This window comes from Rutidosis leptorrhynchoides, chromosome 1 (genome assembly GCF_046630445.1).
Source record: "Rutidosis leptorrhynchoides isolate AG116_Rl617_1_P2 chromosome 1, CSIRO_AGI_Rlap_v1, whole genome shotgun sequence".
In the NCBI taxonomy this organism is placed as follows: Eukaryota; Viridiplantae; Streptophyta; class Magnoliopsida; order Asterales; family Asteraceae; genus Rutidosis; species Rutidosis leptorrhynchoides.
Window position 1 is genome coordinate 95,363,508 of NC_092333.1, and position 72,089 is coordinate 95,435,596.

The 72,089-nt window shown below is 32.6% G+C and overlaps 5 protein-coding genes across 5 annotated transcripts; 4 read left to right on the top strand and 1 right to left on the bottom strand.

Moving 5' to 3' along the window:
* The first annotated feature begins 20,251 nt into the window (after positions 1–20,251).
* Positions 20,252–23,118, top strand: LOC139863147 (DEAD-box ATP-dependent RNA helicase 47, mitochondrial). Its single transcript, XM_071851797.1, has 2 exons — positions 20,252–20,377; positions 21,199–23,118. Exon 2 carries the CDS (start codon positions 21,259–21,261, stop codon positions 22,927–22,929), a length of 1,671 nt encoding a protein of 556 aa, XP_071707898.1. The 5' UTR covers positions 20,252–20,377; positions 21,199–21,258; the 3' UTR covers positions 22,930–23,118.
* A 1,460-nt stretch (positions 23,119–24,578) lies between these two features.
* Positions 24,579–28,410, top strand: LOC139863153 (stress-response A/B barrel domain-containing protein UP3). The gene is made up of 11 exons (XM_071851803.1): positions 24,579–24,763; positions 24,852–24,917; positions 25,760–25,817; positions 25,926–26,053; positions 26,140–26,279; positions 26,417–26,485; positions 26,696–26,834; positions 27,162–27,224; positions 27,312–27,355; positions 27,521–27,626; positions 28,239–28,410. Exons 1-10 carry the CDS (start codon positions 24,664–24,666, stop codon positions 27,605–27,607), a joined length of 894 nt encoding a protein of 297 aa, XP_071707904.1. The 5' UTR covers positions 24,579–24,663; the 3' UTR covers positions 27,608–27,626; positions 28,239–28,410.
* Positions 28,411–31,582: 3,172 nt separating this feature from the next.
* On the top strand, positions 31,583–33,052 carry LOC139863162 ((+)-neomenthol dehydrogenase-like). Its single transcript, XM_071851811.1, has 3 exons — positions 31,583–32,233; positions 32,343–32,591; positions 32,674–33,052. Exons 1-3 carry the CDS (start codon positions 32,078–32,080, stop codon positions 33,049–33,051), a joined length of 783 nt encoding a protein of 260 aa, XP_071707912.1. The 5' UTR covers positions 31,583–32,077; the 3' UTR covers position 33,052.
* Positions 33,053–33,471: 419 nt separating this feature from the next.
* On the top strand, positions 33,472–36,887 carry LOC139887304 ((+)-neomenthol dehydrogenase-like). The gene is made up of 5 exons (XM_071870644.1): positions 33,472–33,721; positions 34,857–35,104; positions 35,485–35,538; positions 35,623–35,805; positions 36,510–36,887. The coding sequence occupies exons 1-5, from the start codon at positions 33,472–33,474 to the stop codon at positions 36,885–36,887; spliced, it is 1,113 nt and encodes a 370-aa protein (XP_071726745.1).
* Positions 36,888–36,932: 45 nt separating this feature from the next.
* LOC139863168 (probable LRR receptor-like serine/threonine-protein kinase At1g63430) lies at positions 36,933–40,694 on the bottom strand. Its single transcript, XM_071851818.1, has 12 exons — positions 40,603–40,694; positions 40,344–40,459; positions 40,105–40,237; positions 39,883–39,954; positions 39,653–39,796; positions 39,327–39,563; positions 38,875–38,939; positions 38,309–38,769; positions 38,094–38,226; positions 37,815–37,972; positions 37,497–37,712; positions 36,933–37,382 (listed from the first exon to the last, which is right to left on the bottom strand). Exons 2-12 carry the CDS (start codon positions 40,432–40,434, stop codon positions 37,137–37,139), a joined length of 1,956 nt encoding a protein of 651 aa, XP_071707919.1. The 5' UTR covers positions 40,435–40,459; positions 40,603–40,694; the 3' UTR covers positions 36,933–37,136.
* Between the last annotated feature and the right edge of the window lie 31,395 nt (positions 40,695–72,089).

Consider the following 72,089-nt stretch of genomic DNA (forward strand, 5'->3'; position numbering starts at 1 on the left):
GTGGGTCTCGAATACAAATATGGTAAAACAAATCTTGTTCATTTACTTTTTCTTTGTTCTTACCCCTTTGTGTAATCGAATTAGCTAAAAACTTATGTATCACTCTTAATTCGGCTCTATCTATATCCAAATAAGAGTAATTTCCCCCTTTGAAACGGTGATGGCTTGTCATTTGACTCCACACACCGTGTGTATCAAAATTCTCATCTATCTTTCTACCGTTTAGTATCAATCCTCTACAATCGGCAGACGCTAATTCCTCAGGCGTATATATACGTAAAGCCTGAGCCATGTCCAGTAAAGACATGTGGCGCATCGAACCGCCTAACAAAAATCTAATAAAAGAACGATCGGTTAAACTAGCTACTCGATCATTCAACTCTATACTACATAACAACTCTTCACACCATACTTTATATACAGGTCTGCGTATGGTGAATAAACATATCCAGTCATTAAAAGAAGAATTACCATACCTCTGTACCAGTAATTCCCTAATTGGCCCGGCCAATTCTACAGCTTCCAAGGGTCCCCATTCTATGACCCTCGGTACCTCAACAACCTTGGAATGAAGAGTATGCAAACCCCGTTGATATTTTGGATAATCTATCCAAAGTCTGTCAAATCTCAGGTTCGGGTGCAACTCTTCCAAATGCATATCGGAAAAGGTCATGACTGGATGAGGTACATCCTGCTTGTAGTAGTTATCCACCTCCTGTTGTTCCAAATTCTCAGCAGGAGCATTGCGAGCTTGGGATGAAGATTCACCCCTTTCATTCTGCAAAACACATCAAACACAATTTTTGTGCATCCAAATATGCATTAGTGTCAGCAAAATCATCAATCAAAATAATTATAATGACATTATCAATTTATATCAAACTTAAGCTCATTTTCACATTTTTATCAAATCTACACTTTTTCAAATAAGCATATACGAAAATGTTCGCCAAGTTCATAAACATTCAACTCAAATAACATGTCAAAATAATCATTACTAGCAATTAAACAAGTCTCAAATGGCATTATCTTTCAAAAATCAAGTTCATGAATTTTAGACTTGAAAAAGTCCACTTTAATTCTCAAAATCATGTTTAGGCTCAAAGTTTGGATCATTTAACTACCTAGACATGTTATACTACTTAATTTAGCAACAATTCATGACAAAAATCGGCCATAACCTGTTTATATCAAAAAGCCCCAAATTGCTCAAGAACACAAACCCTAGATTATTCAAAATTTGAAGTTTAAGGCTTCTAATCATGTTAAACAGCATCAATCTAGGTTATACAAGCATAATACATAAACAATTTAAGCTTAATTACACTAAAAAGCATCAAAATCAAATTGGGGAAAAAATAGCTCAAGAACACCAAATTTCGGATTAAATGGTGTTTAGGTGTAGAAATTTACCTTTTTCTTGAGTAATTCTTAGATATCATCCTTCTCAACATGATTTTAGCAAAAAATTTGGTGATTAACGGTTAAAAATTGGGATTTTTGGGGTGTTTTTGGGTGTATTTTCGTGGGTTTTCGCAGCAGAATTCGGGTTGTTTTTGTGTGTGGGAGTATACTGATCGTTCAGCTATTTTTATTTTTTTTCTGGGTTTTGATCCCTCCGCGAGTCGCGGAGGTTTGCACTGCAAACTCCGCGAGTCGCGGAGTTTACCCTTTTTTTTTTTTTTTTTTATAATTTTTAACTTATAAAACAATTAAGAAATTAATTTTAAAATTTTGTTTCCCTTGTTATTTAGGACGAGGTCGTTTCGGATCGATGTCCTAGTCCGTCCCTCGACAAAATTTTTAAAATTTGTCTTTTTGTAGCGATTGTTTTAAAAGCTAAGATTTTTGGGTTTTTTCAATGTTTTTGGCATACTTTAAATCAATAAGATTAAAAATAATGATAATAAAAGTTCTCGTCCCTTCCTCGGGTAAAGCAATTTCGGTTCAAAGACCTAGTCTTCAACTTACGACGAATTTTAAAAATCATATTTTTAACTTAATGAGATAAAGTAAATTTTTGTTTTTAAATTCACACAACTTAAATATAAAATTCAAAATTAATATTAAAAATTCAAAATTCACACCAAACTTAAAATTTGAAATGCATAAAATTAAAATTTCATATTTTAAAAATTAAAAATTCACACCAAACTTAATTTAAAAATTCATAAATTCATACCAAACTTATATTAATTTTTCAAATATTTACAATTTTAAATATATTGTTTTTACAAAATTTACAATATTAATTTAAGATTTAAATATTAAGATTAAAAACATGGTAAAAATAAATTTAAAAATCTTTTTGTCTTTTTATCCCACTTTAATCAATCAAATATTATCAAAAATATGCGCCCCTCTTTTCGGTAAAGTAATTTCGGTTCCAAGACCTAATTTAACTCATGACGAATTTTTGAAATATTTTGGGTTGATTGTTTAAAGATATTTATACCTTATAATAAACGTTAAATTTCGCAGTGATGTAATAAATTTTTGAATGATATCAATAATTTCGGTCGCCAAACCTAATTTTATTCAATACCAATTTAATACTTTTTAGCGAACAAATTAGCGTTTATTATCAAAAGGTTAAAAATAAAAATAAAAATAAAAACTGTACAGACATACCTGTGAAATAGATTTCTTAGTTATATGATCTATTATATTCATAAGATAGTCGGTTTAATTGGTTTTCCATGGCTGCATAGGCGTAACCTCGAGCATTCATTGTCTTTTCTTCTAAACATATGAACGGTCCGTCTCTGCATAAAGTAACAAATTCGGTATTTGAATAGGTTTGATTATTTGAACATTTACCTCCATGTGACCATTTTCCGCATTTGTGACATCGTTCTAGGTGTCGTGCTCTTCTTTTCGCTGCGGATTTTGATTTTCCTTTACCAAATTGTAACTTATTATCTTCGCATCTGGATCCTTTTCTAACTCCGTCCATTCTTTCTCTGATTACTGATACTATTTCACTCGGGAGTATGTCATTATTACGTTTAGTGATCAAAGCGTGTAGCATTAGACCATGGTTTAGTTCACAGGCAGTCTTCATTTCGTAAAAACCTAAAAAAAATAAAAATTCAGAATGGGGGGAGAAGACTAGTTCTTTAGGGTCTGCTAGGGAAAGACCATACGTGTTCCATTTTCGAGAACTACACGAAAACAGACAATCTAACTTTAATAGAAATACATATTATCCTTTAAAGACTTGATTCTCCCCACACTTAGTTAGCTGTGGTATCGAAATTGTGATTAACTTCGTTGTCGACTTCCATCGGACCATGTATGTAATGTTTAACTCTGTGACCATTAACTTTAAATTCAATCCCATTTGAATTTATCAATTCTATCGTTCCGTATGGGAAAACTCTTTTGACTATGAATGGTCCAGACCATCTTGATTTCAATTTTCCAGGAAATAGCTTGAATCGTGAATTGAAAAGAAGAACTCTGTCTCCTTCTTTAAATTCTTTTGAACTTCTGATTCTTTTATCATGCCATTTCTTCGTTCTTTCTTTATAGATTAACGAATTTTCGTATGCTTCATGTCTTAATTCTTCTAATTCGTTTAGTTGACTTAATCGTAGACGTCCGGCTTCATGTAAATCAAGATTACATGTTTTCAAAGCCCAAAATGCTTTGTGTTCAATTTCTACTGGAAGATGACATGCTTTTCCATAAACAAGTCTAAAAGGTGTGTTTCCAATTGGAGTTTTGTAGGCTGTTCTAAAAGCCCAGAGTGCATCCTCCAATTTAATGGACCATTCCTTCGGATTTGATCCTACGGTTTTCTCTAGAATACGTTTTAAAGCTCGGTTTGTATTTTCAACTTGTCCACTTGTTTGTGGATGATATGCGGTGGAGATTTTATGAGTTACTCCATATCTTTTAAGAACTTTCTCAAGTTGATTATTACAAAAATGAGTACCCCGATCACTTATTAAAGCTTTCGGTGTTCCAAACCTTGCAAAAAGACGTTTTAAAAAGTTGACTACAACTCGTGCATCGTTAGTTGGGAGAGCTTGTGCTTCCGCCCATTTAGATACATAATCAATGGCTACGAGTATATATAGATTATTATGAGATTTTGGAAATGGACCCATAAAGTCAATACCCCAAATGTCAAATACTTCACATACTTGGATGACATTTTGTGGCATTTCATCGCGTTGACTTATTTTTCCGGCCCTTTGACATGCATCACAGGATTTGCAAAGAAGGTGTGCGTCTTTGTAAATTGTAGGCCAATAGAATCCAGCTTCATAAACTTTTCTTGCTGTTAGTTGAGGCCCATAATGCCCTCCTGTTGGTCCTGTGTGACAATGGTTTAATATTTGATTGGCTTCATCTCCAAATACACATCGGCGTATTATTCCATCGGGACAACTTTTAAACAAATGTGGATCTTCCCAGAAATAGTGTTTTATATCACTGAAGAATTTCTTTCGTCTTTGGTACGATAATCCTTTTTCAAGGAATCCACTAACTAAGTAGTTTGCATAGTCTGCAAACCATGGGATTTCTTTATAATCTATCTTCAATAGATATTCATCAGGAAAGTTGTCTTGTATGGCCGATTCATTTAGAACTTCTAACTCAGGATTTTCAAGACGAGAAAGATGATCAGCGGCGAGATTTTCTGCTCCTCTTTTATCTCGGATTTCAATATCAAACTCTTGTAAGAGTAAGATCCAACGGATTAATCTTGGTTTAGCATCTTGTTTTGAAAATAGGTATCTAAGAGCAGAATGGTCGGTATAGACCACCGTTTTTGCTAGAACGAGATATGATCGAAATTTGTCAAAAGTAAAGATAATAGCAAGGAGTTCTTTTTCAGTAGTTGTATAGTTCGTTTGTGCTCCTTGTAATGTCTTACTAGCATAATATATAGGTTGAAATCGTTTTTCAATCCTTTGTCCTAAAACGGCTCCCATTGCAAAATCACTTGCATCGCACATTAGTTCAAATGGTAGATTCCAATTTGGTGTTATCATGATCGGTGCATTAGTGAGTTTCTCTTTAAGAATATTAAAAGATTTGATACACTCATCTGAAAAGATGAATGGCGCATCCTTTTCTAGGAGTTTATTCATAGGAGTGGCAATTTTAGAAAAATCTTTTATGAAACGTCGGTAAAAACCGGCATGCCCTAGAAAACTCCTAACTCCTCTAACATTGGTGGGATGTGGAAGTTTAGCAATTACATCTACTTTAGCTCTATCCACTTCAATTCCTTCTTTTGAAATTTTATGTCCAAGAACGATGCCTTCTTTAACCATGAAATGGCATTTCTCCCAATTAAGTACTAGATTTGATTTTTCGCATCTAATTAGCATTCGTTCCAGATTAACTAGACATGATTTAAATGTATCACCGAAGACTGAAAAGTCATCCATGAATACTTCCATGCATTCTTCTATCATGTCATGAAAAATCGCCATCATACACCTTTGAAAGGTTGCAGGGGCGTTACAAAGTCCAAATGGCATGCGTTTGTAAGCAAAAGTACCATAAGGGCACGTGAATGTGGTTTTCTCTTGATCTTCGGGTGCTATTGGAATTTGAAAATATCCGGAAAATCCATCTAGAAAACAATAGTAACTATTTCCGGCTAATCTTTCCAACATTTGATCTATGAAAGGTAAGGGAAAGTGATCTTTTCTGGTGGCGTCATTTAATTTTCTATAATCAATACATACACGCCATCCTGTTACAGTCCTAGTAGGAATAAGCTCATTTTTCTCATTTGTAATGACAGTCATGCCACCCTTCTTAGGCACGCATTGAACTGGGCTTACCCATGGACTATCAGAGATTGGATAAATTAAACCTGCATCTAACAGTTTAATAATCTCTTTCTTAACTACATCTTGCATATTAGGATTTAGTCTTCGTTGGCGTTGCACATACGTTTTATGACCTTCTTCCATAAGGATTTTATGTGTGCAATACGAAGGACTTATTCCTTTAATATCATGAATCTTCCATGCAATGGCTGGTTTATGAGCTTTCAACACAGAAATGAGTTGTGATTTCTCATTTTCAGTAAGAGAAGATGATATTATTACAGGTAATTCAGATTCACCATGTAAATAAGCGTATTCCAAATGGTTTGGAAGTGGCTTTAACTCTAATTTCGGAGGTTCTTCTATCGATGATTTATATCGATATCTGTCTTCTTCTTTTAGCATTTGAATTTCTTCTGTTGTTGGTTCATATCCATTAGCTATAAGTGTAGCTAACATTTCAGCTTCATCAATTGGTTCATTACCTTCTCCTAAAGAACATTCTCCTGTTCCTTGTAATTCTGGAAATTCTTCTAATAATTCTGCATGTGCATCTATAGTTTGAATATAATAACATGTATCATCTGCAGATTGTGGTTGTTGCATGGCTCTATCAACTGAAAAGGTAACACTCTCATCCTCTATACTTAGGGTCAGTTTCTTACCGAACACGTCTATCATTGCTTTAGCCGTGTTTAAGAATGGTCTTCCTAATATGAGAGGAACTTGAGAATCTTCTTCCATGTCCAAAACAACAAAATCTACTGGAAATACTAAAGTACCAACTTTAACTAGCATGTTCTCCATTATCCCTCTAGGATATTTTATTGATCTATCGGCTAGTTGTATGCTTATTCTGGTTGGTTTTAATTCTCCGAGGTCTAGTTTAGCGTATAGTGAATACGGCATTAGATTTATACTAGCACCTAAGTCTGCCAATGCTTCTATTGAACTAAGACTACCCAGAAAACATGGAATTGTGAAACTTCCTGGATCAGATAGTTTTTCTGGTATCTTATTCAACAGCACTGCTGAACAATTAGCATTCATAGTAACAGCCGAGAGTTCTTCCATTTTCTTTCTATTCGTGATTAGATCTTTCAAGAATTTAGCATATCTTGGCATTCCTGAAATCACATCAATGAAAGGAAGATTTACATTTATCTGTTTAAACATATCCAGGAATTTGGATTGCTCGGCTTCAAGTTTTTCTTTCTTCATTTTACTCGGATAAGGAAGTGGTGGTTGGTATGGTTTAACATAAGGTTTATCCTTAACTGTGTTATTTTCATTAACCTTTTCAACTACCGGTTCTTTTTCCTTATCTTGATCAGGTTGTGGTTTTTGTGGAGTAGGAATAGTTTCATCAGAAGTTACAGTTATTTCAGGTGATTTAAGTGTTGTACCACTTCTTGTGGTAATAGCTTTAGCTGTTTCATTCCGGGGGTTAGCATTTGTATCACTAGGTAGACTTCCCGGTTTTCTTTCACCTATTAACCTTGCTAGGTTACTCACTTCTTGTTCCAGATTTTGAATAGAAGCTTGTTGATTTCTAAATGCTTGAGCATTTTGTTCATTGGTTTGTTTTTGAGATGTGAAAAACTGCGTTTGAGTTTCAACTAGCTTCGTCATCATATCTTCTAAATTCGGCTTTTTATCATCGGTTTGTTGTGGTGGTTTGTTTTGAAAATTCGGTCTTTGCTGATTGTAAGTATTATTGGATACTTGTTGATTGCTAGGACCTTGTTGGTTGTTGTATGGAATATTTCGGTTATAATTCTGGTTTTGATTGTAAATCGGTCTTGGCGGTTGATAATTATTCTGATAATTATTTCCAGGCCTTTGGTTTATGTATGAAATATTCTCTCTTTGTTCCATTGTTAATTCAATACTGAGACAATCTTTTGTCAAATGTGGTCCTCCACACTGCTCACAACTAATTCGTATTGAGTGAATATCTTTAGTCATCTTTTCCATTCGTCTTTCCACAGCATCTATCTTTGCGGAAATGGAATCTAAGTCATGACTAGAATCAGCTCTAGCTGCTTTAGATGATCTAATGATGTCTTTTTCTTGGTGCCACTCATGTGAGTGGGAAGCAGTGTTATCAATAATTTTGTAAGCATCAGTTTCGGTTTTCTTCATAATAGAACCACCAGCTGCTATATCTATGTCTTTTCTTGTAGTGATGTCGCATCCTTGGTAGAATATTTGTACTATTTGACAGGTGTCTAAACCATGTTGCGGACATCCTCTTAACAACTTTCCATATCTTGTCCACGCCTCATATAGAGTTTCATTTGGTTTCTGTGTGAACGTAACAATTTCTGCTTGAAGTCTTACGGCTTTAGATGCAGGAAAGAATTGTTTAAGAAATTTGTCAATTAAAACGTCCCATGTATCGATCGCCCCTTCAGGTAACGATTCCAACCAATCTTTGGCTTCTCCCTTTAAAGTCCAGGGAAATAACATGAGATATATCTGTTCATCCTCCACTTCTCGGATTTTAAATAGTGTGCAGATCCTATTAAAGGTACGTAGATGTTCATTTGGATCTTCCTTCGGCGCACCACTAAATTGGCATTGATTAGTCACCATGTGTAGAATTTGTCCTTTGATTTCATAATCTGGCGCATTAATGTCTGGATGAGTAATTGCGTGACCTTGGCCAGTGCGTTTAGCTCTCATTCGGTCTTCCATACTTAAAGGTTCCAGATTCTCCATAATTGAATTTGTTGAATCGGTATCAATAGATGATTCTGATTTAATAGTTCGTTCCTCAACAATCTCTGTTTGAATGATTGGTGGTTCCGGAGGAAAGTTTAGTGGTTCAGGATCTATGAACCGTTCCTGAATATTTTCTGGATTCTCAATTGTGAGGTTGGGTTCAAAAAATGGATTATCGGTAATTTGAACTGAAGTACTTGGTCGACTGGATGACGATTCTAAAGAAAAATCAACGGCGGTTATATTTGTTAAACGATGTCTTGATCGAGTTACAGGTGGTGAACGTACAAAAGGTGATGAACGTCTTGCTCGGTGCATTCACAGAATATCCTATTAGTTTTAAAAAGGAAAGAAAAATTATAATAAGTTATCCAATCAATAGACTTTTCTGATTTTGCCCACGTTTCGAATAGCCAAAAGATGCAGCAGAGGGGCAGGATTCGTTTGGTCTCAATATAATTGAGGACTGTTTGGCTCCAATAACCCGGTCCACGTACAAATCCAACTATTACTACGAACCAGAAAATTTTGATGTCTATTAATTTAACCACTTAAAATAAATTTTTCGTAATTTTTAGAAATTTAGATAAGAAGTAGAATAAAATTCTAAGTCCTAAAACTAGAATAGCGAGAAATAAGAGAGAAAAAGAGTTTGTCGATAAAAGTTGAAAAAGAAAAAATGGTTGAAAAATAAAAGACGACGGAAAAATAAAAGAAACTTATAAAAACTTAAAAATACTTAACTAATTTAACCTTATTACTATAACTAACTTAAAATTATAATCGCAAATTGAAATTACTAATTGGAATGATAATTGATACATAGTAAAAGTCGTCTAAAAATATTAAAGCTTACAGGAAAAACTAAATTCCAAATGGAAATAACTTAAAAAGAAACTAAAACTTAAAAAGGCGTCGCAAAATTCTAAAGCACCTAAATCTTAGTCTAAAGAAAAAGCACTTAAGGAATTCTACGGCAAAGCCTAAAAATCTAGGAGTAAAAATAACTATAGAAAAAACTAAGTTTAAAATTAAATATGAGCTAAAAATACAAAAGTTACGCTACAACGATTAAAAAGGGACAAAATATAAAAATATACAAAAAGTTGTAAAAAGTACAATTTTTATAAAAATATTATTTTTATATTATTTATTTTATAAAACTATTAATTTTACAATTTAATAAAACTAATTTAACTAAAATATATAAATAAAAAGTAAAAGTAAAATTAAAACTAATAATAATAATAATAATAATTAGGTTTTAATAATAATAATAATTAAAAATACCCGTAATCAATGCTTGATTAGGGTTTTTGTCCGTATGTCAGAAGGTCTCCGCGAGTCGCGGAAAATAAAGAAGAAATCCCCGCGAGTCGCGGGGTTCAGAATTTGAGCTGACAGATTTATCTTTTTACGCGTTTTTCTTTTTTTTTTTTTTTTTATTTTCTGTTTTCTGTTTTTTTTAAATAAATAAAAGATTTTAAAAAAAAACTTATATTTTTATAAACTAAAATAGAAATAAAGAAACTTATAAAACTTAAATATTTAACAAAATCTTAAAAATACTAATATTTTTGTTTTTTCTTTTTATATTTTTGAATATTTAAAACGTATTTTTACAAAAACGACTTTTAATAAAAGTAACTAAAAATCTTTTTTTTTTTTTTATATATTAGCGTTGCGCTTCCGGTTTTTAAGATAAATCCCCGGCAGCGGCGCCAAAAATACTTGGCGTCGAACGAGGTGTATATAAAATAGTTTATATTTTACTAGGAAATACTATTAAATACGATACAATTTTACACAAGATATTTATTTATTTATAGAATGGATATACTTAAACCTTGCTACAACACTTATAGGCAGTGTACCTAATCGTACAGTAGTGTAGTTTTTAGTAAGTCCGGTTCGTTCCACAGGGAAATCTTTAAACAAAGCTCAACGCTATATTAGTTTACTTTTATAAAAATACAAATATATATATAAGTGATATTATTATTATAAAGGGGGGTTTTTACCGTTTAATGACCGGTTTGTCGATTTTAAAACTTTAGTCGCAGTTAAAACCTAATGTAAAATATAAAATAAATACAAGACTTTAAATTAAAGCGTAAAGTAAATAACGATAATGAAATTGCGAATAATAAAAATGCGATAAAATTAAATTGCGATAATTAAAAGTACGATAATTAAAAGTGCGATTAAATAAAATAACAATAAATAAAAGTGCGATAATTAGAAGTGCAATTAAATATAAAATAAAGGAAATTAAATATGAAATAAAAGAATTATGCTTATTTAAACTTCCGTAATCATGATGTTTGACGTGTTGATTTTAGTTTTATGCCCATGGGTTAATTGTTCTTTGTCCTGGATTATTTAATATGTCCGTCTGGTTTTTGTCCATAACAGTCCATCAGTCATAAATATAAATTGCAAGTGTCCTTGTCAAATTATTATTATACCCGAAGTTAAATATTCCAACTAATTGGGGATTCGAATTGTAACAAGGTTTTAAGACTTTGTTTAATGAATACACCAGGTTATCGACTGCGTGTAAACCAAGGTTTTACTACTTTGTTAACAATTACACCAATTACCCTTGAATGTAATTTCACCCCTGTTTTAATTATTCTAGTGGCTATTAATCCATTCCCGTGTCCGGTTAAATGAACGATTATTCGTACATATAAATACCCCGCCCATCGTGTCCGATCGAGTGTATATGGTAATTTATAGGGACGCCCAATTGTAAATCTTTATATTAACATTAACAAACTTTCATTTAGTTAAACAAATATAAAGCCCATTAATAGCCCATAGTCTAGTTTCCACAAGTGTCGTTCTTTTGTCCAAACCCCAATTATGGTACAAAGCCCAATTACCCAATTTTAGTAATTAGCCCAACATCATGATTACTTCGTTTTAAATAAGCATAATAATAACTTAGCTACGAGACATTAATATAAAAAGGTTGAACATAACTTACAATGATTAAAAATAGCGTAGCGTTACACGGACAGAATTTCGACTTACACCCTTACAACATTCGCTAACATACCCTTATTATTAAAATTAAAATATAAATTATAAATATAAATATATTTACGTATGAAGAGGAAGAGAAAAAAGATGTGTTTTTTTGATCAGAATTCGGTTGGCTTTATAGCCAGACTTGATTTTTGGGGCTCCGCGACTCGCGGCAAAATGCCCTTAAAACTCCGCGAGTCGCGGAGAGGTATTTACAGCTCACACCCTTGGAGTTTCTTGCTGCCGACGGTTTTTAATATATATATATATAATATATATATAATTAATATAATTAATTATATATTATATTATATTTATATACATAGTTAACTTGTAATTTTTAGTCCGTTGCGTCGAGCGTTAAGAGTTGACTCTGGTCCCGGTTCCGGATTTTCGAACGTCCTCGCGTACAATTTAATATCTTGTACTTTGCGTTTTGAATCTTGTACTCTTGTGATTTCGAGACGTTTCTTATCAATAATTGGAACCTTTTTGATTGTCTTTTATTCTTTTGAGCTTTTTGGTCGTTTGCGTCTTCAATTCGTCGAATCTGTCTTTTGTCTTCACCTTTTATTATTTAAACGAATATCTCTTGTAAATAGAACAATTGCAACTAAAAGCTTGTCTTTCTTGAGGAATAATGCTATGAAATATATGTTCGTTTTTAGCATTATCAAAGAGCTCGTGTGAAAGGTTTTCATCCTTGAGAGCCTCATCTTGGGCTACCCGAATTTGGCTATTAAGGTTGGTGTGAATGGTGATGTTTAAAGCTCGGACACGAAGAGGCACCGTTCTTTCTTTTCGACTTAAGGCATCGGCTACTACGTTTGCCTTCCCGGGATGGTAACGAAGCTCGCAATTATAATCGTTCAAGGTCTCAATCCACCTTCGTTGTCTCATGTTTAGTTGCTTTTGATCGAAGATATGTTGGAGACTTTTGTGATCGGTAAAGATAGTACTCTTGGTACCAAGAAGATGATGTCTCCATAGCTTAAGTGCAAAGATGACGGCACCGAGTTCAAGATCATGTGTCGTGTAGTTTCGTTCGTGAACTTTGAGTTGTCGAGAGGCATAAGCAATGACTTTCTTTCGTTGCATTAATACGCATCCATAACCATTTTTCGAGGCATCACAATATACAACAAAATCATCATTGCCTTCGGGAAGTGACAAGATAGGAGCGGTGGTTAGCTTAGTTTTCAAGATTTGAAAAGCGGTTTCTTGTTCGGATGTCCAAACGAATTTTCGTTCCTTGTGAGTTAACGCGGTTAAAGGACGAGCGATTAGGGAGAAATCCTTGATGAATTTACGATAGTATCCGGCGAGACCCAAGAATTGTCGAATTTGAGTAGGAGTAGTAGGAGTCTCCCATTTACTAATGGCTTCGATTTTTGCGGGATCGACTTTAATGCCTTGATCACTTACAACATGACCAAGAAATTGAACTTCCTTTAACCAAAATTCACACTTGGAGAACTTGGCATATAGTTGCTCTTTTCTCAAGAGCTCGAGCACGAGTCGGAGATGTTCTTTGTGTTCCTCTTCGTTTTTAGAATAGATCAAAATATCATCGATGAACACGATAACGAATTTGTCGAGGTAAGGTTTGCACACGCGGTTCATGAGATCCATGAACACCGCCGGTGCGTTAGTGAGACCGAAAGGCATGACAAGGAATTCATAACTACCATAACGAGTCCGGAAAGCGGTTTTGGAGACATCTTCCCCCTTAACCCTTAGTTGATGATAACCCGAACGGAGATCGATTTTTGAGTATACACGAGAACCTTGTAGTTGATCAAAAAGGTCATCAATGCGAGGAAGAGGATATTGGTTCTTAACCGTCAATTTGTTTAGTTCACGATAATCAATGCACATTCGTAGGGATCCGTCTTTCTTCTTGACGAACAAAATCGGAGCGCCCCATGGTGAATGGCTAGGTTGAATGAAACCACGGTCAAGTAACTCTTGGATTTGACTTTGTAATTCTTGCAATTCAGATGGAGCGAGTCTATATGGTGCACGCGCTACGGGTGCGGCTCCTGGAATGAGATCGATTTGAAATTCAACCGGTCGATGAGGTGGAAGACCCGGTAATTCGTCGGGAAATACATCGGAAAAGTCACTAACAATTGGCACATCTTCGATGCGCTTTTCGTCGGCCTCGACTTTCTTAACGTGAGCAAGAATCGCGAAACAACCCTTGCGAAGTAGCTTTCGAACTTTAAGGCACGAAACGAGATTGAGTCCGGTGCAATTTTTGTCGCCATAGACAATCAATGGTTCACCATTCTCGATAGGAATTCGGATTGTGTGAAGATCGCAAAGAATGTGAGATTTATTTTTGACCATCCAATTCATACCGATTATTACATCAAAACTCCCTAATTCCATGGGTATCAAGTCAATTTCAAAGTCCTTACCCAAAATGTTCAAAGTACACCCCCGGTAATATGTGTCGGCACTTAAGAGTTTTCCGTCGGCCACTTCGATGGAATAAGTAGTATCTAAAGGGTGTGGTGGAGTGCAAAGGGTAGGAGCCAAAGTCTTGGACACAAAACATTTATCGGCACCCGAATCGAATAAGCAAGTAACATAAGAGTTGTTGAGAAGAAACGTACCCGTGACTAGTTCATTGTCATCTCGGGCTTCCTCGGTGTTGATGTTAAAGGCTCGACCTCGGTTGTTGGGGTTGGCTTTCTTTTTCGGGCATTCGTTCTTATAATGGCCCGTTTGGCCACATTCGTAACAAGTGACCGTTTTTGGAGGATTGGGCCCCTTTCGAGCAACGGGGGCGGTGCTTGTGCAATTGTTGGCCCTATGACCAACTCCTTGGCAACGGTGACAAATTAGCTTGTTACATTCGCCGTAATGATGTTTGTGGCACTTGTTGCACAAAGGTAAGTTTCCGACATAACCCTTCTTGCCGTCGTTGTTGAAGGGCTTTTTGGTGAAGGTGTTGTTGTTGTAGTTAGTTGATGGAGTGGCTTCCCATTTCCTTTTGTTGCCACCCGACTTGTCCTCGGCCTTAGGAGCCGGTACTACGATTTCGTCAACCGTTTCAATTAATTGGCGAGCCATGTTCATAGCGGCTTGATGAGTAGTGGGTTTGGATGACATCACCCCTTGTTTGATGCTTTTTGGAAGACCGAGCATGTAGAGCTCAATCCTTTGAGATTCGGGGTTGACAAGATTAGGACACATCAAGGATAGTTCGGCGAAGCGTTGATTATAAGCTTTAAGATCGTTTCCGACCGCTTTCAAAGCTCTTAGTTCTTCCTCAAGCTTTCGGGTTTCTTCGCGCGGAAAATATTCAACAATCATCTTTTCCTTTAGATCGGCCCAAGAGAGGGCATGAGCTTCATCGGTACCCACCGATTGAACATAGGTGTTCCACCATGTTAGAGCAATTCCGGAGAAAGTGTGGGTGGAGTATTTGACCTTGTCTTGATCCCGACAACCGCTTATGCTAAATACGGCCTCGGTTTGTTCAAACCAACGAGTAAGCACAACCGGTCCCCCGGTTCCATCATAAGTGTGAGGTTTGCACCCCATGAAAGCTTTGTAGGAGCACCCTTCGCTAGAGTTACCGGCTCCTTGGTTATTGTTGTTGTGGTTGGTGTTATTGTTGTTGTTAGACGAGTGACCGGCCATGGCCGCATCTACGGCGGTAGCTATCATCCGTTCGAGAGCTTGTTCGGGAGTTTCATTGCGGCGTACACGACGAGGAGCCATTGTTCCTTCAAAACAAAAGAATACCGTTGGTTAGTATTCTAAATAATACTAACCGTGATATGGAATAAAGGTAGAGAGAAAATTATCCTTGACCCGCCTTAAATTCTTTATGTCATAATGTCGGTATGTTCATATGAGTCACCGTAATATAATTTCCGGGAATTATATTACCCTAATTCATATGTGCATTCGACATTACATCATATAGTCAAGGTGGCGTGTCAATTAAATTATATAACGCAAGACTTAGATAGAATAAGAGTAGATATGGGTAGAAGAGTTAGAGTATAAATGCACAATTTGTCAAGTAATTCCTATGTCAAGTCTATATGCCGGTTGTAGTCTAGATTCACCTATGTACCCTATGACTCGGGGTGGACACAAATGAACTCTAAATCCCTACAACCAAGGCTCTGATACCACTTGTAGCGACCCTGACAAATCGTCAAGTGACGGCGTCGGCTACGTGGGTCCCATTACCTGATTATAAGTCTTTTAGATAACTTTTGACCAAAATATGTCGCCTTCATTTCAAAATAAAGATTGTTTCAAAGTTTACAAGAATTGTTCAACCAATAGTTAAGTTACAACGTTATAATACGAATGAAATCTAGGCGACACGGTTTAAAGTAAAGTCAAAAGATGCTCCATGAAATGCACGTATACTCGACATCCAATGCAAGTATCAAATAATGAGCGGAAGCATATATCACCTAAGTTCAAGGACCTGAGAAAAACATAGAGAATCTGTCAACGAAAACGTTGGTGAAATCATAGGTTTAAATAAGTAAATGAGTAAAAGCAAGCTGAACCACAAGAGTTGCAATATTGATAAAGTAATAGTACATTCTAAAAGTTAATATTCACGAGCACCCAATTATCAAAGCTTAACATTCCGTCCGTTGAATACCCCATAAATTAGTGCTAGAACAACACTGTTTCCCGAAAATATATTTCATCCGTAGACGGTAGCGAACCGTCAAAGATGAGGGTTGTCAACCCATATGGCCATATAACATAAGTTCTCGCTTACACCATCTGATGTAACTAATGATAATCGGATTGAGGATTTTCGTTCTAAACTCGTATGTAGAATGTTTGTTTTCCCGTTCTTGTGTTCACTTAGTTCAAAAGAATCGTTTATGTTTTCTCATCCCAAAAGTAAGTTTAAAAGAGTAAAAGTGGGACTATGATCTCACCTTGTATGCACGAACCAAAAAGTACTTCGACAAGTAACGTGTGCAAAGAACAATGCTAGTCTTGACCTAAACAAATAGGTTGTATCAATAACGATAGTCACGAAGGGTAAAGATGTTCAATTAGTCCTATGGCTCGTTACGACTCGATTATATTAGCATGTGAATTAACTAGTCAAGTTTCATGCAAGATACAAGTAAATAATCATGTTAGAAAGGTTGTATAAGTATTTGGTTAAGTTTGATTAAAAGTCAACTTGGTCGGGTCAAAGTCAACGGAAAAGTCAACGGGGTCGGGTTGGGTATCCGACAATTTTTCTAAGTTATATAATCATATATGAGCATGTTGGCCAAGTTTCATGTTAATCGGAGGTCCGTAGCATAGCAAACATTTTTATGTCAAATGACCAACGCAACAGCCAGTTTTAGTACAATGGGACGGCGTCCCAAATGGCTAGACGGCGTCTCGATTAAAAGAGTGGGACGGCGTCCCCAATTCCTAGATGGCGTCTAGGTTAGAAGAGTGGGACGTCGTCCTGGGTATCTGGACGGCGTCCTGAGGTGTTTCCAGGCCCTGGTTGCTGAAACTCCTAAGTGCACGAATCAAAACTCAACCCAACACAATTTACAAACCGCAAACATTCAAGGCATGCATTTTATATCACCGGAAAGGTATTTTGACAAGGAACGCAACTATGCACTTTTTATCATTCAAACTTTCATTTACAACAACCAAAAACCGCAATCAATGCTCCTCATTCAATGCATACAAGTCATAAACGCCATTTAATGATTCGATAGTCAAATTACATGAACAATATGCCGTTTCGAAGGTAATTAAGCATACAACACAACCTAACACTTACAATTAACATTTCATGTCATTTAATGCATCAAAAATCCATTCCTAGTTCATGAAACCCTAACCAAAAATCACCAAATTTCATAATCAAGTTTAAGAGGTTTCTTAGATCAATCTTTACATCCAAATGAAGCTAATGATACTAGTAACGCTTTTAAAACATGCACATTAACAATCTAATAACATTTGATCATCCAAAATCAAGGATTTGGCAAGTAATTTTCATAATGATCTAGTTACACCAAAAACAACAAATCGAGCATACAAATTACATACACGACATCACAATGAGCCATAGACACTAATTAACATACTTTTAAGTCAAGAACACAAATTTAAAGAAAACTAGTGTTTTAGAAATGTTACCCAAATAAGATGAAGTTGGTACCAAAATGAAGAGGATGAAGAGAGGATCACGAATATGTAATTTATTTTGTTGTAAGCCTCCTGGATCGAATTTAGATGATGATTGAATGAATTTGGAAATTGGGTGTGTTCTTGCTAGAGAGAAAGAGAGATGGTTGAATGGTGGTGATTGGGGTGGACTAGGTGACCTAGTCAACTAGTTTGCCCCGTGTCAATTTTAGTCCCTCGAGTTTGTAGTCGGGTGCGGAAAATACCTAAACGGAATATTTCAAAACGCGTATTAACGGGAGATGTTATAAACATATAACGGAGTTTAAATTAGTATAACGGAAAAGAAAACGGAAAAAGGCGGGATGTTACATCTTAACCCAAACTGGAATGGATTTAGGATCTACTTTTTCAACAATATCCCTAACATTCCATTTATTCACCACAAGAGGCTTCCCATTCACCATCCATGGGCTTTGATCTATCACCTTATTCATCCCTTCATAGTTAGCAAATTTGAAGTAACAGATTTGCCTATTATCCATTAGGATATCCTTTAACCCAAATTTATTCCACATTCTTTTCAAATTGTAAGCCATAGCTCCATAAGCCATACTACATCCCACAAAGTAACCACAAGCAGTTGTGTTCCATTTTTGGCTACCCTCATTCACTAATTCTTCATCGAAGATAACAAATTCATTTCCATCATTATCAATTGAAGTAGGAATAAATTCTAGATTCCTACTTGATTGCCTATTCTCAGCGTTTACAGCAGCGGCATATGATAAAGGACTCTTAGACATATTAACCACATTCACATCATCAATCACCACATGCTCATTCAGATTACTAGAACAATTAAGAATAGATTCATCAGTATGCTTACTACCAGAGATCGGCGTATTACCTTCCTTATGAATCGCAGGTTGAATTACATCTCCTCCCTCTTTAGCTGCTTCAGGTACATACTCTGCAACCTTCGTCTTCACGCTCGAAGAAGCTTTTAGATCAGTCTTACGTTTATTCAATTCATGATCCTTCAATTTTTCAGGAATTTTAATTTTCCTTGACGAAACCCTACGTGTTTCATTCGTTGCCATTACTTCAGATTCATCACTAAAAACATGAAAATAGTTGCAATAGAAGATTGAAAATTGCACATCCCCAACAGAATTGAACGGAAAAACTCGCCGGAGAAGGTGAATCTAGCCGGAAAGCATCGTAACCGTTTTCCCCGCCTATTCGCCTTGAGGAGAGAGAGTTTTTTTTTTATTTAATTTATTTGTGTTTAATGAATTGTATGTTTTTTTTCTAAACACCATTTCAGCTTATTTCATTTTTAGCATCATAATCATCAAGCAATTTTTTAGATTCTTCAATTCTATAACTAATTTTGTAAAAAAAATCTTGTAAATTTGCGAGTCTTTGATTAATTCTTAACCTCTTAAATCACATATTTATCCACTTAAAGTGAATAATATCACATATACACAGTTTAATCATTAAATGCATCATATATACCCATTACTAAATTTTAAATCTCTAATATAAAATAAAACTTAACAAATCTTACTAACTTAAGGGCAACGAGCCCCGACCTTCAATATAAAAGATAATACATGAGCTATTCTAGTACTACGTACTATATAATCAATACACTTACAACATAGAATCAAAAAAATGCAACATAATAACAATTTTGATGAGCAGCCATAAAGGTAATAATCAAAGTAGGCACCTTCAATATTTTGGATGAAGAAAAGACCAACATCGTCTTCTAGTTAATTGAGAATTAGTATGGGACATGGTGTTCATGACTAACGTTTTTGTTTTGAATAATCAATGCAACATCCATCACTTCACCTTCATATATTCATAGATCAAACTTAAAACACAACTAGACGTATCTTCAAGTATACTATTTACGGTAACAAAATAAAGTTCCATTTTGTCACCTGATTCGACCACAAGTGGTCTCATTAAGTATTGGATAAAACATGACTTCCTTTGACGAGCTTTCATTAGTCTCAAAGTATCAATACAGTGACTTTTTCTTTCATTTTATTATAGATCATTACTATAAAACATGTAACCCAAACTGATGTCTACAATTGTACATAAGATCAATTGGGTTTGATCAGATTTTTAATGTAATGGGCAAATATGAGAGGCTTTAATATTTACTTTGGGTATATTTGATATTATACTATTTAGTTGGGTAATATATGTTATTTTTTAAATTAAGAGGGGAAATATGAGATTCACCCATTTTAATTTTATGTTAACGGCTTATCCAGAATAGTCCATGATCATATTACAAACCATCCTCGATCACTCCAATTTTTTTATTTTTATTTTATCATCATTGTCAATCGGGATTTGAACCGGTTCAGCCCCAAACTACTAAACTATAAATTGTATTTTTGAAATTGAGCTCGAGGGCATTTCATTAAAGATATCAAAACTATAATTAAGCATTTCAGGGAGTCTTGGGTTTAATTTGCAACAAAACTAAAACTTTAGGGTCCCAAACAAAAATATTCACAATTATCCCATCTGGAGTAATAAAGAGTGAGTTTAGCTTTCTTTCCACCTCTCGTTGTTTTGTGTCGCCGCCGGCTTATTCACCGGAGTTTTCATCTTCCCGTCGCCTCTTTACCAAATTACCGGTAAGCTTATATTCGAACACTCTTAACAATACATATTTGTTTGTTATCAGTTTCACAAAATAAAACTTATTTTCAATAATATGATAAATGCGTGTAGTTATTATAAGGGTATTTTTACAAACCTTCAATAACATATTCAATTTGGTTACAAGTTTTAAAAATTGAAACTTTTAGATGAGATGAATATTTCATCTCAACTTTTGACACTATAACTTCATTGTGAGTGAATTTTATGGTCAATGAATAAAAAGTTTTATTTTTGGATAATCAATATGTTTTGATGTCATGTGGGTTTAAAGGGGAGTTGATGAACTATACTAGAATGACATGAAATTGAATGTATAGGTTCTTATGTAAAATTAGGGATAGGGTCATTTTTATTATAGTATATGAAAGTGTTTGTTTGACTATTTGTGTAGATAGATTTTTAAATCAAGATTACTTGATACTTAATTCTTGTTGAGGATGCCATAAATCATTGTAAGAATGATTGATTCTGTACCAATTTTAGCCTTAAAAAATTTCTGATTCTGGTGAAATCATCGAGTCTTACAGTATTTTTTTGCAAAATTATAGTTTGTTTCTACAGAGGAGCCTATTAGCTATTAGTTATACTGAAGAAGTGATTGTGAAAATTATACATTTTGAGTGCAAATGTTTCTTAACCTAAGTTTAGTACACTTTGATTACCTTAATTAGTTTGTTATAAGCAATGTTATATAGTGATCTGAATGTTTTCTGTGCTGTATATATCGAATTAACTGGTGCTCGTGAGCTTTGTTATTTTACTTGTATATTATACATTATGCTTCTTAATTTAGGTTTGACTACTATGAATGGATATTGAGATCAAGTATTCAAATAACGACTAGGATAAATAAATGGCAGCATTTGTAGCAACCCGATTTCTTTTTCTTGCCGGAGATGGTCTTACCTTAGTTAACGTTCCAAAAATTTCTAAAGTTGCCGCCTTTCACAAAAGTACATACGTACTGAGCCAATTAGGTAGTACAAATGGCCCATTAACTCTGAAAAGCCTCGGATTCAAGAACGAGAATGTAACAGTTAAAAAGTTTGAGAAAAATAAGGTTAGGCAAACAGTTTCCACGCTTCAAGTAATCCAAAATCAAGTTGAAGAAGTCAAAAGAGAACGGGTCAAAGTCAAAACAAAAGTTGTTCCTACGGAAAACCCAATCCAAATTGAATCCGCCCCATTTTCAGCAAAATCATTTTCTGAACTTGGTCTTCCTCCATTGTTGATTGAGGCTCTAAAAAGAGAAGGTTTTGAAGTTCCAACCGATGTACAGTCAGCAGCTATCCCTACAATCCTTAAACATCACGATGCTGTAATTCAATCTTACACAGGGTCAGGAAAAACTTTGGCTTATGTTCTTCCAATACTTTCGGAGGTGGGCCCACTTAAAGATTCACTAGTTGACAACAAAGAAGCTAAAAAGAAAACCGATATAGAAGCGGTGATCATTGCTCCATCACGAGAACTGGGTATGCAGATTGTGCGAGAGATCGAAAAGTTACTCGGACCCGATAATAAACGATTCGTTCAACAACTTGTTGGGGGTGCAAATAGGTCAAGACAAGAAGAAGCTTTAAGAAAAAACAAGCCCCTTATCGTTGTGGGGACACCTGGCAGGATTGCGGAAATTAGTTCCGCTGGTAAGCTTCACACGCATGGTTGTCGGTTTCTAGTTTTGGACGAAATCGATCAGCTTTTATCTTTTAATTTCCGAGAAGATATGCATCGAATAGTTGAACACGTGGGGAAAAAACCAGATTTAGATCGGGTCCAAAACATGGAAACTGTAACCAAGAAACGGGTCGAGAGACAAACGATTATGGTTTCTGCAACGGTTCCATTTGCAGTAATAAGAGCTGCTCGGAGTTGGGGTCGAGACCCGGTTCTCGTGCAAGCCAAAAAAGTGGGCCCATTTGAATCTGTTTCTCGACCAGCTGGACCTGTCAACTTGGCTGCGGGACCCAACTCAAGCTCTGATATGCAGCAAACTAATGCAGTTTCCGAAAGTCTACCACCATCTTTAAACCACTACTACTGTGTTTCGAGATTGCAACATAAAGTCGACACGGTTAGAAGATGTGTGCATGCTCTTGATGCAAAAACCGTTATAGTTTTCATGAATCACACACGACAACTAAAAGATGCCGTTTTTAAGCTTCAAGCTAGGGGCTTGGTTGCAGAAGAATTACATGGCGATCTTGGGAAGTTGACTAGGTCAACTATCTTGAAAAAATTCAAGAAAGGTGAAATTAGGGTTCTTGTGACGAACGAGTTATCCGCTAGGGGTTTAGATGTATCGAATTGTGATCTTGTGGTGAATGTGGACTTACCTACTGACTCGGTTCATTATGCGCACCGGGCTGGAAGAACGGGTCGGCTTGGAAGAAAGGGTTCGGTGGTCACCATTTGTGAGGAGTCTGAGGTGTTTGTGGTTAGGAAGCTTCAGAGGCAACTTGGGGTTACAATTCAGTCTTGTGAATTTGCGGAGGGTAAATTAGTCATTGAGGAAGAAAAGTAGGGGTTTCGTTTTGGGCATTTTATCGGAGTCGAGTAGACATAATTAGCCTTTCGATATGATTATTTCTGAAAAGGGTTTGATATAGTCTTTATTTATCTACTACATGATGTTTGTAGAATTGGCTTAGTTATCTGCATCTGTATTTATCTGTACTTATATTATATGATGGTACTAGTGTTGACAGTAAACATGATCTTAAACTTTTTTTTTTTTGCATATTTGACACCAGTTTATGAAGAGTTAGGGGGTGTTACATTGACTATGAAGTTGTTTCTTTTGTAAAAAGGATTTGTGTTTTGCATTAAAAACTCAGACGTGAAACATATGAAGGATGATCATGTAAAATAGGAGGTAGATAAATACATCATCTTTTTTTGTGGTTTGGATGTTAGAGGTGAACCATAAAAAGTATGATCATACAAAATCTGAACTAAATCATTAGCTTTATTTGTAATTTCACATGTTATGGTATGCTTTATAGAATCTTTACGTTTTACTACTACTAACTACTATCAACCTTAAAATAAGAACATCTGTTTACATTTGACTTGTCACATAATGGTATTGTTTTAAAAACCTATTTTTGGTTCTGGTTCGACTTGTACAAATCACAATGATCTTCACCTACCAACGTTATAAATAAGTACACGTTATAAAAAAGTACAAGGACCCTCGACGTAATCTGGTTAATTAGAAGAAAATCATTTTTTTGGTCTGGTTTGCCGGTTCATCCAGTTCAAAACTCATAATGATCAGTGTTGTTCAATATTTAATTTCAAAATATTAAACTAGAAAGTCGATGTTATTAAACCCGAAAGTCGAATTGAATGAAAATTGAAAAAGAATAAAAAATCAAATTGGAATTCGGTATTCAATTTGATTTTGGTTCGGTTACACAAACTTGAACTCAGTTTTAGGTTTTTGAATTCAGTTAAGCTGAAAGAAGAATTCAAAACAAAATTTAACTAAAATCAAAAGTCGATATTTCATGATTATTTTAATTAAGCTTTGATTTTTTTTGGTGTTTCGCTTTTAACCGAAACCGAACTGAATTCTAATTCAGTTTTCCATTCAAATTCGGTTTTGAAATCTGAATTCGTTTTCAGTTCGATTTTCAATTTTGCATCCAAAGTTTTCAAAATCGAACAAACCGAACTGATTAAACTAAAACCAATAAACTCCCTCAATTAGTTAAAATGTTCCGAAAACCTTTCAATTTTCTGTTCAATCGTAGAACGAGATCGCTTCAACTGGTTTTTAAAACATTGCATAATCATAATGGTTGGTTCAGAAGATATGAACATTGAAAGAGATCGGTTCCATAAAACTAAAAAGGAAAGTGCAATAGAAAATGGTGACTAACAAACGGGAGGTGATACTCACACACACCAGTTTTTGATCCATACATATTTTTTACCATAAAACTTACAATAATAACCTTTAATTTATCTTGAGACTTGAACATTTATTATTGTAAGTAAGGACATAATAGTTAATTAGGTGTGTATGGATCAATATTGTGTGTGTGAGCATCATCCGCTAACAAAATGATGTGGGCCAAACAATTCGGTAATTGATAATTAGCTCCAAAATTTGGTAATAATATATTCTAGTCCACACAATTTCACTCTCAACAATCTGTTCCCCATTCATTTCCATTCATTCATACTCCGTACGTATAATATATGCAAAACAACTGATTTACATATACATACACATTTACATACCAACAGTATGCAATTTCACGCACTTAATTTTAGCTGTTGCTGCAATTCTCATCTCAACAATGCTGTTCCGTTCAAAACCCTAGTTTCTCACAACAATCCCCCTTTTGGTAAGTCACATAATTATTATCTTTTGCTTTTATATAAATTATGAGCAAACATAACTATTGTGTTTATTTCATCCACTGAATACCGCAGGTACTGGAGTTATTTTCCGGTCTACCTGGAAGACTTCTTTGGATTTGAAACAGTTGAATCGAGGAGGTAATTGTTTTAATATTATTTTTTAAAATTCATAGGCATTTTAATATCTAGTAATTTCTTGAATTACCTTTTGTTTTCCCGAAGTTGTTTGATCATCTATTAGGATGTCTGGATAATATTATGTAAATTGAACCATAAGTTTTTACTACTTTCTGTTATATTTGAACCCATCATGAGCGGTTAAAATTTGGATACGATTGGTCTAAACTATGGTCTTACTTATCGTTGAACTCAGGGGCAGTGCTACCTTGGTGCATCTGGGGTCACGACTCACGCGCCCCCTTACATCTCAATTCTTTTAAATGTGTTTATCTGTAAATCTTAGTGCAATTAAATGTGAATTTGCTATTTCATAACAGTTTCTGGATCCGCCGCTGGTTGAACTCATAATGATAGTTAGATTTGGATATGATTGGTCCAAAATAAGGTCTTACTTATATTTTATTTCTTATTAAAACTTAACTCTATGTGTGCCATTTTCCTACCATGAACTCTTCTAATTAACCAATTCTTAGCATTTTTGCATCATAAAGTTTATATGTTTGACTAAAGACTCAAAATGCACCTTCACTAACTTTAATGCATATCTCACATTTCTCATAACAAAACTGGTTCATAAAGACAACATTCCTTGACTAGTTGGACATGATTTGGGTTGGTGTGTGAGCCCCAATCCGGGAACAATTGTGTGGGGTTGAGATATCAAAGTGGACAATACTCCCTGTAGTATTCGCTTTATAAAATTTAATTATTTGGGATGGTTGATTAATATGTGACAAGTAACTGAATGTATATACGTTGCACTCCTTCTGAATATTATATTTACTCGTGTTTGAAAATAGGTGCCATAAACTCGTCTTCTGAGGAGCAAAACTCGGGCATCACTGCAGAGGCAACAAGGTTCGTATGAATTTAAAGATATACAGAAAGTGGCATTTAGCTATCCTTCTTGTATTATTAAATTGTGGATGTTCGTAACATGCGTATTTTGGTATGTTTATGTTGCAGAAAAGTTGTAGAACACATATGTTTGCTTAAAGCAAAACCGGATTTATCTGATAAGGATGAAAAAGATATGTTGGATTTTCTTTATACATGCCAATATCAAATGCGTGGGATTCTTGCAATCTCATTAGGTATTTTTTTTAATGAAACTGATTATATTCATGCCACGCGTACACCTTGTGTGTTGTTCACGATTTATTAAAACTTATTCATGTAGGACGCATCTCATATGAAAATGTGGACGGTTATACACATGCCGTCTTCATGCGTTTTCAGAATAAAGAAGACTTATCGAAGTTCTACGAGCATCCATTCTACTTGGGAGTCTTAAAGGACCATGTAACGCCTTACTGTCATGTATGCCCTGACATGTAAACACCAATTCTCTCCATATCTTTGTCTTTCATTTTCTTACTTTAATTGTTATATTGTTAATACTCTTATAATTATTGATTTATGAGTTCAAATTGCTGTATACTTTATCGTATCCACAGGAATTCGGTTATTTTGATTATGAATCTGAAATACAAGATGACATTCTTTCCATTTTTCGGAAAGGAGAGGTCAGAACCTATCTCAAATAAAATTTGGAATATTTTCTTTGAGATGTGATGTTTGTGTGTGTGTGTGTGTGTGTGTGTGTGTGTGTGTGTGTGTGTTAAAATAGCTAATACCAACACTTGTTTACTGGGTGTATCAAGTTTTGAATTTTGCTACTGTATAATGCTAAAAATAAAAGCTCTTATGTAAATTTATATAACTACTGGTGCCAGGAGTTTAACTTTGGTGTGGAATACATATTTCTTATCTCTTTAAAAGAAAGCTCGTTGGGTGACGTGGCAGATGATGCACTAACATCTTTAGCAGAACTTACGATGCAATTTCCATCTTTAATCGTTCAGGCTACTAAAGGTATTGTCAATACATGCTTATTTTGTAGATATGTCAATTTCGACCGATTTAATCATACGTTTATTTATTAACAAATCAATCTGGTTATGTTTTTATTTTTAACGGGTTACTGGTTGAACATACGAGTAATAATAACTTAGCTGAAACGTAAGTAGGTCAAACGAGTTGACAATGATTAAAAGTTATGTCTACTGTATATAACCTCCCAAGTCATATTATTCAAACAATTAAGCTTATTAATAATGTTGTAATAAAGTGCCATTTATTTATGATGAGTATATATATTGTCCTGCATTAGCGACTCTTTTTAGTTATTTGGCCTTTTAGGGTCAACTTTCAATCCTGGCAGCAAAGACTACACTCATGCTGTAGTGATTCGATTTCGATCATGTAAGCTTCCTTTTTAGCCTTTTTACATACAAATTATTCACTTTTGCTTCTTCTCATACCTGACTATTATGTTTGGTCTTTTGACAGCTGAAGCATTCGATATTTTCATGGGAACTTCCGAATATAAAGATGTAATATTTGATTATTTGAAGTCTATTCTTTTGATAATATGCGGTATACTTGCATGGAACATGCTAATAATAAAGATATAGTTTGCGAAATGAAATACTTCTGAGGTTGATATAATGAGTTAAATAACGGACTGAGTTCATTTGTTTATCTTACAAAATGAGCAGGTTTGGAGGTCAAAGTTTCAGCCCATAATTGAAAAGAAACTGTCCATTAGCTTTTCGGTTGACCCAGTTGGAAATGAGTTGATGTAGCAACCTTCGCCGAGTTTAGGTTTATTCCATGTTCCTTTTTAAATTTTTATATTCAAATAAACCCCATTTGGGACTCCATTATTCAGTTTACTTTCACTTTGAATTTCAAACAAAATATGGTTAAATACTTTGGTACGAGTAAGTTTAGTTCCAACGAAAATCAGATAATTTCAGTGGAAACGTATAATAGATATAAGTGCACTTTTTTCCTCTAGACATACTTGGAAGAAACGAGTAGTTATCATATCAAGTATGCTATTTGTATCCAACATTCATCAAGTTTTCCTTCAAATTGAAATGTTTAACATTATCTTATCTAAAATGTTCTTCCACTCGTTATCTTATCTTAGTGAATTTATTTGAGTTGAAGAAAATGTTATTGATACAATTGCGAGTTAGCAATTGAACTAAGTGTGAAAGTGTGTTTATCTATCATGACTTCTTTTGGATACAAGTTTGAGATTCAAAATGAAAGGACAAGTAATCTAGAATGGAGAGAGTATTACTTGTCTGATTTCAATTCGACATGGTGTTTTTAAGTTTTTTTTTTTTTTTTTTACTTCAGATGATTGCATTCTTGGTGCTTTATATGGTTGCTTGTATTTAATCTCTGTAATTTTTCTATCCACAGATTTCAGATTTACTTACCAAACCAATCTTGTTCATGGATGATCTGTTTTAATGGGAGAGCCTGCAGGTGATTGATTATTATCTGCAGTCAATGTCTATTGTGATAATATATTACTAATATTTGCCACAATCTATTAATGTATTACTCCTACAAAAAGGAGCTCATTTTGCTATTTCTTTGCCATGTAGAAAAGTCCGTATTCGTAACGTTAATATTTGTCCTCACAGTCGGTTAAATCATCTCTGCCTATTAGTTACATTGGTTTAGGTCAATGTTAGAACACCAATTTTGGAACTTGCCTAAAACTGGACACACGATGGTTAACCGTTTAAATAACCCGGTGACTTGCAAAGTGGTTATGAGAGTATTCGATGCCGACTATTGCCTTTCAAGAAAAATGTGCCAACCCATAAAGTGCAGAATTTGTCCATGTTGTTGTTCTAGTTTATGACATCATTATCCAAATCAATGGATAGAAATCATAGTTATCAATCCAAACTCATTTAAAGGTCAATATTCAATCTTTTGATAAAAAAGATGACATAATTATGACTTTACTTTTATATATAAGAAGAAAGAAGATTGTCGGATCTTTGCTCGTAAACTCAAAATTCTAAATGTTGAAGTTCGAAATTCGATCAAACTTGAGATTAATTAAATCTTCTGATACTATTCTTGTAGAAGGTCATAACACACTATTGACACTTTTAGCCCCTCTCAAGTCTTTTGAAAATAGCTTATATTATGTTATCAATAAAGGGACTAGAATAAATTTAACAGTATTTGATCAACCACATTCCACCTTGGTTATAGAATATTTAGGGGGTGATATATGACAAATTATTAATTATTATTATTACTAAAATTTCTAGAACGAAAACCACACCGTTATCACGTACCTAAACTACAACTTCGTCCCACGTAGGATTCCAATCGATGAACTTTTTGATTCATCATATATCAATGTGTTGTATGATTATTGTTACAAAAATGTTTTGCATTATTTTATTACTGCTGTTTAAAGAATGTGTTGTATAAATGCATAATTACTCGTTACTAGTTGATTACATATTCTTGAACTGAACGAAACAAATATTAATCATCTCTTTTGTAGTTTCTTAGAGAATTATCTTGAAATTAAGTTCCTTTTCAGAACATAACCATGTTCATAATCATATATCTACACAGCAGTATTATAACCAATCATATGTGCTTTCTTACCCTCTTGTTAAATGTAGGCCATTTGAAGTCAATAAACTTCGTTTTTGGAGTCTTGTATCTTTATTATTATTTGCAAACAGAAAAATTGTATAATTTGTTTATGAACTGTCATTTCCTTAACATAAATAATGCTACAAGTCCTCATCAATTGTCTTGTTTTCTTTTGTGTTAGCTTCTATCTTGGATTCCTCTGAATTACAAGTTTGTCCCTACATAAGATACAAATGATGCACATATGAACAATTAATTAATATATGTTAAATTAGTCATCATGCTATCCAACCAATAATCAATTTAATTTTAACAGTTAAAATATTCTGGTTAAGTTTATTCGATAGCAGAAGTTTTGACTTTGACTTCCGATCTCCAATCCTTCTTGTGTTAGGCCAAGCATTAAACACTTGTACTCTTACGCATGCAATATACAGTATAGCATATGGTTATTGGACTTGCTTAAGTCCATATGTTTGACTTATAGTGTTATATTCGCTAATTAATTTTCTTTTGGCACCCGAAAATATTATCTGATCATATATGTAATGTACTGTAATAATATGTTTCAATCATTGTTTCATATCTAAATATTTTGTTATCTTGCTTTCAATTATATTTCTGGATGGTTATGTGGCCAAACGTTTAGTTAAATAATAATACTCTGTATTCAACAGGTTTCAAGAAAACGAGGCGTCATTTGACTTTGACGGTCAAACAAACTACTTACAAGTTCCTGACATTACATGTTTGTGAATTCCTGCAACACTGAAAAATCTCAAAATCAATATGATAATATGTACATGTATATTTTGTTATCTAATTTTGATGGTCAAAATGATTGCCTATAATGTCAAAAAAATTTAATGGTAGGTGGCATGGTGGATGGGTGTGGCCGGTTGGGTAATGGGTCCAAATCGACATGGGTCAAATCGGGCTGGGTCATTTTGATCCTAAGCCCCTTGTTGATCCATATTCTAAATCTTTGAATTGAACGATTCAGTAGGTTGTATGGGTCAAATTTACACTTTGTAGACTTTCAACCCATTGAACAAATATTCCCGTTCCCTTTTTATCTAATTTTTTTTAACCGTTTATTTAAGATAGTAAAAAAAAAAAAAAAAATATAGATTAAATCGTAAGTAGATGATTCGAACTTCAGATTTATTTGAATTACACTCATGAAAAGATTGAGTAATAATCCCAACACTCACTGCAGAAGGTGGAACAGATTAATCTGCAAGCTTTATTCATTATATGGAATATTTATATTTACATTATAGTTATAATTCAAAATTTCTATGTAACAACCAAGTATTGGAAATCCTACATGAGCCAAAAGAGTAGCATGAATCCTAACATACAATGTGAACCTTCAAAAAAGTATATTTTGACTACAAGGGTTATACACATGAGGAAGCCACTGCTCAATTATGAAGTGGGTTTGGCCCACCTGGAATTACTCGCTTTGAGTCATCAGAAATCGGATCGATTTCCTTATTTGTAGATACTTCAGGAGCTGCTGCTGTTGGTGTTGTCCATGGATGATTAGAGTGATGTTCTGGCTTGAATATTTGATTGTTTCCTTCGGTTGTGATCGTTTGGGTGTTGCCCGAATAGTAAACTGGAGCGATTACGATGATCATTATTGTTAAAGCCGTAATCGAGATTCCGGTATATTGTATTCCCATGAAAATGGTAATGGAATAGTGATTAGAATACAGAAAACAGAATGGGATTAGTTGTGTTTGTAGGGACTAATGAGAATGGAGGGATATGAAGTCTTTAAGATGGGCTGATAAGATTGAAATTTTGTGTAAAGGACAAGAAAAATGCTCTCTTAAGTAATGCTTATTACCGAAAATACCCTTCTGGTCTAAGTTAATGATATTTTTTAGTGATTCTGTCTATACACAACCAAGTCGTACACAACAGTATACAACAACAGTATACAACATCATTAAGGAAGAGATGGTGAAATTAAGTTGATTTTAGAGGGTAAGTTAGTCATTTTGGATTGTTATTGTTGACTCTTGATTGTGTACTACTGTTTTATATAAAAGGTATAATAATAATTGATAAGTTGGCTGAGTTTGATTTTTATTGATTACTGCTTTGAAACTAGTACTCAATGGCCCAAACTGTAACTTGGGAGCCCAATTTGTTTTGTATCATCATATCATATATATCTTAAACTTAAATTCTAAATCTTAAATAATACATTGTGTTATCCGCAGGGAGTACTGCTAATTTATGGTCTAACAATGCAACTTACAACAGGAACACATAGTTGTTATCTAATAATTCATTGTTAATAGGTTCTTTAAGGGACATGCACATATATATACACCCAAAATCCCCAATAAGAACCAAAACAATAAGAAAGCATAAATGGCATCAAAAAGGTCATCTACTTTCTTTAGTATTTTTATCTTATTTGTTATCCATTATGTTTTTGATTATACCATATAACATAATATATCATAACTTTACTAACATAGTATACAATCTTTGTTTAATTTTGGTTTAGAATAGCCGTTGTTACGGGAGGAAAGAAAGGTATAGGGTTCGAGATAATCAAACAGCTATTGTCTTCCACTCACGATCTTCAAATCGTTCTAACAGCAATGGATGAACAAAAAGGTCTCCAATCTCTTGACAAACTCAAGACTTTAGGGTTTTCAGATAATGTCGTCGTTCATCAGCTTGATGTCAAGAATTCTGCTAGTATCGCATCATTTGCAGATTTCATCAATACCAAGTTCGGAAAACTTGATATATTGGTATGCTATATAATATGGTGACTTCAAAGGTTAAGTCTAGAAGTTATTATTAACTTATATAAATATTTAAAAAAAATAAAACTTAAGGAATGTTTGATCTTGGGGGCAGGTGAACAATGCAGGAGTAAATGGAATAATCGTCGATGAGAGAAACTTAAGCCTGCATGATCAGGAGGTTACGGGAGTTCAAGCACTTATGACAAAACAAATCATGTTGCAAACATACGAAACAGCAAAAGACTGCATCGAAACTAATTATTTCGGAACCAAACATGTCACCGAAGCTTTGTTACCATTTCTTAAGTCTTCCCCTTCACCTTGGATTGTGAATCTAACAACTGGAGTATCAAAACTCGAGGTATTGATTCAGATTAATTAGCTTATATATATATTGCAAAAGATTCTGGCTAAGTAACTTTTATTTTTGGTAATGTGTGTAGAATATTAAAGATGAAAAAGCTAGGAAGATGCTTAGCGACGTTGATAGACTAACGGAGGATGTTTTAGATGAAGTTGTGACGGGATTTTTACGTGATGCTAAAGATGATTTGTTGGAGAAGAAGGGGTGGAATGAGCCATTTTCGGCTTATATTCTTTCGAAAACTGTTGTTAATGCATACACTCGGGTTCTGGCTAAAAAGTATCCATCTTTTCGTATAAATTCAGTTAATCCTGGTTTTACGAAAACAGATATGACATATTATCAAGGGATCTACACACCCGAAGAAGCTGCCGTGGGTCCGGTTAAGCTAGCTTTGCTCCCTGATGATGGTCCTACGGGTCGTTTCTTCTTTCAAACGGAAGAAACGACCTTTTGAAATCGAGAATTGTACTTATTGTATCTTGTTAATTTAGCTTAAGGGCTAATCCAGTATTTTATCATCTTTGTTGGATGATCAGAATAAGAATTGAAGTTATTTTACCACATAGATGAATGGGAAAATAGTTACAAACACAACTAATGCTTAAAGGACACAGAGTTGGGATTGAACCCATAACCTCCATTTCTATATTGCATGTTCTCCAACCACTAGGCTACCATCACAACGACAAATGTGCCTATTCTTAAAAAAAATGGGCCTCCGAACAAAATAGAGGCGGTGAAACAAATCATAAGCCCTAACTAAGAGAAACTCGTACTTCATATGAATTGATTTGGGCTTCGAACAAAATAGAGGTGATTCAATGATTGGTTTTCGTTGACGGATCTCTTAATTAACCCTAAAACAAACACAAACATGAACCGATTCACATACAAGCGTGAACAAACATGTAATTCGCACGACAAAAGTGAACTACGATATGATAGTGCCGGAAAAACTTCAATAACTATGAACTGTCATCACCGCCATCATCTTCTAACATATTTAGATTTGACTGAAAATTTAGGTTTTGGTGGTGGATATATTGGAAATGAGGATAGTGAGATATCAGTGAGACAAAGAAATATAAAAGGACTAAATTGCCCTCGTACACAATGCACGTCAGGTCAGTTAAAGGGAGGGAATTGGAGTCCGTCAAAATTAGGGACCAACCACGCAACATGTGCAAACATTAATTAGAGGTATCCGCGTTAAAAGAAATACTTTAGGTTCATCCATAAAATTTTGAACAAACTTTGGAGACCAACCGCGTAATTTTGTCTTGTAATTTCGAATTACATGAGAAAATTTTAGATAACAATCAATGAAAACCGAGTTCGGAATTTGTGGAATATTTTCGATTTGTTTATGTCGAAAATCTAACCGTATTCTTACTTTTATTAAAAAAAATTATCCACCTTATTATTTACGGAATATATATTTTTTTAAAAATTACATTTGAAAAATAACTATTAAATCTATATCACTAAACTCTCTAATTTACTCTGGTTAATATATTATTCTATTTTTATAGAATGCACTTGTTATATAAATTCATATAAGACCATTGCCAACGGGGTATGCCCTCACTCCGCTCTCCGCTTTGTCCTCGAAGGCTCCATTGGCAGTCATGCCCTCGGTTCCAACCTCAATATGTCCTCAAGCTTCGCCCTGGCTTATTTTATCCAATAGCATATTGCATCACAGTTCATTTTCTTTAATTATTTGTACTTATAGCTTTAACAGTTGTAAATTAGTTTATTTATTTAATTTGGTTGGGTGATGTAATGGGGAGGAAGAATGTCATGGTTGAGAGTGGTATGTGATGGAGAGGAAATGTGAAAAAAATGATGATGCGACGGTGTGTAAGAGGAGGAAGGACGTCATAGTTGGAAGTGATCTAATATATAGCATTCGTATAACGTTCGTTGTTTGAATTTGAATTTGAATACATAATAAAGATATATCTTGGTATCATCGATTCATCCATATCCATAATATTGTATTATCCGTCAGCAGTTCATGAATTTATTGTCCAGTTGGTGCATTGCACCCACATATACATACATACACAGGAATATAAACAACTTAAACAAGATAGATATAGCATAACATATTGTACATACTGAATTATGGAATCAAAAAGGTCCTCAATTTACTTTCATATGTATTTCTAATTTTTCATTGTTTTTGTCATGTTTTTATTTATAGTTTTAACATTATTACCATAAATTATTATGTTTGATTTGGGTTTAGGATAGCCGTTGTTACGGGAGGAAACAAAGGTATTGGTTTGGAGATATGCAGACAACTCGCTTCACCGGCTCATGATGTTCTTGTTGTACTAACCGCGAGAGATGAACAAAAGGGTCTGCAAGCTGTAAACGAACTTAAAACTTCAGGTTTGGTCACAAATGTCATTTTTCGACAGCTTGATGTTACAAATCCGGCTAGTATCACATCATTCACAAACTTCATTGCTAGTCAATTCGGAAAGCTAGATATTTTGGTAAGATTCGTAAGATAAAAAATATGTTAGTTGAAATGTTAATTTAGATTCTTGAGGCCAAACCGTTAATTTGTCTTCAAAATAGATATATGCATGGTCATGTTTTTACTAATGTTTGTGATTTTAGGATGAATAACACTTAAATATAAGCATGTTAATTGATTGTTTTTTAAAAAGATTAGTAGTGTACATTATGACATTATATGATATATATTGGTTAAGATCCTGATGTCCTCACAGAAATAGGTCCAAACCTCCCAAGCAGCCAGAAAAAGGGTCGGAAACGGAGATAACTTCAAAATATATAAGGAAAACATGCCCATTAATTTATTTTAACGAGTATTTGTTATTTTTAATGTTGAACATAGACCTTCTGATAGGTGAACAGCGCGGGTATCAATGGAATCGTTGTAGATGAGGAGTCACTTAGCGAGGTTGGTCTTACAGAACTTGCAACTAAAAAATTGCTCGTTACGAAATTTCTGTATATAATAATTATTGACGGAAAAACAATACAGGATAAGGAATTTAAGACATTCATGGCAAAACAAGTTATGCTGCAAACATACGAAACAGCCAAAGACTGCATTCAAACAAATTATTACGGAACTAAACATGTTACCAAAGCTCTTATACCATTTCTCGGCTTATCTGCTTGTCCAAGGATCGTTAATATTTCATCTGGATTAGGAAGACTTGAGGTATCAGTTTGTCTTTATCGTTATTATATACTCTGTATCGGCGTATCTTATCTTTAGATGATGGATCGGGTTTAGCACTGCTCACATTTGTGGCCCATATGAGTTAAGTTTGGGTCAAGATTACGTTTAATAGGTCAACCCATGATAGTTTATAAGTTTTGAAGTTCCAACCCGCCAACACATTATATCTGACATGCTTGATCCGAAGTAACAAACCAAGTTAGACTCATTTGACCCAAAACTAATAAGTTTGACCCAGTTGACCCGCGACCATATGGGTCATGTTGGTCATATCCAGGTTGTGTATTGTTTACCGGCCAGTCAACCAGCCAGTCAACCAGTGGCGGATCCAAGAATTTTTTTCTCCAGGTGCCAAATGCAAAATAAAAAAATAAAAAAATAAAAAAATATTGAAAAAAAAAGAAGAAAGAGCAAAATGTCGACTTTTAACATATAAATACACTAAACGTCGAATTTTTACATATAGATACACACACAAAAAAAAAAAATTGGGTCGTCGGGGGCGGCCGACCCGCCCCCTGTCGTCAACCCAGACCGGATAACTAGTAGTTTATCAAATGAGTATAGATTCAGTTTGGGTATTTGTGGCACAACATGCCTACCCGACCCACTCAAATTGCCACTCATAGTTTAAGCTTTGCATAGCTTGTGACATTTGGGTTATCTGTTAATTATGAGTGTAGAATATAAAAGATGAGATGGCAAGTCAAATGCTTGGTGACGTAAATAGACTCACCGAGGAGATTGTGGATGAAGTTGTGACCGGATTTCTACAAAATGTGAAAGACGGTTCGTTGGAAGAAAAGGGATGGAATGCGCCATTATCGGCTTATATGGTTTCCAAAGCTGCTATAAATGCGTACACTCGCATTCTCGCAAACAAGTATCCATCGTTCCGTATAAATGCAGTTAATCCTGGTTTTACGAAGACTGATATGACACGTCATAAAGGGATATATACAGCTGAAGAAGGTGCTAAAGGCGCAGTTAGGCTTGCTTTGATCCCCAATGATGGTCCTTCTGGTCTTTTCTTTTTTCAAATGGAAGATATATCATTTTAATTTGATGTTGACTTGTGAAAGTCAAATCTTTTGAAATGTATCTGTCATATTATTGCCTAGCTGTTTTACCAAAAACATTATTTACAAAAGTTATATATGTGAGTTCTTGATACTATTATGGTTCAGAAACTTGCATGAACTCGCGAAACGATCAAGAACACAAACAATTCTAAACAGGTCCTAATACATACAATGATGTAAGTATATGAGAAGAATTTACAGTGATGCTGCTGCGCTTTATGAATTGGGTCAAGGGGAAAGCATCAGCTCGGCCCAAGCTAATGAAGACGCCTTCATCTCAGCAGAAGATGTAGCGTTGATTTTGGTTTCCAACATTGCGCACATGTCTTTCATCGATACCTGATCTCTAGGCCTTAAATGAATGCACATCGAAACCACGTCACATATGACTTTCAAATCTTCACCGTTGAAATATTTCAGTGCAGGATCTACTATTGACACCATCTCCTCTTGCTTTACAACATAATCTTTCGCCTGTTCATAACATATAACTTCATCATTTAGTATTATCCAATTTGACATGTTACTCAACCCATACCCGCCCATTTGGCCATCTCTTAGTTTTATTTACAGAGAAAGAATTCTTACCCAATCAACCAGGCAACCTTTGTCCTTGCAAAAAGAAGGTCGTCCGCTAACAATTTCCAAAAGAAGAACACCAAACGAGTAGATGTTACCCTGTATATCCAAATGTCGTTCTTCCCACGAATTTGGAAGAACACAAATAGCACCTTCATGACTAATCGAACGCGAGTTATTTTCAGATCTCGAGACGATCGTTTTCCAACTTTCAAAATCAACGAGCTTCAAAGACGGGAAAAAAAAAATTAGTATAGCTTCTTAGAGATCCAGAAACTATAACACGGTATCAAAATAAAAGATAAAATAACTGTTACAGCAGTATACCTTTGGTGAAAAATCATCAGTAAGATACACTGCACTAGAATTCAATTCGGATATAGTAAACGGTGGCTCAATTTCTGTATGAAGATACTTCAGACCTTTTGCTATGCCAATAATAATCTTCATTCTTCGTGACCAACTTAGGTTGCAACCTTCCTCATCTGACATACAACAAAAGCACTATGTTTCAGCCGTAAAGTACAAAAATTTATGTGAACGATAGATGACCCATTTGATATAAAACAGAACCCGGATCAATACATAAGTATCAAATGAACTTACAATGGAGATGCTCGTATAAGGTTCCATTTGATGTATATTCGAAGACCAACATTCTTGTAAATGGAGTATTATCTATACAATAACCGAGCAATCTCCCAGTGTTTACGTGATTTAGCCTTGCCAAATCTGCAACCTGAAGAATACGAGAACGTAAACAAAACAAACAATCGATCTGGATTGATAAAAATGCAAACTTTTTATGTTTAAACGTGTACCTCCTTTTGATAATAGAGTTCAAGATAGCCTGTCCAATGCTCTTCTTTGATACAAAGTGATATGACCGCAATTTCGGGCCCACCTTTCAAATTTCCTTTGTAAACTAAACTATCCGATGACGACCCGATAATGTTGCTAAAATCCTCACACGCAACCTCGAGTTCTTGACGAGTGTATCGTGTCACACCCTTCAACATGTTAGAATCAATATGGACCGCCATATGGTTCTTGTAACTTTTGGAACTATTAAACAGGTTCAATACAGACGGTTTGGTTTTGCATCGCAACATGATCATGAGGGTCCCGATGACAACTAAAGCCACGACCATGAGTCCGGTCATGACTTCCACAACTGGGACCCATACGGGTTTTGAATTATGAGCTCTGTTTTTGGATTTATTTCCAGCAGGTAGAAGTGTTGCTGCTCCAGTTCTATGTGCGTTTACAGGCGCAACAACACCTGCATGAAGAAAACAAAAATCAAAGTGACTTATAGGCATATATTATATACTCCGTATGAACAAGTGCTCCATACATTATAAATCATATAATATTAGAAACGTACCACATTGTTCACTAGTACGCTGCTTTATATCTTTATAGGGTAAGCAGTTTCCACGGAAGCTAGTCCTGTGTAGATCAATTTACATGATATCAAATGTCTAACTATAGTGGTGGCAATGTGGGTGGGCATGTTCGGTGACAGGTTTGAAACGGGCCATTTTAGTACGGATTGAAACAGGGCTATATTAGGTTAGTTCATCAACCACCACTTTATTTTCCACCTTTTGTATTTATACAGCTAATGAATGCGTTTATATGCTTAGAAAAACTATATCAAAACATCAAAAGTAAGTTTCGAAGTTTCGAATTTGGAGTTTGGACAGCTTTCAACCTGTTTCAAATGTCCACACTTTTAGGGTAAACTATATGTATTGACCCGTTTGAATAAAACACAAAACACAAGTAAATTTGTTTATATTTCCACATCTACACCAAGAAAGAAACGATGTATACCTTGGAAGATAACTCAAGCACTTTGGTATAATACCGACGAGGAAATTATATGAGAAATCCCCAAATTTTAACGTAGGTAAACGACAAAATCCTTGTTTAATAACACTCGAGGCATTAGCATTAGCACCAGGAATTAGCCCAAGCAGTTTGTTTCTGTCTAAACGTAGATCTTGAAGCCTTTGAAGATTACTGAGCTCGAAAGGTAATCTGCCTTCAAGTCCATTCGATCCTAGGTTTCTGAACAAATAAGTACAGATGAGTTCTTAAAAACTATAAAGTTCGTTACCTTAAAAAACCAAAGCACAAATCTTTATACCCAGACTTACATTGTTTCAATGCTAACCAACTTGCCGATTTCAGAAGGAATCGGCCCAGTAAGTGAATTGTTCCCCAAATCTAAGACCTTGAGAAACTTTAATGATCCGATTGACCTAGGTATTGGACCAAGGAGTTTGTTTCCATGTAAAATCCTATATGAGGTGCAAATCACCGATTAGATTTCACTATTTATATTTTTATAAATGTTTAAAGGTGAAATAATATAAAAAGATCATACAGTTCTTGTAAGGAAGAGAGCTGAAACAGTTCTTCAGCAATGAATCCTTTGATGGAGGAACCTGAAATGTTACTGTAACAAGAAATTTGCAGCCAAAATCAGCTTCATCATATAAATGTACTAATAGAAAATAAAGAAATAAAAAAGTCCAATAAATACTAATATGAACATTAATAAAATGAAACAAAATTAATTAATTAAATGATACTGAGGTGTTCTTACAGTTTTGTAACTTGATTTCCAGTACAAGTAACACCGAACCAATTACAGGGATCTGAATCAAAACTGTTCCAATTTGATAAAACCAAAAATGGGTCCTCAAAAATACTCTGTTTAAATGAATTCAAAGCATGAACTGCACAAAAATCAACAACTAGGTTATACATTATTTAACTATTTTTAACTAAACAGTAAACAAATTCATAATTCTACATGAAAATATCAAACTCTAAACTACATACCTTCAACTGTTAAAACGGCGTCGTATGCAGGTATCATTATCAAGAACCCTAGAAAAACATACAAGACTTGAAATGAACCAAATTTCTTCATTTTCACTGCAAATTTTTCTCTACCCCTTTAAAAAACCAAGAACCCATCAATTAAAGAAATACCCATAGCGAATAAAGAACCAAGAATCAAGACAAATGCTTAAAGATGCAATCTTTTTAAAAGGGTTTTAAAAATTAAGAATCTTTTTACAAGAAAAACAATACTAACTTTTGTAAATTGTGTAACTGAAAAGTAAAATTAACAGCAGCAAGTTGGGGAAGACTTGGATTAGAAGAGAAGTTTGTTGCAGAATTGCAAAAGGCTTCAAGATTATTCAAAAATATACTAAAATGATATTTTTTGGGTGTATATTTAGGGATGCAATTAAAGGGGAATTTGTGAAGCGGGAATGTTTTATTTCCCTTTTTGATTGATCAGAAATTGATGTGAAGTTATGAATGAGTTTTGGTGAATTTTTTGCAAAAAGGGTGTGTGAAGGAGTGAAGTGGGGTTGGGAATGCTGTAAGTAGGTACTAAATGGTTCTTTAGGGCAAATCACTTGTTAATCATTAGGCTTTAGAACATGGATTAAATGGTAATTTGACATTACATCAACATCATCAAATTTATATGCTCGGTAATTTAAATTAAATTAAATTATAAATTATATTAAATTTGCACTTAAAATAAAATATTAAGAATTATTCCCTCCATCTTACAAATAATCAACGAAGTTGTTACCCCGTATCAAGTACTCACAGCATGCTTGATTTAGGGTATTGGGCTATAAGAAATGAGTATGATAATAATTGAAGATGATTGATAGTTTATAATAGAAATTCTCATTACCTTAAACTAGTTAATGGGGCATTACCCATTAAATTGAGAGGAATGGTAATCATTATGGATTAACTTAAAAGCTAAATTTACGGCTCACACAACATGTTCTATAACTTCCATACTTTTGACTCTCTATGCATTAATTATTTTATTGTAATTGTAAATTTTTAATTATAAAAATATATCATTATCATTATTATTATTATTATTCTGTAAATTAATCATGGTGGTGTACGTAAACTAATTTAAAACAGTATGTCAAGCTTAATTTTAGCATTTTATAATATTGTTACTAACTAATATAAAATTTCAATTATAGTTAACAATTGTAATTACGGGGTTTTTAAATTATTATTATTATTATTATTATTATTATTATTATTATTGTTGTTGTTGTTTTTGTTATTGTTAATTAATATTAATTAATGATTATTAATATATTATTATCATCATAATCATAATTTAATCTATCATTATTATTATTATTATAAAGCATCAAACAAGCAATAACAATACAATGGGAATGCTCATTGCATTCCATTACCATTCCCTTTCTCATTACCATTCCCATTCCCCCACTTCAACCTAGCATGCCCTGCATTTCTATTTAGTTGTTTTCTTACTTTATCCGGCTATTGAACCTGGTTTCCTTCTGCATATGGTAATAGAGAGTTAGGTGTTGTTTGTTTTTCTGTCTGCAGACCTTATTATGTCTTATGTCTGCGCACTCGCAGACGTTTTTACTGCAGACAGTTTGTTTTTTTGAAGACATAAGATAAAATAATATTTTATTATGTATGTAGCCTCGCAGACTTAGAAATGTGCTTCTAAGTGCTGCAGACATAATTAAGTTATGTTGCAGACATAAAAACAAACAGTCTTCATTATTCAGCATACAGACCTTCAGATCACATCTTCTTAACAGACATGGTCCGCAGATCTTCAGACAAAAATATCTTAAAAAACAAACAGCACCTTAGACAGCTTAGAGAGCTCCTCAAAGGGCTAGTTCTCACTCTGTTTTGGGGACTCCTAAGACTGTCTTTCCATGTGTTTCCTAGTCTATATAGGTCCAATCTCATATACCAGCGCTTCTTCGTTGCTTGGTCAGGACACATTCATCGATTTCTTTTAATGCTTCATGGGCTTGCAAGTGACTTACTAATTTTCTTCGTGTATATTAATTAAATAAATATGATTAAAAGCTCTTTTTTTAAACAACAATGCGGGATGACCTAGAAAAACTAATAGTTAATATTAAGAATTATCTGATAAATGATTAATACAAGGTATAAAAATAAAAAAATAATTAATTAACTATTACTTATAATAATTATATTTTACAAATAATTAGTTTTTCGTGTCTAAATTGTATCCTCACTCACTTCCGTTTGAAGCATTAACTATGAGAGTCGATCCTCACATACCACTTTTTGATCCATATACAATTTTATCTCTTAAACTCACAATTATACCCTTAGATTAATCTAGAGAGTTGAATTTATGTTATTAATATAACTACAATTAAAGGTATAATAGGTAATTAAGTGTATATTAATCAAAAAGTGGTGTGTGGGAATCAATTGTCTTTCAAATAATAATAATAATAATAATAATAATAATAATAATAATAATAATAATAATAATTTTTGTGATAAATAAAAATAGTAATGTAAAGAATTAACATGAACGGAGGTTTTTTTAATTTCTCACTGTATGAGTTGTTTGTGTGAAATTTAAGTGTCTAACATTGTTCATTATTATTATGTTGATAAAAAGTGAAGTAAAGTTATAAGATGTTTTAAAAAATGATTTTTCTAACGATATCTTTAATCTATAAGAGTTGTCATTAACGTACTTAATACTATTATACACGACGGTTAGATGTTGACTTTGTAGTGACAATTATTTAATAACATTAAATTTTAAAAACGTTAATAACAGCTATTTAGAGTTGTCAATTAAAGATTGTTTTTAAAAGTTACTCCGTATTATATTATATTATATTATATTAGTGGACTATAATAAGTCGGAGTTGATATATACAGTAACCATATATACAAAAGATAGGATCACTAAACTAGTGAGTCTTTTCTATTTTAAGATATTAAACGCTACACATCATTTATTATTTACTAGAGGACTCAAACTCATAATTTTAAGATTGATGAGTTTCTTTGATGTCGAAAATTTGTAATAATGTAATTTTGAATGTGACTTATGAAATGTCCCGTTCGTATTGATTATAAACGTTCCATATTAATTGATTTCGTTGCGAGGTTTTGACCTCTATATGAGACGTTTTTCAAAGACTGCATTCATTTTTAAAACAACCATAACCTTTATTTTATCAATAAAGGTTTTAAAAGTATTACGTAGATTATCAAATAATGATAATCTAAAATATACTGTTTACACATGACCATTACATAATGGTTTACAATAGAAATATATTACATCGACATATGTTTCTTGAATGCAGTTTTTACACAATATCATACAAACATGGACTCCAAATCTTGTCCTTATTTTAGTATGCAACAGCGGAAGCTCTTAGTATTCACCTGAGAATAAACATGCTTTAAACGTCAACAAAAATGTTGGTGAGTTATAGGTTTAACCTATATATATCAAATCGTAACAATAGACCACAAGATTTCATATTTCAATACACATCCCATACATAGAGATAAAAATCATTCATATGGTGAACACCTGGTAACCGACATTAACAAGATGCATATATAAGAATATCCTCATCATTCCGGGACACCCTTCGGATATGATATAAATTTCGAAGTACTAAAGCATCCGATACTTTGGATGGGGTTTGTTAGGCCCAATAGATCTATCTTTAGGATTCGCGTCAATTAGGGTGTCTGTTCCCTAATTCTTAGATTACCAGACTTAATAAAAAGGGGCATATTCAATTTCGATAATTCAACCATAGAATGTAGTTTCACGTACTTGTGTCTATTTTGTAAATCATTTAAAAACCTGCATGTATTCTCATCCCAAAAATATTAGATTTTAAAAGTGGGACTATAACTCACTTTCACAGATATTTTCTTCCTCGGAAATAAGACTTGGCCACGGATCGATTCACGAACCTATACAAATATGTACATATATATCAAAGTATGATCAAAATATAATTACAACCATTTTTATTATGTTTTAAAGATTTGAGTGTATTAAGTCAGCTGTCCTCGTTAATAACCTACAACTAGTTGTCCACAGTTAGATGTACAGAAATAAATCGATATATATTATCTTGAATCAATCCACGACCCAGTGTATACACTTCTCAGGCTAGATCACAACTCAAAGTATATATATTTTTGGAATCAACCTCAACCCTGTATAGCTAACTCCAACATTACTGCATATAGAGTGTCTATGGTTGTTCCAAATAATATATATACATGGGTCGATATGATATGTCAAAACATTTGCATACGTGTCTATGGTATCCCAAGATTACATAATATATTAGAATACATGTATAATACAATATAAGTTAGCTAGGATATGATTTGTATAGATTTGTTAAACATTTCTCGTAGCTAAAAAGATCAAAAATATCCAATCTTGTTTTACCCATAACTTCTTCATTTTAAATCCGTTTTGAGTGAATAAAATTGCTATGGTTTCATATTGAACTCTAATTTAAGAATCCAAATAGAAAAAGTATAGGTTTATAGTCGGAAATTTAAGTTACATGTCAATTACTAAAGAGGTAGTCATTTCCATTGAAAGAACGACATCTTGATGACCATTTTGAAAAACATACTTTCACTTTGAGTTTAACCAAGATTTTTGGATATAGTTTCATGTTCATATGAAAAATAATTTTCCCAGAAGAACAACTTTTAAATCAAAGTTTATCATAGTTTTTAATTATCCAAACCAAAACTGCCCCCGGTTTCACTACGACGGCGTATATCCGATTTTATGGTGTTCATCGTGTTTCCAGGTTTTAAATCATTAAGTTAGCATATCATATAGATATAGAACACGTGTTTAGTTGATTTTAAAAGTCAAGTTAGAAGGATTAACTTTTGTTTGCGAACAAGTTTAGAATTAACTAAACTATGTTCTAGTGATTACAAGTTTAAACCTTCGAATAAGATAGCTTTATATGTATGAATCGAATGATGTTATGAACATCATTACTACCTCAAGTTTTCTGGATAAAACTACTGGAAATGAGAAAAATGGATCTAGCTTCAAAGGATCCTTGGATGGCTTGAAAGTTCTTGAAGCAGAATCATGACACGAAAACAGTTCAAGTAAGATTTTCACTCGGAATAAGATTGTTATAGTTGTAGAAATTGAATCAAAGTTTGAATATGAATATTACATTGAATTAGAAAGATAACCTACTGTAAATAACAAAGGTTCCTTGATCTTAGATGATTACTTGGAATGGATTAGAAAGCTTGGAAGTAGACTTGCAAACTTGGAAGTATTCTTGATTTTTATGAAACTATACTTATGAAATTTATGAAGAACACTTAGAACTTGAAGATGGAACTTGAGAGAGATCAATTAGATGAAGAAAATTGAAGAATGAAAGTGTTTGTAGGTATTTTTGGTCGTTGGTATATGGATTAGATATAAAGGATATGTAATTTTGTTTTCATGTAAATAAGTCATGAATGATTACTAATATTTTTGTAATTTTATGAGATATTTCATGCTAGTTGCCAAATGATGGTTCCCACATGTGTTAGGTGACTCACATGGGCTGCTAAGAGCTGATCATTGGAGTGTATATACCAATAGTACATACATCTAAAAGTTGTGTATTGTACGAGTACAAATACGGGTGCATACGAGTAGAATTGTTGATGAAACTGAACGAGGATGTAATTGTAAGCATTTTTGTTAAGTAGAAGTACTTTGATATGTGTCTTGAAGTCTTTCAAATGTGTAAGAATACATATCAAAACACAACATGTATATATATACTAATGGAGTCGTTAAGTCGTCGTTAGTCGTTACATGTAAGTGTTGTTTTAAAACCTTTAAGTTAACGATCTCAATTAATGTTGTTAACCCAATGTTTATTATATCAAATGAGATGTTAAATTATTATGTTATCATGATATTATGATGTATGAATATCTCTTAATATGATATATACATTAAAATATCGTTACAACGATAATCGTTACATATAAGTCTCGTTTCGTAATTCTTGAGTTAGTAGTCTTGTTTTTACATATGTAGTTCATTGTTAACACACTTAATGATATATTTAAATAACATTTTATCATGTTAAATATAGTGTATCAATATCTTAATATGATACATATGTATTTAGTAGACGTTATCATAACGATAATCGTTATATATATCATTTCGAGTTTCTTAACTTAGTAATCTCATTTCTTATGTATATCACACATTGTTAATATACTTAGTGAGATACTTACTCATCATAATCTCATGTCAACCATATATATATGTCTATATATACCACAACATGTAGTTTTTACAAATTTGTAACGTTCGTGAATCGCCGTTCAACTTGGGTGATCAATTGTCTATATGAAACTTATTTCATTTAATCAAGTCTTAACAAGTTTGATTGCTTAACACATTGGAAACATTTAGTCATGTAAATATCAATCTCAATTAATATGTATAAACATGGAAAAGTTCGGGTCACTACAGTACCTACCCGTTAAATAAATTTCGTCCCGAAATTTTAAGCTGTTGAAGGTGTTGACGAATCTTCTGGAAATAGATGCGGGTATTTCTTTTTCATCTGATCTTTACGCTCCCAGGTGAACTCGGGTCCTCTACGAGTATTCCATCGAACCTTAACAATCGGTATCTTGTTTTGCTTAAGTCTCTTAACCTCACGATCCATTATTTCGACGGATTCTTCAATGAATTGAAGTTTTTCATTGATTCGGATTTCGTCTAACGGAATAGTGAGATCTTCTTTAGCAAAACATTTCTTCAAATTAGAGACGTGAAAAGTGTTATGTACAGCCGCGAGTTGTTGAGGTAGCTCCAGTTGGTAAGCTACTGGTCCGACACGATCTATAATCTTGAATGGTCCAATGTACCTTGGATTTTGTTTCCCCCGTTTACCAAATCGAACAACGCCTTTCCAAGGTGAAACCTTAAGCATGACCATTTCTCCAATTTCAAACTCTATATCTTTTCTTTTACTGTCCGCGTAGCTCTTTTGTCGACTCTGGGCGGTTTTCAATCGTTGTTGAATTTGGATGATTTTCTCGGTAGTTTCTTGTATTATCTCCGGACCCGTAATCTGTCTATCCCCCACTTCATTCCAACAATTTGGAGACCTGCACTTTCTACCATAAAGTGCCTCAAACAGCGCCATCTCAATACTAGAATGATAACTGTTGTTGTAGGAAAATTCTGCTAACGGTAGATGTCGATCTCAACTGTTTCCGAAATCAATAAAACATGCTCGTAGCATGTCTTCAAGCGTTTGTATCGTCCTTTCGCTCTGCCCATCAGTTTGTGGATGATAGGCAGTACTCATGTCTAGACGAGTCCCCAATGCTTGTTGCAACGTCTGCCAGAACCTTGAAACAAATCTACCATCCCTATCAGAGATAATAGAGACGGGTATTCCATGTCTGGAGACAACCTCCTTTAAATACAATCGCGCCAACTTCTCCATTTTGTCATCTTCTCTCATTGGCAGGAAGTGTGCTGACTTGGTGAGACGATCAACTATTACCCAAATAGTATCATAACCACTTGCAGTCCTTGACAATTTAGTAATGAAATCCATGGTAATGTTTTCCCATTTCCATTTCGGGATTTCAGGTTGTTGTTGTAGACCTGATGGTTTCTGATGTTCAGCTTTGACCTTAGAACACGTCAAACATTCTCATACATATTTAGTAATATCGGCTTTCATACCCGGCCACCAAAAGTGTTTCTTGAGATCTTTATATATCTTCCCCGCTCTGGGATGTATTGAATATCTGGTTTTATGTGCTTCCTTAAGTACCATTTCTCTCACATCTCCAAACCTTGGTACCCAAATTCTATCAGCCCTATATTGAGTTCCGTCTTCCCGAATATTAAGATGTTTCTCTGATCCTTTGGGTATCTCATTCTTCAATTTTCCTTCTTTTACAACCCCCTGTTGCGCCTCCTTTATTTGAGTAGTAAGGTTAGTACGAATAATTATATTCATAGCTTTTACCCGTATAGGTTCTCTGTCCTTTCTACTCAAAGCATCAGCTACCACATTCGCCTTCCCCGGGTGGTATCGAATCTCAAAATCATAATCATTCAACAGTTCAATCCACCTGCGTTGTCTCATATTCAGTTGCTTCTGATTAAATATATGTTGGAGACTTTTGTGGTCGGTATATATAATACTTTTGACCCCATATAAATAATGCCTCCAAGTCTTTAATGCAAAAACAACAGCACCCAATTCCAAATCGTGAGTCGTATAATTTTGCTCGCGAATCTTCAATTGTCTAGACGCATAAGCAATCACCTTCGTTCGTTGTATTAATACACAACCGAGACCTTGCTTTGATGCGTCACAATAAATCACAAATCATCATTCCCTTTAGGCAATGACAATATAGGTGCCGTAGTTAGCTTTTTCTTCAATAACTGAAACGCCTTCTCTTGTTCATCCTTCCATTCAAATTTCTTCCCTTTATGCGTTAATGCAGTCAAGGGTTTTGCTATTTTGGAGAAATCTTGGATGAATCTTCTGTAGTAATCAGCCAATCCTAAAAATTGACGTATATGCTTCGGAGTTTTTGGGGTTTTCCACTTTTCAACGATTTCGATCTTTGTCGGGTCCACCTAGATACCTTCTTTGTTCACTATGTGACCGAGGAATTGAACTTCTTCCAACCAAAATGCACACTTTGAAAACTTAGCGTACAGTTTTTCTTTCCTCAATACTTCTAGCACTTTTCTCAAATGTTCTTCGTGCTCTTGATCATTCTTTGAGTAAATAATTATGTCATCGATGAAAACTATGACAAACTTGTCAAGATATGGCCCACACACTCAGTTCATAAGGTCCATGAACACAGCTGGTGCGTTAGTCAATCCAAACGGCATAACCATAAACTCGTAATGACCATAACGCGTCCTAAAAGCAGTTTTTAGAATATCATCCTCCTTTACTCGCATTTGATGATATCCAGAACGTAAATCGATTTTTGAATAAACCGACGAGCCTTGTAGTTGATCAAATAAGTCATCAATTCTCGGCAGTGGATAACGGTTTTTGATGGTAAGTTTATTCAACTCTCTGTAGTCAATACACAACCTAAATGTACCATCCTTCTTCTTGACAAACAAAACAGGAGCTCCCCATGGTGATGTGCATGGTCGAATGAAACCACGTTCTAATAATTCTTGCAGTTGGCTTTGCAGTTCTTTCATCTCGCTGGGTGCGAGTCTGTAAGGAGCACGAGCTATTGGTGCAGCTCCTGGTACAAGATCTATTTGAAATTCAACAGATCGCTGTGGAGGTAGTCCCGGTAATTCTTTCGGAAATACATCGGGAAATTCTTTTGCGACGGGAACATCATTGATGCTCTTTTCTTCAGTTTGTACTTTCTCGACATGTGCTAGAATAGCATAGCAACCTTTTCTTATTAGTTTTTGTGCCTTCAAATTGCTAATAAGATGTAGCTTCATGTTGTCCTTTTCTCCGTACACCATTAAGGGTTCTCCTTCTTCTCGTACAATGCGAATTGCATTTTTGTAACATACGATCTCTGCTTTCATCTCCTTCAGCCAGTCCATGCCAACTATTACATCAAAACTCCCTAACTTTACTGGTATCAAATCAATCTTAAATATTTCGCTACCCAGTTTAATTTCTCGATTCCGGCATATATAATCTGCTGAAATTAATTTACCGTTTGCTAATTCGAGTAAAAATTTACTATCCAATGGCGTCAATGGACAACTTAATTTAGCACAAAAATCACTACTCATATAGCTTCTATCCGCACCCGAATCAAATAAAACGTAAGCAGATTTATTGTTGTGATGACCCGAAAATTTCTGACCAAATTTAAACTTTATCATTAAATGATTTAATGTTTTCGACACGATAAGCAAAGTCTTTTAAAATGAATCTCAAAATTTTGAACTATTCAAATATCTTTCGGTTGTTCTCGACGATTCGCGAACAATTATATGTAAATAGATACATATACTATAACTTGAAAACGTAACAAAGTGTTAAGTAAACGATACTGTGCATTAAACTTATTGGTTTGATTATCTGATTGATATATTTTACTACGAAGTTAAAATATTATGTTAAACGATTGAATTAAAAGATATTTACTGAGTCCTTTAAGGATTATGATATTATTACGAGTCTCTGTTGTGAGGTCCACATTGATTTAAGAAATTATTCCTTTTTAACGGTATTCGAAATATATGGTAAAGTGTTCGTTTAAATAACGTAATTTGGACACATACAATAATAAGAAATATTAACTGTTAGAATTAAAGCTATGAATAACTTGCGATGTGTAATTTAAAACGTGTTTATTAATATTAAAAATATATATTAAAATGATTAAATATAATATTTAACTAGATATAAAACGTTTTGGATTTGGATATACTTGATTAAATAACGAGACATTGATTTATAAAAGTAAATGACCAAAACACTCAAATGTATAAATTATATTTCAAGTGATATAGTTTAGGGACAATTTAAGGCTATATTTTGACAAAGGTACGTATCCCAAAACGTAAAATGCAAGTTTTCTCAGTATACGAAAGGACGTTCGAAAAACCGAAACCGGGACAGAAGTCGAGTGACAACGTACGACTTATCGGGACGAAAATTACAAGTCAACTATGCACATGAATTTAATATAATATATAATTAATTATATAAATTATTTATTATATTTATATTATAATATTATGTCGACAAGCTAGTGTACAAAAGAGAAGTGAGCTGTCCAGGCAGGCCATGCGATCGCATGGCATTTGCACTAGAAGCCCATGCGATCGCATGGGCATCAGATTCAGAAAACATTATAAAAGCTCGCGAGTTCAGTTGTTTGTCACACACACATATTTATTTATATTACTTCCTCCGTATTTAAATTATTATTATTATTATTATTATTATTAAGATTAATATTATTATTAATCTTATTAATTATTAGTATTATTAATTATTAATTAGTAATATACATAAAATACTACGACGAGGTTATGAGCGTGTCACTTTCAAAAATGGGTTTTTGAGCGGGATAAAGTTAAGGAAATTATGGGTTATAGCTATGGAGGTTATGGGTAATGTTCATGGGTATTATTTACAAGTCAAACCTAGTGTTTATCATATTCGTTGCATCTACGTACTTTCCTGCAATATGAAATCACAATATTGATACGTAAGCATTCATATCTTATCTTTTATATATTAATTGTGTATCCATGTCTAGTGCTCGAGTATATATGTTTAGGCATGCCAGTATGCTAAATTTCATCGTTAAACAGTTTATATTGAATCACGAATTAAATACATATATTACTAGTAAAAGGTATATGATATACGTGTTTTTGGAAAGCTAACGAAAAATCAATAACTTCTCATTTAGATATCGAACAAGTTCGATGAACGGATTAAAAGATATGATCAACTGAATTATGATTGACGTTAATTGAAATTGCTTTTGAATCTGCAATTAAGATTTAAACAACTTGTTTACAAAATTGATAAAATGGATTTTTATATATATTACCAGCCGAGTAAATGAATCCTTATATAAGGTACGTCTCGTTTGTTGAACTATTGTCAAAATTGACTTTTTGAAACGACTTTGTATAACTTTTGTATGTCGATTTTGAGCATTAGGATTGTGATACACTATGACCAGACCTAGATTGATAGACATTTATTGACCAACATATGTTCTCTAGGTTGAGATCTACGATTATTTGATATTCCGAGTTTCGGTCACATTACGATGAACAACTTTATGTGCTGCTAAGGTGAGTTTCATTTGCTCCCTTTTTAATTGCTTTTGCAATCTATATTTTTGGGCTGAGAATACATGCACTTTACTTTAAACGCAATGGATACAAGTACATACTTAATTCTACACTGAGTTTGAACCGAAAATCCCTTAGCTTTGGTAATTAGTAACTGCCAGTTATAAGAACTGGTGGGCGCGAGTAGTTGTATATGGATCCATAGGGCTTGACATCCCCGTCTGTTCCAGGTATAGAAACCCTAGCCTGAACTATAAAACAGACGTATGCTACTTGAGTTTAGTACACGTTGGTTTGCATGTATTGTACATGTTGGTTGCATGTATGTTAAAATAGGAGTACTTATTATAACGTTAAAGTTTAGCTACTAGGGTGCTCAATCTTGTAGAATATTTTTATAAACGTTTCTGGATGAAACAACTGAAATCTTGTGGTCCACCTTTATATACAGATTATGCGAAATACTAAAACTATGAACTCACCAACCTTTGTGTTGACACTTGTTAGCATGTTTATTCTCAGGTTTCCTAGAAGTCTTCCGCTGTTTGCTTATATGTTAGACAATCTATGTGCATGAAGTCTTACATGGCATATTTATCAAGGAAACATTGCATTCACCAAATCATCACCATGTATCTTATTTTGACTGCATTGTCAACGAAATTACTATTGTAAACTATTATTTACGGTGATTGTCTATATGTAGAAATCATCAGATGTCGAAAACCTTTGATTTAAATATTCATTTATGGTGTGCCTTTTCAAAAGAATGCAATGTTTACAAAACGTATCATATAGAGGTCAAATACCTCGCAATGAAATCGATGAATGACGTGTTCGTCCATATAGATTTGGAGCAATCGTCACAGTTGGTATCAGAGCGTTGGTCCTAGTGAACCAGGTCTTGCATGAGTGTGTCTAACTGATAGTTGTTAGGATACATTAGTAAGTCTGGACTTCGACTGTGTCTGCATGTCAAAAGTTTTGCTTATCATTTCTTATCGGAAATTACCTGTCTATCATCTTAAGTCTAAACGCATCTTATTGCATTGATTGCATAGATAGTGTATAGACCAAATTTCATATCTTAGCATATCTGTTACTGTCAACTTTACCTGACAGCTTTCAAAAATTTCTCCGTAATTTGCGGGATCCCTTGTACTATATATTGGTATTCTATGTAATTAGAATATCATCCGATATCCAAAAATCATTTCATACCAAAAATCCTTTATCTAATCGTGTAAGATGAATCCCGTATCTAGTTCAAATTCCTTAAACTCCGACAGCTATTCCGATATGAATATTCACCTGAATTCCGAAGACAGTGCAACCAGAATGGATCAACCAATTAGCCATCATCTATTCTGGATGAATTGGGGATGGGTTTGTAGTCTACTTAATTATTGGAGACAAGAAGAAGGTGATCCATTCCATCCACCACATTGCCCTCTTGGCGAAGAACCTGAAGCACTTACCGGCGAACCTGTTCGTAATACCATTTTCTCTCTCATCTCCAGAATATCTCGTCATGATCATATACTCTCTCAAATTCTGAATCTTATTCATCCGCTCGTCCGAACCGCCAATCATCCCGGTGTAGTAGAAGAAGTCAACGAGCTTCGCGCTCGGGTAGTGGCTTTGGAGAATACGGTGCAAAGGTTACAAGCACCAGCATCATCACCGGCATCAACAGTACCAACGACAACAACACCAACAGTACCATTACCACCACCAACAACATCCGCACCGTAAGCCTCAACATCACAATATGTACCTTGAACATCAACGTCATACGCATCGTAGTTACCAAGAAATACCAGCAACAATAACCGATGAAGTATTAACTCATTTCCCCTGAAGAAATTTTATGTATATTTAATATATATGAATTTTGAAATCAAAATAAATCTTTTCGTGCTAAGCTATTACATGTGAATCTTAAACTGGTAGGTACTACTCGGTTAGTTTATATTACTAATATGCAATGATGTACATCCTTCGTTAACAACTTAACCTTCGTTAACTACAATCTCTGTTTCAACTCAATGAATTCCATTTCATAATAAACCAAGTGTATTATTCAATTACATAATTGATTTTACATTTTCATTCTCGATGTACTCGAAACTTTCTAGAAAACATCATTTGCACCTTGCGAAGTTTACAAGAATTCCACAAGCATCAACACCAAGGAATATCAATAAGAATAAATAATGAAGTATTGATTTCATTAGTGAAATATTCCACGAAAATTATATGATCTTTAAATGTTTTAGAGAATATTCATTTCTAAGTCAAGCCTAAAATCAAATGGGTTTAATATGATATTAACTCATTAAATCTGTATTGCGTCTGAAGAAAATATACATACATATATTTTCATAAAGACTGTAATGAAAATTCTTTTGTACAAAATATTAATTGTGAAATTTTTAACGGGTAGGTAATACTCGGGAAATATATAAATTCACAATTAATACATTGTACATTCTTCAACTTTGATTCACAAATCTATTAATCATGCTCACAACGATATACAATCGTTTTCATACAAATTCAATTACATATTCTGATATTGACGGATCAGAATCCAAGTCATAACTCTGAACTGGTGACATCATTCTTAGATCTCTACATCTTTCGAAGCTATACTTTAACTTTAAATCTGTGCAAGATCCATTAGCATTGTTTTTACCGAAAATAACCTTGCAATTCCTTTTCAAAAGTATCCAGTATTATCAACCGTTCAACCAGTCAACGACGACCTTTCAGACTTGTAACTTTGGCATATACGTTTTTGTTACTGGGGAACCTTTCATGTTCCACCACATTAACAGTAAATGTACCAGCAAATTCATTAATCTGTGACTTAAAGTCTCTCCGAAAAACCATTATAATTGTTCATTGAAACCCTATCATGTACTCATCCACATCTTGTAATGGTAATTGCCATACCAACCACCGGGAATTAGCAATCAGTATTTTGAATCTCGCAGCATTTTCTACGACAACAGTTATATATAGATAACATCTATCTTCTAGACTTACATACTTCGAATGTGAAGTTTCTGAAAAACACCCCAAACTACGAAACTAGTTCTCCGAATTTTGGAAAAATGCTGATGAAGCAGCAAAAACTGTAAATGACCTTAACAGTCAAAAGTTTGATGATAAAGAATAGTATGGTGGTAAAGCTGAGAAAAAGAGAAGGTTTGGAACTGGAAAACGGATTGAGCAGACCATGAAGGAGGCTGTGGACAAATCACAAAAACGAAATCTACCTTCAAAGAATACAAATAATCCAGTGTCTGCTGAAATCCTTAGCAAATACCTTGCTCCTTACTCTAAAACCTTTGCAGACAATATTCTTCATCATCATCATCTTATCTTGAATATTCTATGATATCATCGTATCTTCCATTATAAATATCCTCTATATTTCTGAAGATATTTTTTTATAACCATTCTTATCTGAAATCATTCATCTCTTCGCGCTATCTGTGTTACATCATAAAAGAAACTATTTTAGTTTCTAAAATCTGAAAAATTCAAAAAATAGATGTTTTGAAGTAATGTTGGGAATTGAAGCATGAGTTAGTATAATATAATGACACTTGATCAACGTGATTATATTACAGTAAGTCATGCTGCGTTTCTAATGGAACGTGATAAAGGTTCACAAATCATACCCCCATCATGAACCATGTTACATAACTCTTTCATTCTATATAATCTCTAAAAATATCAAGAAAATATTTTTCTTGATGATTCGGTCTTTTCCGTGAATTCTGGTAATTTGACAAATCAAGATCGTGCCATTACAATTTCTTTCTTAGAACATTAACTATGTTCATTCTGAAATGTATAGCTACGAATTCTGGACCATTATTCGCTTGACTTGAAGTCGGGAAGGAAAAACGAAAGCATGAAGCTCCTAAATATAAGGGAAAATATAAAGCCTGACAACAACACATATATTACAAACCGTGTATATCAATGCATATAGCAATATAAAGACACGGGAGAATGAAAAATACTATAACCCCAAGGTAATAGTAGAAGAAAATAACTTCCTCAGGTGGAGATGAAAAAGAAGAATGAAGGATACGATAACCAAAAAAATATCAAGAATCAGAACTGGATTAAGCATTTCACAATCTTTTGGAAGTATGAAATAAGGAAGAAGATGTAGGAGTGGTGAAAATAATGAAACGGAAGTGGTTAATTTATAGCAAAATATCAGACATAACAATCGAGACAGATTATGCATTTAAAGGAAATCTTAATTTCCTTAAATTTCGAAGAATCAAATCTTATTTAGATTATGAAGATTTTCTATTCCTTAAATTCCGGAAATCAATCGTAACTACATCAAAAGTTAAGACGAATCTCTATTCTTTCATTTCTCTCTTTTACGATAACTTCTCTCATACGCTTCGAGAAATCGGATTGTTTTATCCATATTATTCAACGATGATAAAATTCTATTTATCAACTCATATTCGTCATGAAAACATTTTTATTGTTAGCCATGACGACCTCACTAAATTTTTGGGACAAAATTTCTTTAACGGGTAGGTACTGTGATGACCCGAAAATTTCTGACCAAATTTAAACTTTATCATTCAATGATTTAATGTTTTTGACACGATAAGCAAAGTCTGTTAAAATGAATCTCAAAATTTTGAACTATTCAAATATCTTTCGGTTGTTCTCGACGATTCGCGAACAATTATATGTAAATAGATACATATACTATAACTTGAAAACGTAACAAAGTGTTAAGTAAACAATACTGTGCATTAAACTTATTGGTTTGATTATCTAATTGATATATTTTACTACGAAGTTAAAATATTATGTTAAACGATTAAATTAAAAGATATTTACTGAGTCCTTTAAGGATTATGATTGTAGAGACCCGTCCTAATCCATACGGACGAAGTCATCAACCTTTGATCCCCGAGCGATGATCGACTCCAAGTATTGTCCTTAAAATGAGCAAAATGCATAGCGGAAGGTTTCTTTCACACCTGAGAATAAACATGCTTTAAAGTGTCAACCAAAAGGTTGGTGAGTTCATTAGTTTAACATAAATAATCATTTCATAATTTTAATAGACCACAAGATTTCATATTTCCATTTCTCATAAACATACGTCCCATGCATAGAGACAAAAATATCATTCATATGGATTGAACACCTGGTAACCGACATTCACAATATGCATATAAGAATATCCCCATCATTCCGGGATCCTCCTTCGGACATGATATAAATTTCGAAGTACTAAAGCATCTGGTACTTTGGATGGGGCTTGTTGGGCCCGATAGATCTATCTTTAGGATTCGCGTCAATTAGGGTGTCTGTTCCCTAATTCTTAGATTACCAGACTAAATAAAAAGGGGCATATTCGATTTAATAATCCAGCCATAGAATGTAGTTTCATTTACTTGTGTCTATTTCGTAAAACAGTTATAAAAGTAGCGCATGTATTCTCAGTCCCAAAAATTTATATTGCAAAAGCATTTAAAAAGGGAGTAATGAAACTCACACATATAAATATTGTAAAACAGTTAATAAAGCATTTGCATGTATTCTCAGCCCAAAATGTATATAAAAAGGGAATAATGAAACTCACCTAATGTATTTTGTAGTAAAAATACATATAACGATATTTAACAACTGAACAATGCAGGGTTTGTCTCGAATTCACGAACCTATATCATTTGTATATTTATTAATACATATAATCGTATTCGAATGAATATATATAAATTTATTAATTACATTATTTTTTTATATCAATAACATATATTTTTTTTTATTTGTATGTACATTCAAATGGTTAATATTTTTATAGTTATATTAATATATTCATATTCATACTTGTTTAATGTTATTTTTTTTTTTTAAATTGATAATCTGTTGTTTGTAAGTGTTTATATAAATAATTTTAGTAGGTTTTATATATATAGCTATGTGTAGTTTTAATATAACTATAGTATATATAATAAATATATTTTATGTACAAAATATTTATTTGTTTAAAAAAATGATAGTTTCGATATTAACGATTTAATAATAAGAATAATCATAACTTTATTAAAAATGATAATATTAATAATAATAATATGGATATTGTTAATAATAATACTAATAGTTATAAGAGTGTTACTAATACTTAATATTAATGAGAGAAAAAAAAATGATAACTTGTATTACCTTCATAATAATGTTAATAATAATGATCCTAATAATAATAATAATAATAACAACACATCTGTTAATGATAATAATAATTATTGTACTTTTAATAACAATAATAATATCGATATTATTGATAATTTCAATGATAACATTTATAAAATTGATAGTGATATTAATAAGTTTTATAATACTAATGATAATAAGAATAATAATATTGATAATAATAATAATAATAATTGATATTCACACTACTTAATAATAATAATACTAATAATAATAATATTGTTACTTAATAATAATACTAATACTCATATTAACAATATAACTAATATTACTTATAATAATAATACTTTTAATACTAAATACAACAATAATAATAAATCAGAACAATAATAATAATATTAATAATAATAATAATAGAATTAATAATAATGATAAAAATGATAATAATAATTATTTTAGGAAACTACCTCATCAAAAATTGGCTCAAAAAGATGTACATCGACCCTGCCAAGACTCGAACCCGAGACCCCTCGCTCACCTGCTAACACTCTAAACCCTTGCTCCATTTCCATTTTTCTGATTTAAACTCACAGAAAAAAATATGTAACCCGTCGGTCTAATTCTCCCTTCTTCTTCTTCTTCCCTCAAGTCACATGACCCAATTCAATCACTTAATCGTATATCAGTTTATATGTTGTCTTAAATTATAAAACCGAAACATAAATCAATTAAATGTGTTTAGAATTAATTAAAACAGAAAAAGAAATAAAAAAAATTCATACAGCGTTATATTGAACTCGATGAACTTATGATTTGATTTTTAAATCCAGGACGTTTTAGGAGAAGAGTTCAACATGAAAATGGTTCTAATCCTTACCTATAAACTTTCCGTAAACTTAATTTAACATAAAACATACAAACAGCTTCGAATTTTGAGATGAACAAAAGTTTTGACTTTTTAGAAATAAACTTTGACTCAATAATTCAAACTCGATATCAAGAATTGGAACCTAAATTTTTGCAGAAAGATTGAATGATAGATTCCTAACAAAACTTCATTTACAAAATTTGAAATTATATTCGAATTCAAGGTTTCAAAAAAAAAAAAATACGTGAGCAGAGCGAGTGCTGTTCTTCCATTATTTTCTGTTTAAAAAATCGCAGTTGAGGAAAATGGGAGAGTAGTAATTGATAATGGAAATAAAGAGTTGAATGAATTTTCAGAATAACATTGATAAACCATTTGTTTAATAACTCTGTCGACAGCATCTTTGAATCAGACAAGAAGTTGAATAAAAAAATAAAATAAAAGCAGTTTGTGAATTTTCCACAGGTTCGTACGATTTGATCCTGATATGGAATAATTTTCTAACAAGAACACAAATTAGATACTGTTAGACAGTGATGTAAAACAGAAAACATATTTTCCTGTATATATATATGTATATAATTTTGTTATATATATAACTTGCTGTAAATGTATTGATATATATATATGTAATCGTATATTATATATATATATATATATATATATATATATATATATATATATATATATGATTTTATATATAACTAATTTTATATATTCATATATATATATCTGTTTATATATATAAATAATTCATAAGTTTTTGATAATTAACAATTATATTGATAATATTAATAATAATACTAATAATTAATAATATTACTAATAATAATAATATTTTTGATAATAGACTAGTATAATAAAAGATAAATAATAATATGATATTGAAATTTTTAATAATTTAATTAATAATAATGATAATAAAAATGATAATAAAAATCTTATTATTGATACTAATAATGATACTAGTTATAATAATATTAATATTGTTAATGATAATAATAACATTAATAATAATATTAATAATACAACTTAAACATATCACATATTATATACACATATATTTTATATTAGCAGTAATAATATTACTAATATAAATATCAATATTAATATTAATAATGATAATAATAATGAAAGTAATGAGAATAATATTAATATATCAATTATATTCAAATTTGCAATTTAATATAACACTATCTTATTATTTATGTAATATTATATTTTCTACTGACATTTATTGAATAGTTAATACATATATATTTCATATATATTTAATAGAAATCATATATAGATTCATTATAACACACACACACACACACACACACATATATATATATATATATATATATATATATATATATATATATATATATATATATATATATATATATATATATATATATTATATAAACATTTTTATTACAAACAAGTGTCCGTGAATCGTCGGTACAGTCAAAAGAGTAATTGAATTCATGCAAATAGTTTAAACATTTTGAGACTCAACATTACATACTTTGCTTATCGTATCGAAATCATATAAAGATTAAAGTTTAAATTTGGTCTAAAATTCCCGGGTCATCACAGTACCTACCCGTTAAAGAAATTTCGTCCCGAAATTTGAGTGAGGTGGTCATGGCTAACAATAAAAATGTTTTCATGACGAATATGACTTGATAAATTGAGTTTTATCATTATTGAGTAATATGGATAAAATAACTCGATTATTCGAAGAGTACTAATGAAGCTATCACCAAAGAGTGAAATAGGAAAGTAAAGATTCATCTTAACTTTTGGCATAGTTAAGGTTGAATTCCGGAATTCAAGGGATTTAAAGAAAATCTTCGAATCTAAAAGATTTGATTCTTCGGCGAGTAAGGAAATTAAGATCTCTATAATTAAATACGGTGATCTGCCTCGATTACTGTGTCTGATATTTCCATTATAAATTTACCTTTTCCGTTCCATTTGTTTTCACCACTTCTATACTCAATTCCCAAATTCAAAAGATTTATGAAAATGTTTAACCCTGTTCTGATCCTTGTTCTTATTCTAACTATCGCAATGATCGTTCTTCCTTTCCAACTCCCACCTGAAGAATCTGTTTATTTCTATTATGCTCTAGGGATTATTGTATTTATAATCCTCCCGTGTCTTTATATTGCTATACGTACTGATATCCACAGTTTGTAATTTCGGTGTTGTCATTGGGCTTTATATTTTCTCTTATATTTTGGATCTCTTTGTCTTTTTATTATCCTCTCAAACTTTATTGAAGCGAGCAACGGTCCAGAATTCATAGATATGAATTTCAAAATGAATGTAGTTAATGTTCTAAGAAAGAAATGGTAATAACACGATCTTAATTCGTCAAATTACCAGAATATCCGGGAAAGATAGAACTATCAAGAAAATATGTTCTTGATATGTTTATATATCAGATCAAATGTAAGAGTCATGTAACATGGCACATGATGACGTTATAATCTGTGAATCATCATGTCCCATTTAGAAACTCAGCATGACTTACTGTAATATAATCACGTTGATCAAGTGTCATTATATTATACTAATTCATGCATCAGTTCCCAACATTACTTCAATAACATTCATATTTTAAGCTCGAAAGTTTACAGCATATAGAAACTACCATTTTCTATATGATGTAACACTGATAGCACGAAGAGATAATTAATATCAGGCGAGAATATTTATGAAGATATCTTCAGAAATATTGAGGATATTTATAATGAAAGATACGATGATATCTTGGAACTTCTAATATCGAAGGATGATAGAGAAGATTTATCCGTAAGGGTTTAGAGTGAAGAGCAAGATATTCGCTAAAGACTTCAGCAGCCATTGAATCATTTAGATTCTTTGAAGTCAAACTTATTCTTTGTGATTTGTTCACGGCTTTCTTCATAGTTTCGTATAATCTGCTTTTCGGTACTAAATTTTCTCTTGAATGTTCCCAATATAATGATACATAGGAAGCACGAAGAGGTATATAATTTCGAACGAGAATATTTTTGAAAATATCCTCAGAAATATCGAAGATATTGATGATGATACATTGGAATTTCTAAGTTCGATGGTTAATGAGGAAGATTTTCCGCAAGATTTTAATGAGTACGGAGCAAGATATTCGTTGAAGGTTTCATCGGATCCAGAATTACCTGGATTCTTTAAATATATGGTATGGTCCTTGTATTTGTCCTTGGTCTCCTTTGTGGTTAGCTCAATCCGTTTTCCAGTTCCAACTTTTCTGAGCTTTTCCAACATACTATTCTTTATCATCAAACTTTCGATGATTAAGGGCATTTATGGTTGTCTATGGTTTCTGCTGCTTCATTCAGCTTTTTCAACATTCAGAGTATTGATTTGTGACTGAGTGCTTTTCAGAATTTCAGAATGAGAGATCATAATTCTAAGAGATAAATGTCATACATATAACTGTTGATGTAGATATGCAGTGAGTTTTCAAAGTACTGATTGCTGATTCCCGGTAATTGGTATGGTAGTTCTCGTTACAAGATGCGGATGAGTATATGATAGGGTCTCAATGAATAAATATAATGATTTGTCAGAGAGATTTAAGCCAAGAAGCAACGAGGTTGCTGGTACGTCTGTTGGTAATATGGTGGAATATAAAAGAATTCTCCGGTATCAAAAGGGTAATCGTATATATCAGGATTTATAATAAGGCTACTTCGAATGAAAAGTCGAAGTTGACCTGCTGGAGCTGTGACAAAATTGGCTACTTTGAAAAGGGATCGCAAAGTTATTTTTGCTAATAAATGCCAAAGGATCTGACGCGGCTACGTGTTAAACTTTTACTCAATTGCCGAGAGTTTCTTAGGTGCAATACTATATACATAAATCTTTCTTTCCGTAGATGAAGTACGATTGGTTCATCCTCTAAATTGAGGTGTTTTCCAGAATTATGAAAGGTTTGAACGCAGATTATTATCGTCAAGATACAAATGAGGTTTGAGATGAAATCAATTGGAAAACTTGAAGAATCGTTTAGTTTCATATGTTATAAACAATATTTTAATTCATTTTAATTGTCCAATATTGGTGGTCCTCTATTGATAGTCCACAATTATCAATTCAATAATTCATATATAATTTAATATATAATATTCGAATTAATTAATACGTATCGTGACCCGTATTCGTCTCAGACTCGATCACAACTCAAAGTATATATATTATTATAGAATCAACCTCAACCCTGTATAGAGAACTCGATCATTACTGCATATAGAGTGTCTATGGTGATTCCAAATAATATATATAGATGCGTCGATATGATATGTCAAAACTTTGTATACGTGTCTCGACATTTAAAGTGCGTAAAATAAATAACAGAACTTAAATGACGATAAATAAAGTGCGTAAAGTAAATAACAGAAATTAAATGACGATAAATAAAATTGCGATAAATAAATTGCGATAAATAAACTGCGATAAATAAAATGTAATCAGTTAGCTAGGAACAGTTAGCTGGAAACAGTTAGCGTGGATTCTTAACAAAATTTCTCATAGTTAATTTGTTTGTTTCTAACAAATTTTATTTTGTCCAATGTTTTCTTCATTATGCCACTTGTTGGATTATGATAAATCAAAATCCAAATATGAATTTGAATTTGAATGAAAATAGTTATTCTTTGGTGAACGGATACGTATATCGGTGGTTGTAAATAGGATAGTAAATGATTGTTGAATCAAATTCGAAGAATGTACAGTGTAACTTATTAATGTGAAATCTAAATATTCCTCGGGTATTACCTACCCGTTAAAATATTTTCATCATTAATAGTTTGTACGAAAGAATTTTTAATTACAATCTTTATGAACATATATATACATATATATTTTCTTCAGATGTAATCATGGATTTAATGAGTCAATATAATATTAGACTCATTTGATTTTTTTTTTTTTGAGCTAGAATAAGTAATCTCTAAAACTATTAGGATCCATATATTCTTCGCAGAATATTAATGAAGTTATGGATCAATACTTCATCGTTAATTGCCGTTGGTACTCCTTGGTATCCATGGTGCGTATGATGTTGATGTTCGTGCGACAGATTATGAAATTGAGGCTTGGGATGCGGATGTTGTTGTTGGTGATACTGTTGCTGCCGATAATGTTGCTGAAGCTGGTACATTTTGCACCATATTTTTCAAGACTACCACTCAGGTACGAAGCTCGTTGACTTCTTTGATTACTTCAGGATGTTTGGCGATTGGAACGAAAGGATGAATAAGGTTTTGAATTTTGAGATAGTATTTAATCATGGCGAGATATTCGGGTAATGAGGGTGAAAATGGTGTTTCAAATTGGTTCGCCGGTAAGTGCTTCAGGTTCATCGCCAAGAGGTGAATTCGGTTGGTGGAAAGAATCGCCTTCTTCTCGTCTCCATTGATTAAGTAGGCTACGAATCCATCAGATGAATTGGGGATGGATGATTGGTTGATTCATTCTGGTGACACTGCTTTCGGAGCTTAGGTGAAACTCCATATCGGAATAGCTGTCGGAATTCGAGGAATTCGAACTGGTTGAGGAATTCATCCCGTACGATCAGATGAAGGATTTTCGATAAGAATTAGATCATAGGATGTAGATTAGTACCCTGCAATACATAATTTACATATGCATATATAATACTAAATTTCCATAAGTTACGGAGGAATCTACGGAAGCTGTCACGCAAAGATAACAATAACAGATACGCTAAGATATGAATTAGCAGATACGCTAAGATATGAATTTTGTCTATACACTTTTCATGCAATCATTGTAGTAAGACGTGTCTAGACTAAGAATGATAAGCAGGTAATTTCCTAAGGATGATAAACAGATGATTTCCGACAAAAATGATAAGCAAAACTTTTGACATGTAGACACGGTCGAAGTCCAGACTTACTAATGCATCCTAACGACTATCAGTTAGACACACTAATGCAAGACCTGGTTCACTAAGACCACCGCTCTGATACCAACTGTAGAGACCCGTCCTAATCCATACGGATGAAGTCATCAACCTTTGATCCCCGAGTGATGATCGACTCCAAGTATTGTCCTTAAAATGAGCAAAATGCATAGCGGAAGGTTTCTTTCACACCTGAGAATAAACATGCTTTAAAGTGTCAACCAAAAGGTTGGTGAGTTCATTAGTTTAACATAAATAATCATTTCATAATTTTAATAGACCACAAGATTTCATATTTCCATTTCTCATAAACATACGTCCCATGCATAGAGACAAAAATATCATTCATATGGATTGAACACCTGGTAACCGACATTCACAATATGCATATAAGAATATCCCCATCATTCCGGGATCCTCCTTCGGACATGATATAAATTTCGAAGTACTAAAGCATCTGGTACTTTGGATGGGGCTTGTTGGGCCCGATAGATCTATCTTTAGGATTCGCGTCAATTAGGGTGTCTGTTCCCTAATTCTTAGATTACCAGACTAAATAAAAAGGGGCATATTCGGTTTAATAATCCAGCCATAGAATGTAGTTTCATTTACTTGTGTCTATTTCGTAAAACAGTTATAAAAGTAGCGCATGTATTCTCAGTCCCAAAAATTTATATTGCAAAAGCATTTAAAAAGGGAGTAATGAAACTCACGCATATAAATATTGTAAAACAGTTAATAAAGCATTTGCATGTATTCTCAGCCCAAAATGTATATAAAAAGGGAATAATGAAACTCACCTAATGTATTTTGTAGTAAAAATACATATAACGATATTTAACAACTGAACAATGCAGGGTTTGTCTCGAATTCACGAACCTATATCATTTGTATATTTATTAATACATATAATCGTATTCGAATGAATATATATAAATTTATTAATTACATTATTTTTTTATATCAATAACATATATATTTTTTTATTTGTATATACATTCAAATGGTTAATATTTTTATAGTTATATTAATATATTCATATTCATACTTGTTTAATGTTATTTTTTTTTTAAAATTGATAATTTGTTGTTTGTAAGTGTTTATATAAATAATTTTAGTAGGTTTTATATATATAGCTATGTGTAGTTTTAATATAACTATAGTATATATAATAAATATATTTTATGTACAAAATATTTATTTGTTTAAAAAAAAATGTTAGTTTCGATATTAACGATTTAATAATAAGAATAATCATAACTTTATTAAAAATAATAATATTAATAATAATAATATGGATATTGTTAATAATAATACTAATAGTTATAAGAGTGTTACTAATACTTAATATTAATGAGAGAAAAAAAAATGATAACTTGTATTACCTTCATAATAATGTTAATAATAATGATCCTAATAATAATAATAATAATAACACATCTGTTAATGATAATAATAATTATTGTACTTTTAATAACAATAATAATATCGATATTATTGATAATTTCAATGATAACATTTATAAAATTGATAGTGATATTAATAAGTTTTATAATACTAATGATAATAAGAATAATAATATTGATAATAATAATAATAATTGATATTCACACTACTTAATAATAATAATACTAATAATAATAATATTGTTACTTAATAATAATACTAATACTCATATTAACAATATAACTAATATTACTTATAATAATAATACTTTTAATACTAAATACAACAATAATAATAAATCAGAACAATAATAATAATATTAATAATAATAATAATAGAATTAATAATAATGATAAAAATGATAATAATAATTATTTTAGGAAACTACCTCATCAAAAATTGGCTCAAAAAGATGTACATCGACCCTGCCAAGACTCGAACCCGAGACCCCTCGCTCACCTGCTAACACTCTAAACCCTTGCTCCATTTCCATTTTTCTGATTTAAACTCACAGGAAAAAATATGTAACCCGTCGGTCTAATTCTCCCTTCTTCTTCTTCTTCCCTCAAGTCACATGACCCAATTCAATCACTTAATCGTATATCAGTTTATATGTTGTCTTAAATTATAAAACCGAAACATAAATCAATTAAATGTGTTTAGAATTAATTAAAACAGAAAAAGAAATAAAAAAAATTCATACAGCGTTATATTGAACTCGATGAACTTATGGTTTGATTTTTAAATCCAGGACGTTTTAGGAGAAGAGTTCAACATGAAAATGGTTCTAATCCTTACCTTTAAACTTTCCGTAAACTTAATTTAACATAAAACATACAAACAGCTTCGAATTTTGAGATGAACAAAAGTTTTGACTTTTTAGAAATAAACTTTGACTCAATAATTCAAACTCGATATCAAGAATTGGAACCTAAATTTTTGCAGAAAGATTGAATGATAGATACCTAACAAAACTTCATTTACAAAATTTGAAATTATATTCGAATTCAAGGTTTCAAAAAAAAAAATACGTGAGCAGAGTGAGTGCTGTACTTCCATTATTTTCTGTTTAAAAAATCGCAGTTGAGGAAAATGGGAGAGTAGTAATTGATAATGGAAATAAAGAGTTGAATGAATTTTCAGAATAACATTGATAAACCATTTGTTTAATAACTCTGTCGACAGCATCTTTGAATCAGACAAGAAGTTAAATAAAAAAAATAAAATAAAAGCAGTTTGTGAATTTTCCACAGGTTCGTACGATTTGATCCTGATATGGAATAATTTTCTAACAAGAACACAAATTAGATACTGTTAGACAGTGATGTAAAACAGAAAACATATTTTCCTGTATATATATATGTATATAATTTTGTTATATATATAACTTGCTGTAAATGTATTGATATATATATATGTAATCGTATATTATATATATATATATATATGATTTTATATATAACTAATTTTATATATTCATATATATATATATATATATATCTGTTTATATATATAACTAATTCATAAGTTTTTGATAATTAACAATTATATTGATAATATTAATAATAATACTAATAATTAATAATATTACTAATGATAATAATATTTTTGATAATAGACTAGTATAATAAAAGATAAATAATAATATGATATTGAAAATTTTAATAATTTAATTAATAATATTAATAATAAAAATGATAATAAAAATCTTATTATTGATACTAATAATGATACTAGTTATAATAATATTAATATTGTTAATGATAATAATAACATTAATAATAATATTAATAATACAACTTAAACATATCACATATTATATACACATATATTTTATATTAGCAGTAATAATATTACTAATATAAATATCAATATTAATATTAATAATGATAATAATAATGAAAGTAATGAGAATAATATTAATATATCAATTATATTCAAATTTGCAATTTAATATAACACTATCTTATTATTTATGTAATATTATATTTTCTACTGACATTTATTGAATAGTTAATACATATATATTTCATATATATTTAATAGAAATCAAATATAGATTCATTATAACATATATATATATATATATATATATATATATATATATATATATATATATATATATATATATATATATATATATATATATATTTTATATAAACATTTTTATTTACAAACAAGTGTTCGTGAATCGTCGGTACAGTCAAAAGAGTAATTGAATTCATGCAAATAGTTTAAACATTTTGAGACTCAACATTACATACTTTGCTTATCGTATCGAAATCATATAAAGATTAAAGTTTAAATTTGGTCAAAAATTCCCGGTCATCACAATGATATTATTACGAGTCTCTGTTGTGAGGTCCACATTGATTTAAGAAATTATTCCTTTTTAACGGTATTCGAAATATATGGTAAAGTGTTTATTTAAATAACGTAATTTGGACACATACAATAATAAGAAATATTAACTGTTAGAATTAAAGCTATGAATAACTTGCGATGTGTAATTTAAAACGTGTTTATTAATATTAAACATATATATTAAAATGATTAAATATAATATTTAACTAGATATAAAACGTTTTGGATTTGGATATACTTGATTAAATAACAAGACATTGATTTATAAAAGTAAATGACCAAAACACTCAAATGTATAAATTATATTTCAAGTGATATAGTTTAGGGACAATTTAAGGCTATATTTTGACAAAGGTACGTATCCCAAAACGTAAAATGCAAGTTTTCTCACTATACGAAAGGACGTTCGAAAAACCGAAACCAGGACAGAAGTTGAGTGACAATGAACGACTTATCGGGACGAAAATTACAAGTCAACTATGCACATGAATTTAATATAATATATAATTAATTATATAAATTATTTATTATATTTATATTATAATATTATGTCGACAAGCTAGTGTACAAAAGAGATGTGAGCTGTCCAGGCAGGCCATGCGATCGCATGGCATTTGCACTAGAAGCCCATGCGATCGCATGGGCATCAGATTCAGAAAACATTATAAAAGCTCGCGAGTTCAGTTGTTTGTCACACACACATATTTATTTATATTACTTCCTCCGTATTTAAATTATTATTATTATTATTATTAATATTATTAAGATTAATATTATTATTAATCTTATTAATTATTAGTATTATTAATTAGTAATATACATAAAATACTACGACGAGGTTATGAGCGTGTCACTTTCAAAAATGGGTTTTTGAGCGGGATAAAGTTAAGGAAATTATGGGTTATAGCTATGGAGGTTATGGGTAATGTTCATGGGTATTATTTAAAAGTCAAACCTAGTGTTTATCATATTCATTGCGTCTACGTACTTTCCTGCAATATGAAATCACAATATTGATACGTAAGCATTCATATCTTATCTTTTATATATTAATTGTGTATCCATGTCTAGTGCTCGAGTATATATGTTTAGGCATGCCAGTATGCTAAATTTTGTCGTTAAACAGTTTATATTGAATCACGAATTAAATACATATATTACTAGTAAAAGGTATATGATATACGTGTTTTTGGAAAGCTAACGAAAAATCAATAACTTCTCATTTAGATATCGAACAAGTTCGATGAACGGATTAAAAGATATGATCAACTGAATTATGATTGACGTTAATTGAAATTGCTTTTGAATCTGCAATTAAGATTTAAACAACTTGTTTACAAGATTGATAAAATGGATTTTTAAATATTACCAGCCGAGTAAATGAATCCTTATATAAGGTACGTCTCGTTTGTTGAACTATTGTCAAAATTGACTTTTTGAAACGACTTTGTATAACTTTTGTATGTCGATCTCGAGCATTAGGATTGTGATATACTATGACCAGACCTAGATTGATAGACATTTATTGACCAACATATGTTCTCTAGGTTGAGATCTACGATTATTTGATATTCCGAGTTTCGGTCACATTACGATGAACAACTTTATGTGCTGCTAAGGTGAGTTTCATTTGCTCCCTTTTTAATTGCTTTTGCAATCTATATTTTTGGGCTGAGAATACATGCACTTTACTTTAAACGCAATGGATACAAGTACATACTTAATTCTATACTGAGTTTGAACCGAAAATCCCTTAGCTTTGGTAATTAGTAACTGCCAGTTATAAGAACTGGTGGGCGCGAGTAGTTGTATATGGATCCATAGGGCTTGACATCCCCATCTGTTCCAGGTATAGAAACCCTAGCCTGAACTATAAAACAGACGTATGCTACTTGAGTTTAGTACACGTTGGTTTGCGTGTATTGTACATGTTGGTTGCATGTATGTTAAAACAGGAGTACTTATTATAACGTTAAAGTTTAGCTACTAGGGTGCTCAATCTTGTAGAATATTTTTATAAACGTTTCTGGATGAAACAACTGAAATCTTGTGGTCCACCTTTATATACAGATTATGCGAAACACTAAAACTATGAACTCACCAACCTTTGTGTTGACACTTGTTAGCATGTTTATTCTCAGGTTTCCTAGAAGTCTTCCGCTGTTTGCTTATATGTTAGACAATCTATGTGCATGAAGTCTTACATGGCATATTTATCAAGGAAACATTGCATTCACCAAATCATCACCATGTATCTTATTTTGACTGCATTGTCAACGAAATTACTATTGTAAACTATTATTTACGGTGATTGTCTATATGTAGAAATCATCAGATGTCGAAAACCTTTGATTTAAATATTCATTTATGGTGTGCCTTTTCAAAAGAATGCAATGTTTACAAAACGTATCATATAGAGGTCAAATACCTCGTAATGAAATCGATGAATGACGTGTTCGTCCATATAGATTTGGAGCAATCGTCACAGTTGGTATCAGAGCGTTGGTCCTAGTGAACCAGGTCTTGCATGAGTGTGTCTAACTGATAGTTGTTAGGATACATTAGTAAGTCTGGACTTTGACTGTGTCTGCATGTCAAAAGTTTTGCTTATCATTTCTTATCGGAAATTACCTGTCTATCATCTTAAGTCTAAACGTATCTTATTGCATTGATTGCATAGATAGTGTATAGACCAAATTTCATATCTTAGCATATCTGTTACTGTCAACTTTACCTGACAGCTTTCAAAAATTTCTCCGTAATTTGCGGGATCCCTTGTACTATATATTGGTATTCTATGTAATTAGAATATCATCCGATATCCAAAAATCATTTCATACCAAAAATCCTTTATCTAATCGTGTAAGATGAATCCCGTATCTAGTTCAAATTCCTTAAACTCTGACAGCTATTCCGATATGAATATTCACCTGAATTCCGAAGACAGTGTAACCGGAATGGATCAACCAATTAGCCATCATCTATTCTGGATGAATTGGGGATAGGTTCGTAGTCTACTTAATTATT

What these genes read in the sequence shown, in the direction of transcription:
- LOC139863153 (XM_071851803.1), top strand. Translation starts at nt 24,664, where the DNA reads ATGCAATTTCACGCACTTAATTTTAGCTGTTGCTGCAATTCTCATCTC. An exon ending in GAAACAGTTGAATCGAGGAG is followed by an intron (nt 24,918 to 25,759) that starts GTAATTGTTTTA and finishes GTTTGAAAATAG; the next exon opens with GTGCCATAAACTCGTCTTCT. An exon ending in CCATTTTTCGGAAAGGAGAG is followed by an intron (nt 26,486 to 26,695) that starts GTCAGAACCTAT and finishes TACTGGTGCCAG; the next exon opens with GAGTTTAACTTTGGTGTGGA.
- LOC139887304 (XM_071870644.1), top strand. Translation starts at nt 33,472, where the DNA reads ATGAACCGATTCACATACAAGCGTGAACAAACATGTAATTCGCACGAC. An exon ending in TCGGAAAGCTAGATATTTTG is followed by an intron (nt 35,105 to 35,484) that starts GTAAGATTCGTA and finishes ACCTTCTGATAG; the next exon opens with GTGAACAGCGCGGGTATCAA. An exon ending in ATGAGGAGTCACTTAGCGAG is followed by an intron (nt 35,539 to 35,622) that starts GTTGGTCTTACA and finishes AAAACAATACAG; the next exon opens with GATAAGGAATTTAAGACATT.
- LOC139863168 (XM_071851818.1), bottom strand. Translation starts at nt 40,434, where the DNA reads ATGAAGAAATTTGGTTCATTTCAAGTCTTGTATGTTTTTCTAGGGTTC. An exon ending in GGAAATCAAGTTACAAAACT is followed by an intron (nt 39,955 to 40,104) that starts GTAAGAACACCT and finishes TTCTTGTTACAG; the next exon opens with TAACATTTCAGGTTCCTCCA. An exon ending in AAGGTTGCCTGGTTGATTGG is followed by an intron (nt 37,383 to 37,496) that starts GTAAGAATTCTT and finishes TGTTATGAACAG; the next exon opens with GCGAAAGATTATGTTGTAAA.
- LOC139863162 (XM_071851811.1), top strand. Translation starts at nt 32,078, where the DNA reads ATGGATGAACAAAAAGGTCTCCAATCTCTTGACAAACTCAAGACTTTA. An exon ending in TCGGAAAACTTGATATATTG is followed by an intron (nt 32,234 to 32,342) that starts GTATGCTATATA and finishes TCTTGGGGGCAG; the next exon opens with GTGAACAATGCAGGAGTAAA. An exon ending in CTGGAGTATCAAAACTCGAG is followed by an intron (nt 32,592 to 32,673) that starts GTATTGATTCAG and finishes TAATGTGTGTAG; the next exon opens with AATATTAAAGATGAAAAAGC.
- LOC139863147 (XM_071851797.1), top strand. Translation starts at nt 21,259, where the DNA reads ATGGCAGCATTTGTAGCAACCCGATTTCTTTTTCTTGCCGGAGATGGT.